Source organism: Aethalodelphis obliquidens, unplaced genomic scaffold (genome assembly GCF_003676395.1).
Source record: "Aethalodelphis obliquidens isolate GAN/ISIS:26980383/991018 unplaced genomic scaffold, ASM367639v1 scaffold58, whole genome shotgun sequence".
NCBI classification, from domain to species: domain Eukaryota; kingdom Metazoa; phylum Chordata; class Mammalia; order Artiodactyla; family Delphinidae; genus Aethalodelphis; species Aethalodelphis obliquidens.
The window spans coordinates 9,343,090-9,413,179 of record NW_020838002.1 but is presented as its reverse complement, the minus strand read 5'-3'; the positions used below and the strand labels follow the sequence as shown (position 1 = coordinate 9,413,179).

The 70,090-nt window shown below is 52.6% G+C and overlaps 2 protein-coding genes across 2 annotated transcripts in view; both read left to right on the top strand.

Annotated features, from left to right (window-relative positions):
- TBX2 (T-box transcription factor 2) overlaps positions 1–971 on the top strand; it is a 10,768-nt gene extending 9,797 nt beyond the window's left edge. Inside the window, exon 7 of the mRNA XM_027087301.1 lies at positions 1–971. This exon is cut by the window's left edge and continues 431 nt beyond it. Within this exon, the coding sequence (XP_026943102.1) occupies positions 1–22 (22 nt within the window). The 3' untranslated portion in view covers positions 23–971.
- Positions 972–37,463: 36,492 nt separating this feature from the next.
- On the top strand, positions 37,464–67,679 carry TBX4 (T-box transcription factor 4). Its single transcript, XM_027087290.1, has 9 exons — positions 37,464–37,673; positions 41,547–41,744; positions 42,521–42,615; positions 50,641–50,760; positions 51,960–52,107; positions 62,436–62,588; positions 63,518–63,606; positions 63,739–63,974; positions 65,897–67,679. The coding sequence occupies exons 2-9, from the start codon at positions 41,550–41,552 to the stop codon at positions 66,526–66,528; spliced, it is 1,668 nt and encodes a 555-aa protein (XP_026943091.1). The 5' UTR covers positions 37,464–37,673; positions 41,547–41,549; the 3' UTR covers positions 66,529–67,679.
- The last annotated feature ends 2,411 nt before the right edge of the window (positions 67,680–70,090 follow it).

Genomic DNA, 70,090 nt, shown 5'->3' with positions numbered 1-70,090 from the left:
CGGCAGGGAGTCGCCCAAGTGAGGGGCTGCTCAGCTGCTCCGCTGCCGCGCAGGCCTCCTGAGCTGCCTGCCCCTGCTGCTTGGGACGTGTACAGCACAGAATGGGTATTTATTTAAATAAAGGAGAAAAAGCGGGCTGCAGAGGCTGGAATGAAGCCCCGATCAGCCAGCCAGGGCCTGGGACACTTCCCTGGGCTTCAGAAGGAATCCAGCTGCCAGGAACGCAGTCGCTTTGGAGCCACTGGATTTGGTCCAAGCCTGCTCCCGTGTCAAGGTGTCATCGGCGGGGCCCTCTCCGGGTCCTCCAGCACTGTGGGGAGTCCTCGTCCCTGGCCCAGCCAGAGGCTGGCTCTTCGGGAGCCAGAAGGTGCAGGCGTCAGGCGGGGGAGCCCCAGAACCCCTAGCCTCGGGCTGGGACCGCTTGAGAATCTGGGGTGAGGGGTGCTGGGGTCAGTGAAGATTCAAGTCAGTGTAGACTTGAGCTGAGAGGAACCTGTTCTTTTAGTCCTTCCACCTCTTCACCCAGACAGGCGCCCCTCCCACCCCTGGGTCAGCAGAGGGAGTGGCACTTCTGCCTTGAGTCCCCAGGGTGAAAAAAAAAAAGATATTTATGAAATAAATGGTAATTTGTGTAAATAAGCTTTAAGGTTCCCAGAATATGCAAATTGGTATTAATTTATTCAAAGGTGTACATTGCTGTGTACATAATATTTAGAGATTAACTCATAGCATTTAATTTTTTTTTCATTTTACATGAGCATCTATATTGTACAGGGCTTGGGGGGTCCTTGGCTGCGGGAGAGGGCCCCGATCCCTGGAGGAGCTCCCACCCCGCCAGCCCCTCGGCCCCTGCGCCCGGGCTTTGCTCTTCCGGCCCGCGGGCTCCACCTCAGGTTTTCACTTTTCGCTCTGGAGCGAGACGAAACGACAAAAACTCGAGAAAACAATAAAACGCTACAATGCAAAGTGAACGGCGCAGTGCGCTCTGTGGGTCGCGCGGGGCAGGGGCGCCGCAAGCGCGTCAGGCGGGACTGGAGTCGGGGACCGAAGGTTGGGCGCCCCGGGCTCGGCGGCAGCTGCTCCCCGGGGGCGGCTGCAAGGCTGGGGCAGCGAGCTGAGCTGCGAGGCCGGGCGGCGCCGGCGCGGGCTGCGGGCTGGGCCGGGCGGCGCCGAGCCGCCGCGAGCCCCCGCGCTCCCAGCGCGTCCGCGTCCCAGGCCGGGGGCCGGGCTCCCTCTGCTGGCCGCTAGCCTCTGTCCGCCTCTCCCGCCACTCCGCGCCTGGCCTCCCGCTCCCAGTCCGGGGCACCACAGCGGAATTGCACCCACTTTCAGAGCCTCTGGGTAGGTGGGGCTGATAAGATGGGTGCTGCCTGCTCCCTCTTTCCCTTCGGAGGAGGGGTTTGGCCATGGTCCCCCATATACCGCGGACCCTAGAATCCTTTTCCATCGCTCTGTCTCCTGAACCTCAAAAAGCAACGTTCTCTCCGTATCAGGGTTGTTGACTAGAGTGGCAAAGTCTAGCCTGAAAGTTCTCCCGTGGAAATCATCTAAATCCCTCTTGGGGGTGTGGGGAGTGAGGGTCACTAGGCTCTTTCTTTTCCTGCCTCACTTTCCCCTTGTATAATAATGGGTTCAGATGGTGGTCTCTCAGGGAGCCCCACTGTGTCAGTCTCCATTAGGCCTCCTTCCCCGTGGCCCACGTCTGCGAGGACAGCTGCCTCCTGTCCCTATCCCATGAGGGCGGAATCTTCTCTCTTCTTCAGCGAGCCAACAGGTGTCACCAGCCCCAAATCCTAGCAGTGGAAGGGATGGGAGACGGGCGGTCACTCTTTCAAACCCAGTTCCTTCCTCATTAAGCCTTGCAGATCCGTAACACCCTGGCCCAGCAGGACGCTCAACTTGGGTACTTCGGGGGACTTGAGACTTTGGCTTCCTGTTCACCGGGGCCATCAAGGATGGTGAGGTGGAGGAAGGGTGAAGGCGGAGGTGGAATTGGCCTCCAAGCTCCCAGGACACCTTCTTGGGCCGACACATTTGCAAGGAAGAGAATCATGTTTGCCTCTTCCAGGGAGGGAGCTGGCCACAGGTCACGCTGAATTCGGCGAGGGGCTCAGCCAGTGAACCGGTGGGAGGGCCAGAACGCTGTCCCACTCTCGGATGGTGGGCTCCGGCTTCCGTGCCTCTGACCTTCGGGCGTGCAGGACAGCGAGGCGGGCACTTCAGGAACAAGGTGGGGCAGAAAGGCCCCTTTCTCAGCTCAAATAAAATCCTCTGTGGACAGTGTGTTTATTCGAGGTCGCTCTGAGCTAAAAACGCCTCTAAAATTCGAAGAGGGGCGCGTTGGTTTCTTCCGGTTTCTCACTGTCAGCCCGTCTAGGAAGAATTGGGAAGAGGCTGCAGAGCGAGCTGCTGACACCAGGGGACAGCACCAACCCGGAGCCGCGGGCGGGCCCGCGGGCAGATGGGAAACCGGAGGAGGGTCGCTGTCAAAGCCGGGCAGAGCGGCCAGTTTGCGGCCGCGTTCTCACCTCGTGGTGGCTGCAGCGCCCCGGGTGGGGTGGAGTGATACTTCAGGGCCTCGAGAGGCCCTGGGCCCCGAGCGCAGCTTGGAGAGTCGTCCCCCCTGACCCCCCAATCGCACAGTCCCCTCCCTGAGTCGCCCTCGCGCCTCTGCGCTGGGTCCCAGCTGCGAGCCTGAGTTCGGCTGCGGGAACCGCGCGGTCGAGTCCCAGACAAAGGCCAGGCCGCTCTCTGGCCCAATTAAGCCACCCGCCTCCCAGCTTTCATTGTTCCCGGGGTCGCCAATTAGGCCAGGCTCCCCGCGTCCCGCCGCTCCGGTGTCCCAAGACCTCCTTAACCCTTCAGGGCCTGGCACCAGGCGCCCTAGACGGCAGAATCCCCAGCGGACGAGTGTGGAGGGCTTGCTGACCTTGTGTGTCGCGCGAGGCCCTGTGCGTTGGGACTGCGGGGTGTGAGAGGGAATTATACGTGTCGGCGTGGGATTGTGAGTGTGATTCACAGGGGAGCTTGGAGGCTAGGGGTGTGGGTGTCGGGGGCTCCGTGAGACCCCTAGCGGATGGGCAGCGAGGAGTGCGAGACCTAGGGGACCTTGTTTCCTGTTCTGCCAATCCGAGTCTCCCGAGCCCTCAAGTCATCCCCCTACCCCTACCCCCATCCCCGCCAACCCAACCCCCAAAAAGGCTGCCGTGGAAAATCTTGAGCATCAGTGGCCCCGCCCTGTCCTCCCCAAGGGCCCAGAACTGGGACCCGCCTCCGCAGCTTACCGCGAATGCCCACGCAGGCCACCCCTTGCAGACAGAGGGGCGCGTTCAGCTTGGTGCTCCACCTGACACCCACAGGTGAAAGCCCCAGCTGCAGGCCCCTCCCCGCCTGCCCCACCCCCACCCCCGTTTCCCGGGTATAGGACGGTTCAAGGGACAGAGTCTCGATGAAACCGAGGTTTAAACTCTGAGCCTGCCTTCCTCACTGCTCTAGGAAGTACCCCAAATCCAATCCCACTCTGTCCTCTCCTTCGCCGTCCTGGACCCCAAAGTCCGTAGCACCAGCCCGGCATACAAGGTCCGTCGAGGGGCCAAGGGCTCCGTGCTCTAGGGCCTGGGCAGCAGAAGGGAGACCTGTGAGCGCCCGGGGTAGGGGGCAAAGGTTGAGGACCCTGAGCTCCGGGTCCCCTCTGGGCACTCCCCCAGGAGGGCCCTTGGCAGTGCAGCCTGGTCACCCTCACTGAATACGTTCCTGTCTCCGTCTGAACGCGCCGGGGACTTTGATTTGCCCTTGGAGCTCCTTTTGGGTTCTCTGGGGGCGCGGACCCGCTCACCCCACCTCTCACTCATTCCTGAAGCACCAGGTTCCCAGAGCCGACGCCGCCTCTCTTCTCCAGGCCCCTCCTTTTGGTACCTTCCTCAGCTCCCGGCCAGGAACGGACCTGGAGCGAGCCCTGTCCGGGGACCGTGGCAACTCTCCACATGCCCACCAGATGGCGCTCTAGGCCAGGGGCCGGGCTGCAGCCGGACAGCCCGCCCCGGGCTAGAGCTGGGGTGGACCGAGAGCCGCAGCAAGAGCGGCACGGAGGCAGAGCCACAGACTACCGTCGATCCAGGCCAGACACGGGCACAGGCAGCCAGCCAAGAGACAGAGGCGCTCCGCGGAGCCCGAAGGAAGCTCTGGACAGCGGCTGCAGACACAAGGATGGGATTGCCCTAGGCTCGGGATGGGGGCTTCCCTTCTCCTCGGGGCCGCCCTGCCGGGCCAGCTCTCCGACCTGCGAAGCCCCAGCTGCAAACACCCACCGGCCGCCTTCTGTGTGCCGGGCGGGCTACGGCCCTTGCGATCCCTCTCGGGGCAGGAGGCCGCCTGACTCCCGCCTTCCGGACGTCTCAGAAGCGGGTCTGTGGGCTTGGACCCGTCGCGCGCCGGACGAACTGCTTTGCCCGGCGGGGCCCCCACGAGGGTGCGGGGTTGGGGGATAGCAGGTTGAGGAGGCTCCCGGGTGCTGGGCGGGATCCAGTGGGCCTCCCGCCGGGAGGTGCACCGAGGCACCTTCCTCCCCCACCCGTCTTCAGGGGCAGGATGGGCCCCCGGTCCCCCACTGCCACCCAGGGGCGAGACTTGCGGAGCTGCTTCCCCAGGGTCCTGCCTCCGTGGGCCCCGGTGCCAGAAGCCCTGGGGAGGCTTCGGGTCTGCGTTGTTCCAGTGGGAAGCGGTGGGGACTGGAGAGGGCACAGGGGTCAGCCTGAGAATCTCTCCCTCGGGTTTAAAAGCCACCAAGGTTCTGGGTCAGGTTTGAATGGGGACGGGCGAGTGTGAGGCCCAATGTCCTATTGCCAGTTTGATTAGGGGCCGAGGTTTGGAAGGCTGATTCCAGCTGACGCTTAAAGTCCCCAGGTGAGCTCTGGCACTCTCGGAGATTACCTCCCTTATTATTAACTAAGGGTACACAGCTAGAGAGCTGCAACACAGTTACCAGCTTCTTGTGTGACCCCAGCCGAGTGTCCTTCCTGCCCTAGGCCTCCAGCTCTTTCCCCTTCAATGTATAACACAGGATAGAATCAAACCTATGGTAATTTAGTAGTTATCTGCATGTCCATCTACCGCTGAAGCTGGAGAGACAGGTATAAAGTCAAGCTGTGAGTCTTGCTGTGTGACCTTGGACAATGTGACTTTCTTCTCTGGGCCAAATCCTCCTCCTGAAGATAAGTGGTTTGGAGTAAAATCACATTGGTCTGTGAGTGAGCAGGTGACCTCGCTCTCCAATGCCCAGTGACCCCCAGTCTCAACGTCTTCAGATAAGAGGCTGGGACTCTGCTTCCATTTAATGTTTGAGGAACCCAAGCCTGGAGGGTAGGCGGGGTTATCCACAGACCCAGGCTGTTGCTGCTGAGATTCCTGGGGTTGGGGGTGAGGCTGGTGGCCAGAATGAATTCACAATTAGGAAATCACATTCCAGGTCCTGAAACCCTCAGGGAACCGGCTGGCTCCAGCTGCCTCCACTCCTTGTGGGATGTGGTTCCCTGCCCCCCACCCCAGCCCTGCAACCCCCTTCCACCTTGGCACAAACTGGAGGAGAGGCACAGCTTGGTGGAGGGTGGGTTTGGCACCCAGCACCACGGTTTGCCCACTGCCTGTGGCTTCTTCCCAAAGAGAGAAGGGGATACTGATGGAGGGCATTCAGGTGCCCCCCAGCCCTGGGATACCCAGCGGGCTAATTCCTTAGCTGGTGGAAGGCTTTGGGGGCATTCAAAGCACTTCTGTGCATGGGCTTTCACTGAACCCTCACTGGCAGGCTGTTGACTGCGAATCCCCATTTCCCAGCCGATGACAGTGAGGTTCAGGGAGGTGAAGTGAAGTGCCCCAGGCCATCCAGTAAATAAAGGAAGAGCTCTTTCACAATCCCACGGCCTGGTCCTTGGAAATGTTAGCTGATGAAGTGACGATGGGTGAGAGTCAGCCTCATGGCTGGGAAAGGGCAAAGGGGCCGGGTGCCCTCTGTGGCCCGCCAGGCCGCGTGTCCATGGGAGAAGCAGCCTGACTCGGAGCCCAAGACTAGGACACCAGGGGAAGGGTGGCCTCCCCTCTTCATGTCAGCCCAGCAGGGGGCAGAACCCCCTGCTGGGGGCAGGGGCTTCCTCTGTGTGAACCATAGCAGGGGGCATGTCACGTGGCAAGTGCTAAGCTCAGGGATGTTTGGTCTCCTTATTGTTGATTTCAGTCCCCAAGAGAACAAGGTGTCCTCTGGCCCCACCACAACTTCTCCTCGGCTCGAGAGGAGGAGCTGTGGAACACCCACCATGTGCTCAACGCTGGGCATGCCTTTTCTTATTGCATTCTCAGCTGGGTAGTGGGTATGCTCATCCCCATTTTATAGAAGAGAAAGCCAAGGCTTAGGCCTGCCCAAGGTTATAGAGCTGCTAAGAAGCAGGTCATGGGTCATGGCAAGGTCTGGCAGACCCTAAGCCTAAGCTCTTTCCTGGAGCCCTCTTTCCTACAGGGTAGAAGGGGTGACCCCTTCTACCCTGGAGGCCAGTGCAGGCCAGTGAGACCCTGCTGTCTGAGGTGACAGCCCCAGGACCTCCAAGTGCCACTGGGCATTCAACCCAGCCCCCCCATGGCGGACTCTTGTGGGACTGGTCCTTACTTAGCCCTGCCCCACTTTGGGTCTCATTTCCTTCTCGGAGGGGCTGTCCACTCTCCCAGCTTTGGTCTCCCGCCACTGTCATGGTGTGTCCATAGCAGTTCTGACTTTAGTATCGCTAGATCAAGTTCTGAGAAACCCCTTAGATCTTAGCAAATCACCCAGGAGGTCACCCTGTCCCTCACACAAAGACACCCACACACATGCATGCACGTATGTGGAGACCCATACCTAGCATGCTAACACCCACATACACAGACACACAAATGTCGTCATATATGGACACACCCCAAACACACAGAGGCACTTCCTTAACAACCACATACAAACACACAGAGACATATAGAGAAACACACTCAGACTCACAAATGGACACAGACACATACCTGTACCTACCACACAGACACACGTGCATGCAAACACACAGAGACAAGCCTACATGGAGACACTGGGTGGGGATGATTTTCCATGGAGAAACCAGCTCCCCAGCCTCTCTGAGGCTCTGAGGCTCTCCCTCTGCCCTCAGTTTGCTGGGGCCAAGCCCTTTCCCACCCCACCCCTCTGTGTTGCCACATCTCCTCTGGGAAGGGATATATTTGCTTAAGGTCTCTGTTTCCTATGAGATCATTGGCTCCCTCAAGGAAGGGCTGGTGTCTGCTTTGCTTATTTCTGGGTCTCCAGACCTGAAACTGCTTAACACACGGAAGGGGTGCAAAATGCATTTGCTGAATAAATGAATGAATGAGTAAGTGAAATGTACCCTCCAGAAGCAGGGCCCACACCTGGCCCCGCCAGGATATGTTTGCCAGGCCCTGGACCAAAAGTTCCACGTTCACTTGGAGTCGGCACAGAGAGCCCCTGAGGGCCAAGGGCCTCAGTCCCGGTCAATGGGGCCTCCTCTCTCTCCTGAGGAACTGAGGCCCAGGGAGGAGGATGTATATCTTGCCTGAGGACTTGCCTCTGCAGGAGAAGGGTCAAAGCTGCAGTGGTCTGAATATTTGTGTCCCCCCCAAATTCATGTTGAAACCTAACTCCCAAGGTGATGGTGTTCGGAGGTGGAACCTTTGGGAGGAGCTTAGGTCGTAAGGATGGAGTCCTCCTGAATGGGATTAGTGCTGTTATAAAAGAGAGCCCCTCCCCTTTTCACCACGTGAGGATACAATGGGACACCTCTGACACGGATGAAGGTCCTCACTGGACCATGCTGGCACCCTGAGGTCACGCTTCCTGCCTCCAGGACTGGGAGAGATAAATGTCTGTTGTTTAGAAGGTACCCAGTCTGTGGAATTTTGTTACAGCAGCCCGAATGGACTGAGGGCCCTCCCAGCCCTCAAACCCTGCTCTCCAGGTGTGCTGGGTGATTCTCTGTTCCCTAGGGGCTCTGGGGCTCTCTGGCCTCTGGGCATTTGCTGCCACTGAGTCCCTGCCTTGAGCAACAGACGCCCCTCCAACCCCCCACTCCAGGGCACGCCCCTCCACCTGCGACGGTAGGGAGCCTCCCAGTGTGTCTCCCCACTGATCTCTCCTGCCAGCAGGACCTTCCCCAAACACAGATGAGATGGGGTCGCTGCCCTGTTTAATGCCCTCCAAAGGCTTCCTGTGTTCTTGGGGTCAAGTCCAGACTCCTTAGCCTGGCAGTGGGGCTTGTATGAGTCCTGCCTACTCCCCCCTGCCCCACCCCCTGCCCGCTCTGCTGTCCACCTGCCCAGGTCTAGGTTAACATTTCTGACCTTGCCTCAGGGACTTCTCACACCCATAGTTCTGCCCTCTGCCTGGAATCACTTCCTTCTCCAGGAAGCTTCCCATTGGCCTTCTCCCTTCTGAGTGTGGTGCCCATGCACATTGTTTTATAGTTAGTATTTAATGAATGTGTGACTTGGGCAGATTAGTTTACCCCTCCCCCATCACTTCTTCAAACTGGAGATAATAGTACCTAGCTCATGGGGTTGTTTGAGGATTAACTGAGGTGCTGTGTAGAACAGTGCCTGGCACAGTGAACGCTGCTTCCCTGCCCCTCCTGAGGAGGCCTTGCGCCTTTGGAGGAGCCTGAGGATGGGGGCCTGGGGGCCATCTGGGGACAGGGCAAATTCTCTTCTGGTCTGGGCAGCAGCCAGGGTTGAGCCCACCAGAGCTGGGTGACCCCTTCTACCCTGGAGGCCAGTGCAGGCCAGTGAGACCCTGCTGTCTGGGGTGACAGGCTGCCAAGTCCCTGAGCCTGGGGAATCTGGCCTAGACCTGGATGTTTAGGCTAGATGTAGCCAGAGGGGCCTGTGTGATAGAGTGTCTGCGGCTGAGTACAGAGCTCCGACATGCGACTATGTCGCTACAGAGAAATCATGAGGGCAATGAACCCCAGTGCCAGCTGATGGGACCTCCTCTCTCTCTTAAGAACCTACGCCCAGGGAGAGGGTGTTTGTTGCTGGAGGATGGGTTACTGGTGACCTGGCTAGAGCTGTGTCTCATTGAGCTGTCTGGGTGGTGTGGCAGTAGCTCCCTGCTACCACTAGGTGGGGATCTGGAGTCATCCAGGCCTGGAGTCTGGGGCCCGGAGCCCCTGCACCCACTGCTGCAGGCCTGTTTCAGGTCAGGGGTTCCCAGCCTGCTGGCTGCTGCCTCTGGGGGGATCCAGGCCTGCTCTCTGTGCCTCCATCCTAATTTCTGGCTAGTCCCGCTGCCAGGCAATGACACTGAGGGAAGTAAGAGCAAAGACCTTGTGCAGCCAGAGAGACCTGAGTGCAAATCCCAGCTGCACCTCTAGCTCTGTGGCTTTGACCCCTTGAGCCTCAAGGGTCCTCATCTCTGAAATAGACTCGTCTATTTATCCTGCAAAGGGCGAGAGGAAATGGGGCCACCCTGATGGTCACACAGAGTTGGGGGAACCAGCAAGTGTGCTGAAGCCTGTGCCTCATGCTCACGTAGGATGTGGGACCAGCTGACCCAGGAGGAGGGGCCGAAAGTGATCTCCGCTTGTCCTATCCAATACTCCCTCCGGAGCTTCTTGCTCTCAGGGCTCTGAGGGGTCCCAAGGAAGCGTGGCCTGGTCCCCTTTCTCAGGCTGCCAACAGACAAGATGGCAGGTCCACAGGGAGGTAGGAAGGAAGAGCTTTGGGCGGTTCATCTTCCACGACAGGGAAGCCCCACTTCCTGTCTGCGTGGAATGGCCCTCTGTCCCTCCTCTCCTGTTTCTCTAAATGCACCAGTATTTTCCAAGTCTCAGGTCAAAAGTCCTTTCCTTCCCGGTGCCTCATCTGGCTCCTCCCTCCAGTCTGGGTTCCCTCAATCCTGGTAAGTCCCTTTCCCCAAACCCAGAATTTTGGCTGGGTTCAGGCTTCTGGCACAGGGCAGATGCTTAGTGAACATACGGGAACATTGCCAGAAGAGGAGGACGTCATAGAGAGGCGACCTGAACGATGGGAAGGCATTTCAAAGGGGGAGGGGGGAGGGGGCCTCTGCTTAGGAGCCTCCGAGAGGAAGGCAGGTCCTGGAGGGTGGAGGTGGCTGGGAGACCTGGGCAGAGAGGTCCTGGGGAGAGGACCTGGGGAGAGAGGCCCTGAGAGGGCCTACTTGGAGTCCCAAATCCAAAACCTGCAGATTGTCTGGCCACAGTGGTGGAGCAGGGCCCGGGCCCAGTCTAGCCTCTCTGAGGGTCATGCCCTCCCCACCCCACCACACCCCATCCCCTCCTCCATAACCACCTCAGACGTATCCAGTGGAGCCAGAACCCGCCATGGGGCTGGGTGCCCTGCTGGGGGCGGTTTTCCATTCTTCCCCCAGCTCGGCTTTCCAGCAGGGCCACCGTAGGAAGAGCTTGGACTGGCAGATGGACCTGACTTCCGCCTGGTTCTGCTGCCTCTCAGCTGGGTCACCTTAGGCAAATGGCTCCATATCTCTGGTTTCCTCACCTGGGAAATGGGAGTAAGTTGTCCCCCTCCCCCACTCCTCACCCAACCTCTCCTGAGGTTTAAGGAGACAATGTGTTTTACCATCAACAACTCTCCTCCCTTGAGGGCCTGGGAGTAGACTATGTTTTTTTTTTTTTTTAGATGTTGGGGGTAGGAGTTTATTAATTAATTAATTAATTTTGGCTGTGTTGGGTCTTCGTTTCTGTGCGAGGGCTTTCTCCAGTTGTGGTGAGCAGGGGCCACTCTCCATTGCAGTGCGCGGGCCTCTCACTATCGCGGCCTCTCCTGTTGCGGAGCACAGGCTCCAGACGCACAGGCTCGGTAGTTGTGGCTCACGGGCCCAGTTGCTCCGCACCATGTGGGAGATTCCCAGACCAGGGCTCGAACCCGTGTCCCCTGCATTGGCAGGCGGACTCTCAACCACTGCGCCACCAGGGAAGCACAAAGAGTAGACTATGTTTGATGCATCTCTGCCCCCGACAGTGCTCCCCTCAACGCCTCCCACGGTGGGCCCTATTTCCCCCCACTCTGCTGCCACAGGGCATCTGCACGAGAGCAGCTGAGCTGCACGCAGAACTTGCCTTTCCTCCCGTTGAGGCTGGGCCCTGCCCCTGGCTGCGCCTGAGCCTCAGGCTGGTGTGTGGCATTAGTGTGGCTTGTCCAGATGCCTCCCCGGCCCTGCATGGTGACCTCCTAAATGCCCAGGGCTGCCCATTCCCCCATGTTTCTGGACAGCACCCTGTTTTCCAGGTCCTCCCCACTTTCCTAGCTCACTGGTGGAAACTTACCCTTCCCAGGACTCCCTCCCCCAGGGCCAGGCTGGGTGAGGGTGAGGGTTAGGGTTAGAGTTAGTGCTCCCTCTTCCAGGTGCCACGCTGGCAGCTTCCATCAACACCTGGTCTGAGTCCCAGGGCATCATTTCAGAGGCTCAGAAGTCCCCTCCCACGTTACACGAAGGCACCTCCTCCTGTGCCCCCATCAGGCCCCCTGCCAGGGCTGAGCGCTAACTTCCCTTCTCCCCCAGTGATGGGCAGGAAAACTGAGGTCCAGAGAGCCCAGCGCAGGTTCCACCAGTGGGAAAAAGTGAAGGACCAGCCCAGGGAAGCAGAACGTGGAGCTTGGGATCCTTCCTTTTATGTCACGGGTCCACTCCTTGGATCAGGTGCCCCCTCCTCCCCAGAGCTCATCCGTCTGTCCCCTGAAGTAGGAGGGATTTGAGTGAGAATCCTCACCTGTTCAGAAACCTGAACTAGCCAGGCCCAGAGGGATCTGCTGTCCCTGGTTCTCAGCACTTTGGGGTCACATGAATGAAGAGGTGGAGGGCACTGTGCTGGGCACACAGGGCAGAACAGGGTGAGGCCTGGGGTGAGGGCGCTCCGAGGATCACCGAGGCCCCCGCCCGTCAAACTTGTCATGGGGGCTCAGCCCAGACCACTCATGCTCTCACCGTCGCCCACCAGGGGCAAAGGGGAACCCAACCTACTCCCTAAACTAGGCGGGACGCTGTGCAGTCGTTACAACAGGCCTGCCCACTGGATAGGACACAGTTTACAGACAAGGCAACAGTTTAGTCAAAGGGTTTAAACGGTGGCAGTTGGGGAGGGCGTTCAACTGTGACATCAGCGTCCTGCATCGGCCCTATCTGTCCCCTCCAGGAGGGACGTGAGAAGTGAGAGCTGCTTGACAGGAAAGGATGCTGGCCTTTCCCACGCCGGGAGCCAGGGACGGACTGTCCCAGCGGCAGAGCTGACCCAGTGGGTCTTTTGTGGACTCACCTCAGCTGGCCTCTGGGCACGTTAGTCAGGAATCCTTCATTGGCAAGGGATGGAAATACAGCTCAGGCTGAAGGAAAAAAGCAGTTTGTTGGCTTATGTGGTACCTGGAAGGGCAGGGGAGGGGGCAGCCCGCCTTCAGAACTCTGGCGGCTGGGCACACGGCTGGGCACACGTGTCCCCAACTCTCTCACTCTTTTTTTTTTTTTTTTTTTTTGCGGTACGCTGGCCTCTCACTGTTGTGGCCTCTCCCGTTGTGGAGCACAGGCTCCGGACGCGCAGGCTCAGCGGCCATGGCTCACAGGCCCAGCCGCTCCGCGGCACGTGGGATCTTCCCGGACCGGGGCACAAACCTGTGTCCCCTGCATCGGCAGGCGGACTCTCAACCACTGTGCCACCAGGGAAGCCCTCTCTCACTCTTGACCTGCTCTCTTATTTCTTCTCTTTGGGGGTTGGTGTCATTCTCTCCCACCGCATGTGGGCTTCTTCAGGGGACAGGGAGCTTGGCTGCGGACAGCTGTGGTTACAGAAATCCAGCTTCATGGCTCAAGGGGAGAAGAAATTGCCCCACTGCACCCCTCAGAACAACCCAGGGAAACGCTGATTGGCGCAGCGGGGATCACATTCTCGCTTGTCTCAAACACCCGAACAAACACCCTGTTCCACTGTTGTCCATTATGGTTACACCAGAAAACCAGGCTTGCTGGGCTCTCACAAAATGCCTGCCTAAGTGCCAGGTGCTTGACAATATTTCTTTGAATCCACACAACTGCCCTGCAGAAAGATATACTGGTTAGGACTTTTTGGGTTCCTACTGACAGAAGCCCAACTCAAATTAGCTTAAGCCCAAACCGGAATTTATTGCTCACATAATTGATAAAAATAGGAGTGGACTTTAGGCATAGCTGGGTCCAGGGAGTCAGATTAGTCTAGGCTGTCTCTCATTAGCTCCAGCTCTTAACCTGACTCCCCTCTATATTGGCTCTGCTCTCAGGCACATTCTCCCTGCAAAGCAGGAAAGATGCCCAAGGCAGCTGAGGCCCAGATGGCCTTTAGATCACTCAATCCCAGAGGAAGAGAGAGGCCTGCTCTCTGTGTGTAGAGCAGACCACTTGGGGAGATTCTGACTAGCTCCTATGAGGGTTCCATATCTACTCAGTGGACAGGGGGAAGGCAACCATAATTGGCCAGGCCTGGTCACATGCCCACCCCTGCCTGCAGCAAGAGGGTGAGACAGAGCTGTGGGGGTTGGTGTCCCCAGAACTGGCTGGGGGCTGACAGATTGCATATGGTCAGCTGTAGTTGGTATAATTTTCCCACTGTACAGATTAGGAAACCGAGGCTTGCAGAGATTAGGTAACTTGTCAGGGCTATATAGCTAGAGACCCAGCTGGGATTCAAACCTACGTCTGTCTGCTCTTCCCAGAACATCACCCTGCCTCCTTTTAAAGTGATATTGAAACATCACTTGAAGAAGTAGATTCCTGTTGGCAGCCACATCATTCCCAGCACACTTTGCAGCAGCTGTCACAGAGAGGATGCCCTGGGAGGAGAAGGGGGTCACACTCTCAGACAAGATCTTTTACAAGCCCTGCTCCATGATTGAAGGAGTCTCTGGGGTCATTGACTCCTGTTGCCGTACTGATTCGGTAACCCATCACCTGGCCTCTGTTTGGACACTGCTCATCCCAGGGAACTCACCCGCTCCCAAGGTAGGCAGCTTGTTAGAGATTTGAACTGATCTAGTAGTTAAAAACCACACCAATGGTTAGAAACAGGGCAGCTTTGGCTGGCTCCTGATCATTTGTTTGTCTTCATTCACCTGTAGGGGGAGCTTTTGTTTTATAGGTGGAAGAGGAGAGAGAAAGTTTGGGTAGAGGGTGGAGCCGTCCAAATATTTGAAAGTTACCATGCACCCCCCTTCCTCTAACTCCACCCAGTCATATCCCAAGTTTCCTCAATTGAGTTTATTCACTATATATATTATCCTGTCTCTGGAAACATCATCTATGGTCTCAAGAATCCTCTAGAAAAATGTGGGCCTCAGTGGGTAGAGCACAGGAGACAGGGCCCTCTCTCCTCCTGCATGGGTTTAAACACAGCCCAACATCACTTGCTCTTTGGCAACCACAGAGCAGTATTGGCTCAAGTTGGTTCTATGCCAGATCCCCTCCCCACTGTGGACAGATGACACCGATTTTTTTTTTTAAATCAAAAACGATGGGTCAACTGTGTTTGGAAAAACCCATCCTAAAATTCATATAGAATATCAAGGAATTCTATATCAAGGAATCCTAAATAGCCAAAAAAAACTTAAAAAGAAGAAGAAAGTTGGGGGGCTCACATTTCCCAATTTCAAAACATAGTACAAATCTACAGTAATCAAAACAGTGTGGTATTGACATCAGGATAGATATATAGAATAAAGGAACAGAATTGAGAGCCAAGAAATAAACCCTCAAATTTATGGTCAACTGACTTTCCACAAAGGTGCCAAGACTATTCAATGGGAAAAAGAATCTTTTCAAAAAATGGTGCTGGGAAAAGTGGATATCCACATGCAAAAGAATGAAATTGGACTCCTACTTTATATCATATATAAACTAAAAAATGAATCAAAAAGACCTACGTTTGGGCTTCCCTGGTGGCACAGTGGTTGGGAATCTGCCTGCCAATGCAGGGGACACGGGTTTGAGCCCTGGTCTGGGAGGATCCCACATGCCGCAGAGCAACTGGGCCCGTGAGCCACAACTACTGAGCCTGCGCGTCTGGAGCCTGTGCTCTGCAACAAGAGAGGCTGCGATAGTGAGAGGCCCACGCACCGCGATGAAGAGTGGCCGCTGCTCGCCACAACTAGAGAAAGCCCACGCACAGAAACGAAGACCCAACACAGCCAAAAATAAATAAATAAATAAATTTATTTTTTTAAAAAAAAAGACCTACGTTTAAGAGCTAAAACTATAAAACTTGTAGAAGAAATCATAAGGGAAAATATTTACGATATTAGATTTGGCAATGGTCTCTTAAATATGATACCAAACGCACAAGTGACAAAAGAAAAAAATAAATAAGTTGGACTTCACAAGATTAAATACTTTTGTACAACAAAAGACACTATCAAGAGGGTGAAAAAACAACAAACAGAATGGAAAAAATATTTGCAAATCATTTATCTGATGAGGATTTAATATCCAGAATACATAAAGAACTCCTACAACTCAACAAGAAAGAGACAAACACCCCAATTAAAAAATGGTCAAAAGACCTTGAATAGACATTTCTCCAAAGAAGATATACAAATAATCAATAAGCACATTAAAAAGATATTCAACATTACTAGTCATTAAGGAAAGGCAAATCAAAATCACCATTAGATACCACTTCACACCTGCAAGGCTGGCTAGAATTTTTTTTTAATTAAAATAAAAAACAAGTGTTGGCAAGGATGTGGAGAAATTGGAACTCTTGTCCATCCTGTTGGGAATCTAACATGGTGCAGCCACTGTGGACAAGTTTGGCAGTGCCTCAAAAATCTAAACATAGAATTACCATATGATCAAGCAATTTCACTCCTATGTATATACCCTTAAGAATTGAAAACAGGGACACAAACCAACACTTGTACACCAGTGTTTATTACAGCATTATTCACAACAGTTCAAAGGCAGATACAACCCACGTGTCCATCAACAGATGAGTGGATCAAGTATGGTATAGGCATACTTTGTTTTATTGTGCTTCACTTTATTCACTTTGCAGATGTTGCATTTTTTTACAAACTGAAGGTTTGTGGAAACCTTGCAACAAGGAAGTCTATTGGTGACATTTTTCCAACAGCATTTGCTCACTTCCTGTCTCTGTCTCATACTTTGGTAATTCTCACAGTAATTCAAACTTCATTATTTATTTTTAAAAATAAATTTATTATTTTTATTTTTTGGCTGCATTGGGTCTTTGTTGCTGTGCATGGGCTTTTCTCTGGTTGCGGCGAGTGGGGGCTACTCTTTGTTGCGGCGTGCGGGCTTCTCATTGCTGTGGCTTCTCTTGTTGCAGAGCACAGGATCTAGGTGCACGGGCTCAGTAGTTGTGGTGCACAGCCTCTAGAGCCCAGGCTCAGTAGTTGTGGCGCCCGGGCTTTGTTGCTCTGCAGCACGTGGGATCTTCCCAGAACAGGGGTCGAACCCGTGTCCCCTGCATCAGCAGGCGGATTCTTAACCACTGTACCACCAGGGAAGCCCAAACTTCATTATTATTATACTTGTATGGTGATGTGTGATCAGTGATTTTTGATGTTACTCTTGCAAAAAGATTATTACTCGCTGAAGGCTTAGATAATGGTTAGAATTTCTGGGCAATAAAGTATTTTTTAATTCAGTTATGTACATTGTTTTTTCAGATATAATGCTATTGCATACTTAAGACTACACTATAGTGTAAACATAGCTTTTCTATGCACTGGGAAACCAAAAAATTCATGTGACTTGCTTTATTGAGATATTTTATTTATTGTGGTGCTCTGAAACCAAACCCAAAATATCTCCAAGGTATGCCTGTATATACATACAATAGAATATTATACAGCCATAAAAGGAATGGAGCTCCAATACATGCTACAACATGGATAAAACCTGAAGGCATCACACTAAGTGAAATAAGCGAGATACAAAAAGACAAATATTGTATGATTCCACTTGCATGGAATATCTAAAATAGGCAAATTCATAGAGACAAAGTAGATCAGATATTACCAGGGCCTGGGGGGAGGGGCAAATGAGGAGTTGTTTCTCAATGGGTACAGTTTCTGTTTAAGGTGATGAAAATATTTTGGAAATAGATATTGCTGATGGTTGCAGAACAATGTGAATATACTTAATGCCACGGAACTGTACACTTAAAAAAAATTAAAATGGTAACTCTTATGTATATCGTACCACAATTTAACATTTTTAAATGATTAAAATGGCAAATTTTATGTTATATATATATATATATTTACCGCAGTAGAAAAAATGATAAGCCAGCATTGCTGCAAATTCATAAAATACCTTCAGTGTGAAATTTTAAAAGGGTCCTCTTCTTTTGGGTGGAATTGAGTGGAGAGCTGGCTGAATTTCAGCCCCCATTTAGTTCCTCAACTCAGAAGATGCACTTGGGTAGTCAACAGCCTACGCAACCATACATGGCGACTTTGTGCTGGATTTTATATTTATATCTCTTTCTGATTGGTCAAAATCATGTTTGGTCCTCATTCTGTTATCCAGTATATTTGCCATCTCCCCCAGTTTGTGCCACCTACCGAGCAGATGCTATGCCATATTCCACAGCGTTGATTAAAAAGGTCAAACTGGGCAGAATCCTGTGGCTTCTCAGTAGAGACCTCCTGCCAGATTTGTAACTAACCTGTTAACTAACACTCTTTGGGTGTGACCGTCCAACTGCCATTGGTCCTAATTGTGCCTCTGGAATGACAGCACACTGTCGTGCTGTATCCAGCCTCCTTCCTCACTGGTCTTCTCCACATTTTCCCACATTGTCCTCAAAGTTTTCAAAGGCTTTACTAAACTCCAGAGAGAGGCTGTTTCCTTCGTCTGCCAGTCTGGGCACCCTATTATAAAAGAAAATGAGATGACTTTGGCCTGCCTGAATCTTTGAGGGGGTAGGATGATGCAGGGCAGTGGTTTTCAAACTTGCATCAGAATCACCTGGAGGGTGACGGCTGGGCTATGAATGAATGAATGAATGTGTGCTGACTGCTTTTCTAAACTGCTCAACTCCACACTGGAGCTGGGGTTGGTCAGTTACTGGCCTCAGCTTTTCCTAGGTTGATCTGGGTAATGGGTAGATCATTGATTACCTGAAGAAAGTAGATTGATTAAGGAAGAACAGGGAGAAGAGAATAAATCCTTCAAGTGGGAGGAAGGAGGACTGGCTGAACTGGGAGAGGACCCCTCTATCCACTGCTTCCTCTTTGCCTCTTAGCTGGTCATTTTTTGTGCTTTCAGAATTTTACTTTCCTCAGCCCATTCCTAGATACCAGGCTAAGAAGGTGGGTGCCTGGCCCATCCTGGCTCCCAGGCAGGGCAAACCTCTTCCCCAGGTGGCTGGGACTCCCAAGGCAGCCCCCAGCTGCAAGCCAGCCTCACCCTGCGCACCCTCATTCTTGCCGCCTTTTGGATGCTGGACCTGCTGCCCTACTCTTAAAATGCATGTTTCAAAACTGACATGTTGCCTCAACTTCTATTCCCAAGATTCTGTGTTGGTTTCTCTCTGGCCCTTCTGTCTCAATGGTGGCCCCCAGACTCAAGGGTTAAAAGAAGTCGTGGACAGGGCAAGCCGGCAGTAGATTCACCCACCGCCTCTGCTCGCTTCCCAAGGTCTAGGCTCTGAGAGGTCACTCCCACCCCTTACACAGAACTCCCCCAAGCCCTGAAAGGAGAAAGATGTCCAAGACCTCCAAGAACTTTAGGGGCAGAGTCTGCACTGCGACGCACTTCTCCTCAACACCTGCTGCAGGTAAAGTGATGCAGTGGCTCTGGGCCTGGGCCGCTTATCTGTAGGCTGTGCGACCACCCGTGAACATGTTAATGAAGCATTTGTTACCACCTGTGGTTTCCTCCGTCATCATATTGCAGCGAGTGATCTCGCCTGCCTCAGAACTGCCAAGGAGTTTAAACGGGATAATTTATGTCTAGTGTTTAGGACAGTTCTTAGCACATAGGAAACTAAATAATATTGACTTTTATTATTTTTATTTTGTTTAGTTTCTGGCCCAGAGTCTTTTAAACTCTCGGTAGTTTTTCTTCTGCGGTGGGTTGAATTGTGTCCCCTCCCCTGCCCACCCTGAGAGAGATATAGCTAATCCTTATCCCCCAGTACCTGTGGATGTGACCTTACTTGGATAGGATCTCTGCAGATGTAATCAGTTCAGGATCTCAAGGTGATATCATCCTGGATTTAGGGTGGACACTAATCTACTGGACTCGTGTCCTTACAATAAAAAGGACACAAGGAAGAAGGTCACGTGAAAACTGAGGCAGGGATTAGATGCTGCCACAGCCACAGAATTCCTGGAGCCACTAGAAGCTGGAAGGAGGAAGGAAGGATTCTCCCTTAGAACCTCCAGAGGGAGCGCGGCTCCACAGGCACCGTGATTCCAAACTCTGGTCTGCAGGACCGTGAGAGGATCAATGTCTTCTGTTTAAGCCACCCAGTTTGTGATATACTAATATACTTTTCTTTCTGATTGTCCAGAAAACTTACCCAGGCTCACTTTTCCCAGAAGAGTCTGTCCACATTTCTTTCTCTTCCCAGTGGAACCTCCCATTTAGGGAAATTTACCTTGGCGTTAAGAGGAAAAAAATGTGATAATTTAGTTAAGGAGTCTTTCCCTCTGAGCCATTAAAAATGTTCCCTCGCACACCTGCATTCGAAATGAAGCCTCCTTAGCGGAACGTGGTCTGAAGATTTTTGAGGCCCTCTTGGGTCTCCTTGGCTGGGCTGGCCCCTTCCGCAGAGGGCATTTCTGCCACGATGCTGACCACACTGAAATGTCATGAGAGCTCTCTTTGACCTGGCTTTCTTAGCCTGTAGATCAGGCTTGGCACATCAGCATCCTAATAAATGTTTATTGACTTAATAGTTGAGGGAGGGCTTTTTCTGATGGTCCCTACTCCTGGCTACCTCTACCCCAGTCCTAGAAAATTCCATGAGAAATGAAAACATATGTCCACACAAAGACTTGTACATGAATGTTTATAGAAGTTTTCTTTACAACAGCCAAATCTGGAAACAATCTAAATGCCCATCAACAGGTGGCTGAATAAACAAACTGGGGTCATATCCATATAATGGACTACGACTCGGCAATATGAAGGACTGATTTACCCACCAGTACGGATGAATCTCAAATCATCACGCTGAATGAAGGAAGCCAGATGCGAAAGAATACATACTGTATGATTCTGTTTACGTGTAATTCTAGAGGATGCAAACTAACCTATAGTGACAGGAAGAAGAGAAGCTGTCTGGAGCCGGGACCCAGCGGGGACTGACTGCAAAGGGACAGGAGGGGACTCGGGGTTGATGGAAATATTCTGTATCTTGTGGTTGTGGTTATACCGATGTAGCACACACTTGTCAGAACTCATCCAACTGGTACTTTAAATGGGTACACTTTATTGTATGTAAACTATATCTCAATAAAGTAGATTTAAAAGAAATTCTATAAAGCTTTGGATCCTAAATACGGCATCCTCTACTCCAAGAAAAATAGTACATGTGACTTGCATGTGGAGAGGCCTATTTGAGAACTTACTTAGTCCACAAAAATATACTGAACATCCATCACTGCAGGTACCTGGTTGACCCTGGAGGTGGATAAGGTAAGTTCCACCCTCAGGAGACCCAGGGCTGTAAGAGAACTTGCCAAGTTCTCAAAGAGAAAGGAGCTAGATGAAAATAACACGCCAAGGGCGAAGTATAGGAATTTGCCTCCTCTGTGTTGCCCAACTTGCCTGAGGTGTTTGTTATAGGCACTAAAAACATCTGGGCTCAGTCCCTGACCTACTGAGTCAGAATTGCTGAAAGGGCCTAGGAATCTTTATTTTTAACAAGTGCCCCAGGTACATCTTCAGATCAGGTAAGTTTAGAGAAAGTGCTTGACTGGATCTCCATTTCAGGCATAGGTGGGAATACCTTACAAAGCTAGATGAGATGACTTTGAACTGGAAGGGAGGGTCACCTGCCCACCCTGCCTCTGGCCAATGAGTCCAAGTTCACCAGCGCCTCCTCTCCCTCCAGTCCCAGACCTCGGCCCGTCTGCCAGAAGTGACCATCTCTAGTTGACTCGGTCCATCCTGGGAAAAACAAAAAACAGACACCTCCCTTCCCCCAATCCCACCATCTTTCAGAAGGTCAAAGGTTTTATTGAAAGGGTCTGCAACGTGGGCCAAACATATTGGTCCTTTGATGAGACAGTGTTTCTGCTCCTGTGGCCTGAGAACTCAGTGCTAACCTAGGAAGCACATTACCCACGCGGCTGGTGGTAGGAAGATGGATGTGAGGGTGGGCTAAATTCCGTCCTGTGCTCACTCAGGCCACAGGGAGACGAGGTCACCATTGCTGTGAGCTCTCACTATTCTGCAGACAGCCATCCTGCTTTCATGGGCAAAGCCCGCTCACCAGGAGGCTCTGTGGTGGCAGTGCGGACACAACATTCAGAAAGGGTTTGTGTCACAGCCAGAGATGACCCAGGACCTTGGGTCAGCAGCTCCACCCCCTCCCAAATCTGGCCGGGTTCCTCCCCAGGATCTGGACCTTTGGCCAAGGACCGGAGTTCAGGTCTGTCCTCTCTTTGAGAACATGCCACGGAGACCATATTTTAAACCCCCCAAATCAGAACACCATGCTTGATAAAAATTTGTTATTTAACAATGCAAAAAGTTCTTTAAATGTATACAAATCAAGTCACAGTTGGTTACATATTGAATAAATTATACTTCTGGAAAAAATGCAGTCAAGGCCGACACTGTCCTGAAAACCCAGTGGTTGTCTGTTTAGGCCAGTGTTTCTAAACGGGGGTGATTTTTGACCCCCCCCCCCAGGGGATATCTGGCAATGTTTGGAGACGTTTTGGGTCTTCATAACCTGGAGTAGGGATGTGGGTAGAGGCCAGGATGCTGCTGAATGTCCCACAATCACAGGGCAGCCCCTGAAACAAAGAATTATTTGGCCCCAAATATCAATAGTGTCAAGGCTGAGAAACCCTGGTCTAAGTTCTCCGGGGCTGCACCTGGGTGCACCCCAGGGTGTCAGCCCTGGCACTTGTGTTTCCTCCTACCTACTTTGGTCCTGGCATTGATGTTGTTGTCAGAGGGGAGAGGCTGAGGACCCCTCAGCTCTCCATTGCATCCTCTTCTGTTGGCAGAAGCAAGGAGACAACTGCCTTTGAAGACGTGCCCAGACACCACGCCAAGCACAGGGAGAGACAGGCAGGGTCTCGGGCCAGTATCTCCCATCACATCTCCCATCTCTGGAAACGAGAGTTTCCAGAGCAGAGACCCCTGCAGCAAGGGAGTAGGAAGGAGCCCTGGATTTTGAGGGAGACGCTTGGGTTCTAGCTCTGCCTGACTCTGCTTCTGACTGGCTCACTTAACCTCTGTGCCTCGGTTTCCTCAGGCCCTCCTCTGGGCACAGGTTCCTGTGCTTGTCTCCTTCACAGGGTTGTTATGGGAGAGTGTGTGCAGATATAGGGGTGACCCAGGTGGCGGCAGGTGCAGGGAGGGTAACTCTGGGCGGAGAGGATGGAGGGTGTAACCTGTGAGGGTGCAAACCACCCACCTGGCCGAGATCACAGGGCCTCCGGGAGGAAGGAGGGGGAGTGGCCAGCATCACGGTGCTGGGCCAGTGGCGCCTTCCTCCGAGGAAGCCCTTCCCTGCAGCTCTCAGACCGAGGGGGCAGGAACCGTACAGGAGTCTGGAAGTACGTCCAGGCCACATGTGCTGTAGGAGGTTATCCGGGAAAGAGGGGCTGGTAGATGGGCTCCTTGCAGTTGGCCCAAAACAGGCTGATCAGCAGGATGGCCTTGGAAACGAACACATATCCAAAGCCAGTGTTTCGAAAGTCTTTGAATTTTCAGTTGCTTGCGAAGTGGTTTTGCAACCTTTAGATGTCTTTAAGCATTTCTGCCCATCTTTTCAAGGCGTTTTAAATCTACTTTTTAATTTCTAATTTTTTATAGCTAAGTATTTCTTCTCTGTGTTGTATATATTAGCAAAAATTTGGAATAACTGAAATGCCCAACAATAAAGTATTTATTTATTGAAACAGAATTAATATATAACCACAAGTATCTGTGGGAACAAACTAGATGTTCACACACACACACACACACACACACACACAGGCATGATAAGGAAACCATAGCAAAGATTATGGATTAAGAGAAATTAGAAAAGTTTTGCAAGCAGGGCAAAATTGATCCAAACTCCAAAATTTCTTAAAACGTGTGTGTGTGTGTTTAGAGGAGACAACGGTGTCTAATGGTCATACGTGGTGTGATTCAATGCTGTAATTCATCTTCTCTCAATTTTATTTTTTTCATCTGTGAAAGGTGGATGTTAATGATAGGATATCAAAGGGACACAGGAGCCAGCTGAAAGAGCTCCCAATGGCCAAAACTGCAACAATGTGACAAAATAAATAACACCGTATTGGATTATAACCCAGAGTACAAAATGAATATCCATGAGGTTATACTGATATAAATAAATGATTGAAAAAATAAATAAATTTGAGGAGAATAGATAAATCTACCGTGAAGAACGTCAAATAATTTACGTAAATACTCCTCCCTCCAGGAGGAGAGCAGAACTCCCCATTCCTGAAGTGAGGGCCGCGCTCAGCGACTTCTTCCCGACAACTGCAGTGTGAAAAGAGAGTGGAGAACGTTTAGTCTAGTCGAAACCTGGCAAACACTGCCTCGGCTAAGTGATCGAGGTCAATATCATTAGTGATAAGTCATCTTGATAACACGTCCCTTTGATAGGATGTGATGAGAAGGGCGCGTCACAGCTGCGGCTTTCCTCCCCCAAAGGAAGGAATCCTGAGATTCCTTCAATCCTGAGAAACACGAGACAAACCCTGATCAAGGGACAGTCTACAAATACCTGACCAGCACTCCTTAAAGCCGTCAACGTCTTCAAAAACAAGGAAAGTTGGAGAAACCGTCACAGCCAAGAGGAGCCTAGGGAGAGATGATGACTAAATGTAATGTGATATCCTGGATGGGATTCTGGAGCAGAAAAAGGACATTAGGTAAAAACTAAGGAAATCTGAATAAAGTATGGACGGACTTTATTTAGTTAATATTATCGATCAATATTCGTTCATTAGTTGTGACAAATACACGATATTCACGTGACGTGAGATGTTAACAGTAGGGGAGACTGGGTGTGAGCTATCTGGGGAGTTTATGCACATCTCTGCAACTTTTCTATAAATCTATTCTGAAATAAAAAGTTTACTTTAGAAAGTGGATAACAGTGTCTACATTATGTTGTTGCACCCATTAAGGGAATTCATATCAAGCATTTAATACACTGGCATATGGTAAGGGTTTATTATTGCCCCTTCATTATTGCTCTTATTGCTCTAATTTCTAGTTTTCTTATGAAAACAGCAATACATATCCATTACAGAAAAATTTACAGATGAGCCAAAGGAAGACATAAGCCACAGAAGAGCAAAACAGAACACCCACAACCCTACCCTCCCTGAGACAACTACTGGTCACACCTTGCCATGGATCCTTGCAGAGATATAACTAATTGTTTTTTGAGAGAAAAATATCTGCTGTAGTAATTTATGTTAAAATTTAGAACATGTGATCATCGAAAGATCCATTCAGAGAGTGAAAAAACAACCCCCAGGTTGAAAGAAGCTACTTGCCACACAGATATCTAGTATATACAATACAACAGACTGGTATAAATAATATACAGAAAATTCTTACAGATCAGCAAGAAAAGAGCGGAGAAATAAATAGAAAAATGGACAGAAGAAAATGGATAAAAAGGTAATAAGTTTCACCAAAGAGGATAACCGAGCAGCAATTAAACATATGAAAAAAGTGTTTAATTCTCTAGTCTAATTTTTTATAAAACTTGGATCACATGCAGTTTGTTAAGTGGCCATCATTTAAGTAAGGAACATTTCTGTTGTTCCACCTCTTTGCTCTTACAAGTAGTCAAGAGCACAAGTAATGGACTAAATATTAGTTGGGAAGGGAACAAAACCCTGAAAAATTATAAAAACTGGGCAACAGCGCTTAAATATGCACAAAAGGTGCTCAATCGTTCCTCAGAATGATTCTCATCTGAAAAGTTAATGACTGAATTTTCTAGGTCTGTTTTATTAAAATTTAATAGATTAAAAAAATTTTTTTAAGTTAAGAAAAAGAGAAGAGAAGGGAATACGGCAAAATGCTGACAGCGGTTATCTCTTTGGTTTCCTCTGCAGCCTGCTGTGACTGCCAGAGTCCCTACCAGGAGGACATTACTGTAAAGCTGTGGACAAGTGATTGGGTCTAGTCCTTTTCAACCAGTTGCCATCTTGCCTAAATCACTGGGTTCACTGATTTCTTTCAAGTAAATCTATTTACTATGTAGTGTTCTAAATGCTTCCCAAATAGTTAATGACCTGATGATGTAAATGGGTTTTGTTCATTTTATAGATGAGGAAACTGAGGCCCAGAGAGGCTAAGTTACCCAAGCCTTATGGACCCAGAGGCCAGCTCTTGACCACTGCACCCATGATGCCCCCCAAACACCTCTAGCCAAATTGCATGGAGCCAACAGCCTGCCCTGTGCTGGCAAGGAGGCTACAATTGCACTAACCTTCACGATTCCAGGGCCTGGCTTCTAGAAGCCACTGGACTCCAGAAGTCTGCACAGGCCACTTCCTAGTTGTGTGACCTTGGGAAAGTCCCTTTACTCCCCCCAGCCTCAGTTTCCTTATTTGTAAAAGGGGCGTAACTATACCACTTCCTCCTTTCCTACTCCTCAGGGCTGTTGTGAACACAGGTATGTGAAGATGCTTCGGAAACTGTGAAGTGTGCGTGTAGGCAGGAGATCAAAGGAGAGAAGGTGTGTCGTGTGAACAAAGGTGCAGAAACAGGACTGTGTAGGCCATTTCGAGAGTGCTGTGTTCAGGGAACTTTGGTTTCTGAGAAGCGCGACGGGGGTGGGAGGGGGTTTGGAGTTGGTCTTGGAGGGCTCTAATGTCAGACGATGAGTTGGATGAGTTTGGACGCTAGCGACAGCGGGGTGGAAGGGTGGGCTGTGAAGGAGAGTCCACTGCAGGAACCCAGGGCCACGGCAGGGTTGTCTCCAGCCTCTCAGCTGGGCCCTGGGCTCCTAGGTGACTGAGACAGAGCTCCCCAGGACAGGCCCTCTGGGTGGGTGAGGGCTCCAGTGGGGTGTAGGAACTTGCCAGCATATTTTTGTCAATGCCCGTGAGAGGGGAGGATGGTACAGGAGGCAAGCACTACTGCTCTTTCCAGAAGTCCCGGGAAATCAGAGTGCAAGCTTCTTATTTGGTGGCCCCCTCCCAGTTCACCAAAGCCAGCTCATCTGAGCCTCCAACAGTCTGGGAGGGAGGTAGTCTCTTCTCTCCCCCGCCCTCAGTCTGCTCTTTCTAACGTCCCTGGTGCTCCCCTTGCCAATCATTTACATTCTCCTCCTTGACACTCTTGCCGGTATTTTACACTATACTAACCTCTCCCTTGCTCTGAAAAAGTTCTTTTTCTGCCAGGACTGCACCCCTTCTTGGCCAGCCCTTTAACTGATTCTTCTTGGGTCACTTTGCTGGTTTCCTATCTTCTTTTCCACACCCTCCAGATTCTCTTCTTGGACTCCTTCTTTTCTTTTTTTTAAATAACTTCTCCCTTAGTGGCCTCATCAGCTACAGTGTGAACCCCACTGTGTACTGATGTGTCCCAAATCTTCAGCCCCTGTATTTCCAACTAAAGTCCTGTCACGACTAAAACTAAACTTATTTCTGCCCACGCCCACTGCCTCTTCTCTCACTTAATGTCCTCAGGACCAGATAGGGTTCTGTTGTCAAAGCTGTTGAAATGCACCTGGCTGGCTTAAGCAGAGAGGGGTTTACTGGAAGGATGAAGCAACTCACCAACTTGAAGCGAAGCCTCAAAATCCAGGCTCAGAAATGACGGAGGCCGGAGCAGCTCTGGGGAGCTGAGTGGTGGGTGCAGGTGAATGGCTCCTTCAGGGCATGAAGACTGGAGAATCTAGAATGAGAATGTTACCTACCATATTGCCAAGGGTGAAGGGGTATGGGTGAGGGATGGACTGGGAGTTTGGGATGAACAGATACAAACTATTACATATAGAATGGATAAACAACAAGGTCCTACTGTATAGCACAGAGAACTATATTCAATATCCTGTGATAACCCATAATGGAAAAGAATTTGAAAAAGAATATATATATGTGTAACTGAATCACTTTGCTGCACAGTGGAAACCAACACAACATTGTAAAACAACTGTACTTTAATAAAACAAAATTTAAAAAAAAAGGACTGTTGCTTACCACGCAGTGTTGGTTGAAGCTTAAATCAACTGTATGCGTAAGGAAGCTGAGACCCAAAAAGGATGATTCAACTCCTCTGCCTCCATTCTTTCTGCCCTTACGCTCAAGATTAGAATTCTAGGAAGAAAGCATTTAACATGTTCTTGGCTGGGGATGGAGCGCCTTCACTGAAACTCTTCCCACCAAACTTTACCAATGGCAATGATTCTTTCCCCTAAAACTCAATTGGGGTTCTGAACCTGAAAAAGAGGAGTGGACCCAGGACGTGCAAAATCACAAATGTCTACCATATTCCTGCCCAGAGACATCCTAAACTCCAGCCTCTTTCCTACTCCACTTCTCCCAAATATCCTTTGAATAATTTCCCTGCCTTCACAACTGGTCTTCTTGCTACTCTTCCTCACTCCCAGATCTTCCCACCCTACCAGCAATCATTGTCTAAAACACAAATCTGATCAGTCCAGAACGTTTCCTGCTAAAAACCATTTATGGCTTCCCATTGCCCTTAGATAACGTTTTTGCTGTTGTTTTTGTTTTGGTTTGGTTTTGGGGGGGAGTCTGTGGAGTTTTTTGGGTCTCATTTCAACTTTTATTACCCTCATCATATGCAGGGTGTGTAGACAAAAGCTTTTTATCAGCTAACTATATTGAAAAGATAAACACTGTAATAGTTCATGTGATCCAAAATGGGCAAAGGCAAAAGACAAGCTTCCTCTCAATAAGAAAAGTTTCAGACCTAGGAAAAGGACAATACTAATTTTAAAAAACTGTATTTACTGAGAGGCATTCAGATTGTCAACAAAATTGCTGCAACTTTTTTAATTTTTTTTTTGCAATTACAGAGTGGTATTCGGTTAACAGAACAACAATTACTTCGTATATAAGCTGCATCAGAGACAACTGAAGATGAAAAAACTATCCCCATACATGACTCATTTGTATTGTGTACCAGCAAGAACCTACTTTAAATTTCCATGCCATGGGCTTCCCTGGTGGCGCAGTGGTTGAGAGTCTGCCTGCCGATGCAGGGGACACGGGTTCGTGCCCCGGTCCGGGAGGATTCCGCATGCCGCGGAGCGGCTGGGCCCGTGAGCCATGGCCGCTGAGCCTGCGCGTCCGGAGCCTGTGCTCCGCAATGGGAGAGGCCACAACAGTGCAAGGCCCGCGTACCGAAAAAAAAAAAAAATTTTCCATGCCAATTTACATCCCAACGCTGTATCACGCAAGGTTAGCAGCCATTGAAAATACCACCAGGACAGGGTTAGCTAGAGACACATTCAGCAGCATAACTATACAGAAAAAGACACTGTATGGTTTTAAAACAAATCTTACACAGCCTTACATTTCAATTTTTTCTTAAAAAGGAGTGAGTTGTGTACAGGGGTGTTAAATGCTTTACAGACAAGACAAGAAAAAAAAACTTAGAAAGAACCAACTTATTCATCATCATCTTCTTCATCTTTCTCCTCCTCCCCCTTTTCATCTTTCTCATCTTCCTTCTTTTTCTTGCTTTTTTCAGCCTTGATGACTCTCTTTTTCTCTACATCAGCTTTTCTTTAGCTCAGGAGACAGCAATATCCTTTCTATATTTTCCCTTCAGCCTTCTTTTATAAGGCTGCTCGCTTGTCATCTGCTGCAGTGTTATTCCACATCTCTCCCAGGTTCTTTGCAACACCACCAATGCATAGACCCAGGTGTTCTCCTTTGATTTTTTGAGTGAAACTCAGAACAAAATAAGAAAAAGGCCAAAGGAAGCCTCTTGGGTACATTGGGATCCTTGAACTTCTTTTTTGTTTCCCCTTTATTAGAGATACAGGTTTTCATGTCTCTTTTACAATGGGCCTTGTCCACCTTCACCATGTCTTCAAATTTTCCTTTCTCCTTGTAGACATAGTCCATAGAAAACTCCAAGAAGCTGACTGAAGCATTTGGGTGCTTCTTCTTGTGCTTCTCCCAGCAAGTTTGCGCAAAGGATGCATATGACGACATTTTGCCTCTCAGTTTCTTAGGCTCTCCTTGCCCGTGTTTAATTATTTTTCCTCAGCGAGGCTCAGAGTTACCTAGTACCTGTTTGGCTCTCACTTGCCCTGGTGCTGTCTCTGTGGAGCTCAGTGTCCTGCAATGGCTGTCTAGATAAAGTTATTAACAGGGTTTACAGGACCCTTTCCAAACTTTACCTTTCTACAAAGCTTCATTTCCACCACTGCAGCCCCGCTGCTCCTCAGATATGCCCTTTGTGCCTTTGTACTTGTGCTTCCCCTCTCCTGGGAGTCCCTTTTCACATCCTCTATCTCTCAGGATCCCATACATATTCATCTTCCAAAGATGGACTCAGATGTCATCTCCTCATGGAACCCTGTGGAACAAGGTAGGATGAATTGGTTATTCCCTCTTTTGTAGTCTCATCACACTCAATATGGAAATAGATTATAGCCCTGGGCCTGTTTTATTACTGCATTTGTTTACAAGTCTGTCTATCCCATGAGACTGGGAGGTTAAGTCACACACCTAGAACAAGTAACCAACCTGATGGAAATGAATTTGGAGGGAGATGTGATAAACCAGATTGTGTTTTTCATAGTCTAGGCAGTGGCTAAAGACTGCCCACCCGCACCAAAGGCAGGTAACCACCTACTTATTCCCTTTGCTCTTTGGGAAAACAGGGCTTGGAGAGATTTAAGTTATAGAAGAGGAAGGTCTTCTTGTTCCTGGGTTCTTGTAGACAAAAAAGTGAGGTGACTCAGAATGCATGGATTTGGCCTTTGCAGGCTTTTAAAAACAAGGGAGACTTTATCAGGAGCAAGCTGGAAGTCCTGTTAGAAGTGGACAAATGGCTGAGCGGACACCTGAAGAGGCTGCCTCTTGAGAAACCAGCCGGAGGTCTCCAGTGTCTCCAACCACGTACCCATGGAGCTCGAGGATGTTTGGGGGAGGAGAGACAGATGAGGGAGCCCTCGCTACTCAAGCCTCTACCCTCCAGCAAATGTGAGGCTAATGAGGCGGCCCCATTCCAGGGCACCTCCACACCAAGCCAGCCGGTCTGCCTGTTTATTGCCCGTATGGAGATCATTAATACCTCCTGACACTGGGGTCACTCCTGGGGTCAATCCCTGAGCCCGTTCTGCAGAACAAGGGGAAATGAACTTCCCAGCACATGTGGCTCAAGCCTGGTGGGGAAGGGGACTCCCGTCACCCCACTCAGCTCTGGGAGAGACAGCACCCCAGGCTGTTGGACCCCCTAACACAATCCCTTCTGCCCAAGCTGGATTCTTGAGAGAGTGGTCCTGGGGAATGGCGAAGGGGAGGCCCTGGTCTGGGACAACCCCCACCAAGGCTGTCCCAAACGACAGACGGACACTAATCCCTTGGCGACGGGCAGGGGTGGTGTCTGGGAGCTGCAGCCGCAGCTTGCGAGGGGCCAGACTCGGGCTGCAGATGGCAAGAAGGCACAAGCCTGCGGCCACTTCGGTGCGAGCTGCAGATTCGGCCCCACCCTCCCTGCTTCCCCCGCAGTGATTGGGCCCTCCGGAATCCAAGATGGCGGACAGAGGCGGGGTTCCTGGCCAAGCGAAACTGCGATTGGTGAAGCGCAGGTCTTTTGTGCTGAAAGACGGCCTCAGTAGCCAGTCAGGGAACTCCTTGTGGTGTAGGTGAGCGCTCAGCCGCCTTACCTCACGCTTAAGCAACCAGGGCCTCATCAATCTTGTCTCTCGCAGCCTCGAAGGGCCAAGGTGGAAACAAGGAACCCCCAGATGGTCCTCCAGGCAGGTCCTTACCCGTCTGGGGCCTCTTTCTCGGTAATGACCGGAACTGGGAATCAGCCCCAGCTGGCCCAAGGAGAAGTAGAGAAGGCCCCCAACTAGCTTGGAGAAAATCAATAGGATTATGAGGTTAATGCCAGAGCAGGCTGAGTGACAGTTACCAAATAAATGATATGGCTGAGGTTAAATGAGTCCCAATAAATAAAGGAATGTGTTCAAAGGAGAAACTTCAGAAAATGCAGGGACGTGGGGGTCGGGCCTCTGGACTTCTTCCAGCCTTCACTGAACAGGGCACAGACCCCAGCCTTCAACAAGGTCTTGTTGAATTCTAGAAGAGCCACAGTCAGGGGCACTACGTCCCGGGAACACACAGGCTGGGGTCTGTGCCCTGTTCAGTGCCAGTGTTGGCATGGCGCCTGAGCCCAGGGCTCCTTGGGCAGCTCCATCCGCCCAGCTTTGGGTGAGGGAATGGAAACTTAGTATGGAGGTCTGACCAGTTAACAGCGGGGGTATGCCTCTGATTGCTTAGAAGCAGAAAATGGACCAACTGCAGCAAGAGGGGTGGAAGCCAGGAAGCACTTTTTTTTTTTCTTTTTCTCAGGAAGCACTTTTATCTATGTGATATCACTTCATGCTTTCTTCTACCCTGTAAGGTGGCTGTTATTATTAAATTCATTTTACAGATGAGGAAAGAGGCTTAAAGCAGATTTCGCTCTAGGTCCCTCTATAAACAGCATGTTGAGGACCAGAATTCAGGCTTTTAAACTTCAAATTCCAAGGGCTTTCTAATAGTGCACATATTTTCATTCTTAAATTCTAATTTGTTTCAGCCCCTGGTTCAAAGAAATCCTTGAGGGCCCAAATTAAAAGCCAGTTTTGGATAATCTATGCTTAGGAAGAATGGAAGGGAGAAAGAGGAGGAAAGAAGGGGCAGAGGGGATTGAAACATTAAATAATTTCTCTGACTTAGGATTTTGTTTTTAACCTAACACAACCCTAGCGGATATACCTTCCTCGGACAGATTGTAAAATAAATGTGTATTTCAGAGAAGTCTTACTGGAGGAAATGGAAGGAAGTGGCAATTCAGGAGCATATAGTGTAATGGGGAAGAAAGTGTGATCGTCTACAGTGAATCCACCTACTGATAAGGACTCTGGAACAGAAGGTCTATATTGCTACCTGTGACTGTGCAAAACCCAGATGTGATTATTCATTCCTTATCTCTGTAGTTCCTCAAGTGAGAGTTATAGTAGGAATCCACCGGTGTTACTGGTGAATCACCGCCCCTGTCCTCAGTCCTGAGGAGGGGCTCAGACCAGCTTACCTCACCCAGGTCCAGGATCAGGCCAGCCCAGTCTTCAGTTCCTTCTAACTGGAAGTTTCCTAATTCTCTTTGGGGGAGAAGGCCTGGGAGGCCAGGGTGAGAGGTCAGGTGTGCAGAGCTGCACGTGTGGCAAGAGGGGAAGCACCTGCAGCAGTAGCTGCCACCCACTACCCATTCTCCTTAGTCAATCCTCCAATTTCCAGAGTGAGCTCAAGCTCCTGCCCCAACTCCAGCTGTCCTGAGCTTGATAATCTCAACGGGATGTGGGCTGGGGAATCTGGAACCAAGATTTGGGGTTAGTGGGTAACAATAAAGCCACAGGGGACAGGTGAATTCCCTGCTGCCTCACCCATCTTTCCTCTTTGGGGGACTTACTAAGGATCCCAGGCCTTAGATTATAGCACACATAGAATAACATGGCTGGGAAGGCAGTGTGGAGGGATGTTCTTTCCTGGATTTGAATGAGAAGGTATGTGCACGTGCATAAGAACACATATGGACACTAAGATATGTATCTTTCACTATGAAATGCCCAAGGACTCACTCAGCACTGAGCTGGACCTTTGCATATGCCTCAGGAGTAAGACTGTAAATAACAGAGACTCAGACTAACAATGATGTAAAGAAATAGGGTTTATTTCTTCTCACATTACAAGAGCAGGTTTACCTGCTCAGTGATGCCATCAGGAACCCAGACTCTTTCTTTTTGCTCTGATATCCTTAGCATATTGGCCTTTATCTTTCTTGCCTCAAGGTCTCTAGAGAGTGAGAACTCCAAGGATCTCATCCACAGGGGAAAAGAAGACTATGTCTTCCCCTTTTTCAAGAAAGCAAAAAATTCTCCACATCCTTTCTCCTCGCCAGTCTTTTGCTTAGGCTTCATTGGCCAACACTGGGTCACATGACCACTCCTAGCTACAAGGAAGGGAGTCTATGAGAGCATGGAACAGGATTTCCATGATTGGCACAGAACAGTGGTTCTCAACCTCGGCTCTATTCTCAGAGATTCTGACTCTGTTGGTCAGGGTTGGGGCTTGACATTGGTATTTATTAAATTCTCCAAAAACCTAGGATTTAAAAAAAAAATGTAATTGCTTTTTACTACAGTATGGTGCCAACTCAAGTAATCATCTTCAACCAAACCCACCCTGGGTTCTGGACAAGCCACCTTATTGTACTGACTGGGATTCTCTAGCTTATCCTGTAGCCCCTGCTCCCTTTGGAACTGATTATATAGGTGATTAATTAGTACATTTGTAGGTCATTTGTTAGTGAATTTGCAGTTAGTGACTGGTTAGCTAATCAGCTGGCTAACTAATAGAAAGGTTAGTTGGCCTTTCCTCTTGTTTATGTGTCTGGCACATAGTAAGTTCTTGATAAATATTTCTTTGGGTGAATGAATCCATAAAATGGAGATAAAACGGAGTTAATGCCGCATCAAATGAGATAGTAGCTATGAACTTTGTAAATGATAAAACACTGTAACGATATAAGAATAACATTTACATGAGAAGCTACTTTAAAATTTAGGGCCAGAGTAAAGTTTTTCCCCCCATCCTTCACCAAGGAAATAGTGTTTCCACATTTCTGAAATGGAGAACTACCATTTTGCCCTGTTGCTAGTAAGCCAGATTTGTCTCTCAATTATAGCAACTTTGTCAACACTTAGCGATAGCATATATTCTTTCTCCTTTTTCCTTGACCCTACTTTGTCTTTCTACTTGTATTTTTATTAGCTTATTTTGGTTATAAACCACCTCAAGCCTTTTTGGGAAAGAGGTGGGGTAAAATTAATTTTAAAAATACTTGGGAACTAACCTTTATTATCTACCTACCACATGCCAGGCATTTACATGTATTGACTTAGCCAAATCTCACAAATAGCTAGTAGGTTGGTGCGATTATCCCCATTTTATGTAGGTGTCAAGGGACTTGCTCAAGGTCATACAGCTGCTAAGATTTCAGAACCAGATTTCAAAACCAAGGCCAGTCTACACCAAATCTGAGACCTTTCCCCTAAGCAACCCAAGTTGGTGTGATAGATGCTTGGTTATGGTCAACTATTTACTTAGCTAGTTGAGGAGAGTTTTTGTACTTTGAACTCCTCAAATAAGTCTTGGGGGAAAAATTGGTCTTTTTCCTTTCGCCACAGGCCATTTATCAGCAAATACTATACTTCATCAATTGTATGCTATTCTATTATTTTATGTACCACTAAGAAAAAAAAACCCTGCTACTTAAACTATGACACACCATTGATGTTAAGATGCATCCTAATTTCAGAGATGTCAAAATGCGAAAAATGTGTGTCTTAGAATCAACAAAATAATGTATTCCATCCTACTAATGGAGAATTTGTGTACATAACCTCCCCTCTTTTCTTGCTCAATTGCTGGCTGGTTTGCCCCTTCCTTTTCTTTTTTTTATTTATTTTATTTACTTATTTTTGGCTGTGTTGGGTCTTCGTTGCTGCGCGCAGGCTTTCTCTAGTTGCGGCGAGCAGGGGCTACTCTCTGTTGCAGTGCGCGGGCTTCTCATCGCGGTGACTTCTCTCATTGTGGAGCGCAGCCTCTAGGTGCACGGGCTTCAGTAGTTGCGACATGCAGGCTCAGTAGTTGTGGCGCACAGGCTTAGTTGCTCCGCGGCATGTAGGATCTTCCTGGACCAGGGATCGAACCTGTGTCCCCTGCATTGGCAGGCGGATTCTCAACCACTGCGCCACCAGGGAAGCCCCCCCCACCCCTTCCTTTTCATCACCCAAACCTTGCTTGTCTCTTCAATATCGCATTTCTCCACATCATCATGAACTGTCAGTTTTGATTTGGATTATCTCTCATGAGTCTCCAGAAAGCCTTGCACTCATAGGAGGTTTCCACTCTAGTTTTTTTAAAGAGCTACCTTAGATGGTCTTATTATGAACTTCCTCCAGTGGCTGTCATCAAACTCTTTCCAGAGTCTGGCCTAAGTCTAGTTTTCCCATGGTAACTGGTGATTCACTGCCCTCCCTGTTCACCATTCCACACAGTAGTTGGTTGGTCTGTACGCTATTTACTTGCAAGGGATTTCCCTCCAGGCTGTTGGAGAGGGCATGGGAGGGGGCTTGGGCGCAGAAGTGGGCATGTCATCCAGTTCTCCCTAACACAGGAAACATGACTCCCCAGGCGTCTCCTGAAACACCAGGGCCTTCCCTTTCTCCACACCAGGAGGAGGCAGGATTGGGGGAGGATTCAGCTTCTCCACCCCTCTTAGACCTTACTTCCCCTTCCTGGTTTGGGACTCCATGAGACAAGTCATGAAGGGAAGATGAGGCAGTGGGATCTGGTACTGCTGGGGGAGATGAAGATTCTTGAGCAGTGGGCCCTTGTGGAGCTGGGTTACAGGCTCCTGACAGCAGCAGCTGGCTTTTCTGAGGTGGTGTTCTGCTTCCCCCTTTGTGTGCAGGGTTCTGGGGAAAGCACTGATTCTGGCTTTCCATTTCCTAGCATTATAAAAGGGACAGAGCCATCCAGGATTTTCCCTGTCCTGTTCCCGTCGATCTGATTTTGAGGTCAGAATCTGGAAAGGAACAGAGGCTGATTGGAGAGGCTGGGACACCATGGAGGCAGGGATACAGCCCATGCTGAGAAGTGAGGGGCTAATCTGGGAATCCTATTGACAGAGGACTCTGGGGCCTTTGCAGATGGGTGGGCAGGCAGACCTATCCTGGCCCCAGTGTTCTGGGCATGTTACAGGCTGTGAGGCTTGGGCATGGGCTGAGGTCCACATGGGTCTGTGTGCCTGTGCAGCTGCAGGAGCCTGTGGTGAGGTAGAGTCAGACACAGAGAAAAAGAGATAAGTGAGACAGAGGGAATCAGAGGCCGGACCGGGAGGTCCAGGTGGCTGAGGGGCACTCACTTTCGGAGGCACCTTGGCTGTCTGGCTCAGTGCGAAGCCGCCTGGGCTTCCTAGACTGGAGCAGGCACTGGGCTTCCTCTTCAGCCCTCCGAGATCTCGGGGAGCTGCTGGCAGAGTCCTGGCCCTGGTCCGCAGTTTCCCCAAGAGGCTCTGCCAAGCCTTGGCACCTCGGAGCCTGGGCCTGGGCTCGGATTCAGGCCGGCGCCGCACCTCCCCGCCGCCGCCGCCGCTGCCGCCGCTGCCGCCGCCGCCGCCGCCGCCGCCGCTCCAGGCCGGACCGCCGGCCTCCTCCCCGCCCTAGCGCACGCAGGGCCTGCCCTAACCCGTGACCCCCGCGGTCGACTCCAGCGCCCGCTGCCCGCTGGGCCCGGACGAGCGCGGGCCGGTGAGCAGCGGAGTCGGTCCCAGACGAGGCCCGGCCCGGCTGTCGCGAGAGGGCCCGGAACCCGACAGCAGGAGCGAGCGCGGGCCGGCGCGCGGAGGTGTGAGAATGTGAGGCGGGCAAGGTCGGGAGCCGCCGTGCGGGGCGGTGGGGCGCGTGTGCGCTGTGGCCGCCGAGCGGGCTCACGAATAAAGCGGGCACGGCCGGGAGCGGGCTCGGACCGCGGTGCGTGCGGGCAGGCGGGCCCCGCGGCCTGCGGCTCGGCGGAGGGCGGCCGTCTGGAAGTGGGCCCCGGCCCCGCCGGCCCGGCGTGCGGCGCCCCAGGGTGCGGGCTGCGCCGCCGCCCCTGGCCGGCCGTTCCGGTTGTCGAGCCTCGGGTGGGAGCCGCGCGGCGCCGCCAGGCCGCTCGCCCTCTCTTCCCCCGCCCTCTAATCTAAACCATGCGGGCTCCCACCCCGAGCCGGCCGGCGGGGCCCGAGGGCCGCGGAGAGGGCACCGGGCCGCGCGCTGGTGGAGCGGCAGCCCACTCCGAGCTCGGGGTCCCCGGACCATGGAGCCAGGGGACCCTCGAGCCCCCTCCCCGGGGGGCGGCGGGCGCGGACTGATTGACAGCAGCGACGTCAGCGCGGGGAGGGGGGTGCGGCCCCGGAGGGAGGGAGGGAGGGAGGAGGAGGGAGCTGAGGCCCCAAAGTGCAGCCTCGGAGATCAAGGGCCCGCTCCAGAACCGGGATGTGTCCGGCCACGAGGGCGCGGCGGGCAGCGGAACCCTGACCCAGCTGCCCCGAGTCGGAGTCCCGGCTGACCCGGGCTCCTCGGACCCGAGCCTGCAGCGGACCTCGGGCCGCAGGCGCCAACGCATGCGGCAGCGCAGTTAGGGTGAGTGAGGGTCCCGGCGTGGGTGGGGGTGAGTCGGGAGTGCGGGAGAGGGGCAACCCCGAAACCAGGGAGGATGAGCTGGAAAGGGGGAGAGTAACAGGACCTGGGTAAGAACCTCGGGGACAGTCAAGGCGGCAAGAGGGCGGCGAGAAGAGTTTCTAATCCGGCTGCCGCCTCGCCCGACTCCCAGCGGTCGGAGCTCGAGCCCTTCTCTCCTCCTAGTAACCGGACGAATTGGGTCTAAGGGCCCAAGAACATAGAAACGACAGCGCCAGCGCCAAAGGAACAAGGTTAGGACGAGACAAGTGGAGCGGTGGCCTTGAAATTGGTGTTTGAAGAATAAGAAAGGCCAAGGAGGAGGGCCCAGGTACTTGGCGAATATCGATGTGGAAATGTTCGTGATCAGAACACTGGACTACAGTGCCTTTGATGCAACAGGGTCGTCAAAATTAAAGCAAGGAGCATACTATATAAATAATGATCCATGATCAAGAATTATCAAAATATGAGCAATTACCCAAAAAGCAGGGCTAAGCGGCATAACTAATACAGTACTCGGACTTTAAAACAACAATAAAATAACAGTCACTCTCAAAACCAAGTGAAAATTGTAATCACAAATTTGAGAGAATCATAGACAAAGTGATGGAACAATGTGATAAGAACTATTGTATTAAAATCAATAGAATAAGAAATAGTAATAGTGTAAAAATGATAAAACTAGGAAAAAGGTGAACAATGAAAATACTAATAAGGGAAATACTAATATTAGTAGTATTGACAGAATACTATCATATAATTTATTATTGATACTATAGTGAATTATTAAAATAAATGTTAACCAAAATCTTAAGAGCAATAGTAATATAAATAAAGACAGCAACAAGAATTACTGGAGTAATACGACAATTTATGACCAAGGTTTTAATAGTCCCAACAACATTATAAATAATGGTAGAGTAATAAGTATTGTACCAATGTGATGAGAAAACAGAGTATTAAGAGCTACAACAATATTACAAATTATGACAAAGTAACAAGAAGTAATGATGCATTGAAAAATAAGTAGCGAATTAAGATCCATAACATTACAAATAATGACAAAGTAACAAGATATTGTAACGATGTGATGAAGAATACCTGGAGTATTATGAACAATCCTAACAAAACAAATAATGGTAAAATAACGAGAAGTATTATAAGGACATGAAGGAAATGAATGTGAATATTGAGAACAATAATACTACGTTATGGTAAATAAATTACTGAAACTGTGACAAAGTACAAACAGAGACTGAGGAGGCAGCACGGAAACATTTCAGGGATACAGAGTAAAAATAAAAATAATGAGAGATTAACATGACCTATTGGAAGACTATATTTAATAATTGCCTAGGTTTTAGTAATAGTATTACGAATGTGCCAGGAGGCCCTAGAATGATGGAGCAGTGACAGGAAAGCAATAACAACATATTTGATAATGATGAATTAACAAATCAAACCAGTACTTAAACCATACAGTATTAAAAATAACATGTACTAATAGCTTGTGTGATAGAATAAGTAGTCTTAATGTTATTGAATTGACCAGAATACTACTCTGATAATAGAGATAATTAAAATAGTATAAAAAATTAACAATTCCCCCAGTGCGAGAAAAGTATCACCAGTAATCTAGAAATGAAAAGAAAAATGCTGTTCTTAAAAAAACGAGTCAACTGAAAGTGACGGACCCGAGCGCACAGGGCGCGGAGCCGGCCGGCCGCGTCCGCCGAGGGCTCCAGAAGAAGGGCGAGCGCGGGCCGCGCACCCCGGCTGGTGCGGGACCCGCTCTACTGGCGTCCCAGCGCGCCGGGGCTCGGGGTCCGACGGGACCGGACAGCGGGGATGGCCGTGCCGGGCGGGAAGAAAAAGGAACGAGCGGGGAGCTCCAGCGAAGGCGAATCTTCGCGATGTCGGGATGTGGCTGCGTGGCGGAGAGAAAAGGAAGAGGCGAACCTCGAGTTGGGGAATGAAAGCCCAACGCAGCCCTTGTCCCGCGTGGGAGCGGCGGGACTGGCGTCAGTGGACGCCGGCCGCGGATGTGCTCAGCACCGGGCTGGACTGAGAGCACGCGGCGCAAGTCGCGGGGAGCCGCTGCACAGCTCCGGGTGTGACAAGTGTCCGCAGAGGACCTAGAGGCCAAGACAGCATCAGGCCAGGCGGCTCCTCCTGGCCCCGCGGGCCGCAGCATCTGGACCGGCGGATCGCGGGTGCCCATCCCGGCTGACCCCAGATATAGTTGGAACCAGCGCGTTGGGCCAGAGCGCACAACTACCCCCGTTGCACAATGTCCCCTTGCCTGGGGTCTCCTGGGTTTCCAGGCTCGGCCCCGGAACCCGCATGTGGCCCAAGGCCGGTGCTGGCATTGGCCATGCCCGGCGAGTCTTCCTCCTCAGTGCCTGTGGCTGGAGGACCGACCCGCCTGTCAGCCTTATCTTTATGGGATTTTCCCAGCCCCAACTGGCCCCGGCCCCTTTTTATCTCCTCGGTTGCACTTGGCTTGTTTACTTTGTGAGGCCCTGGGAGCCCATGTCTAGGCCTGGGATGGGAGGCCAGTGGTGAGGGGCCTGGGCCTTGGAATGCCCAGGGAGAGCCAGGAGAGGACAGAAAGAAGATAGAGGGAGAAAGAGGGAACATTCAGCTGCAAGAAAGGCAGCCAGACATTTAGAAAGCCTCCCCAGAACTTGCCCAGATCCACATGAAGGGAGAAGAGCTAGGAGGTGGAAAGGAGAAGCAGGGATAACGCAGGGTTGCACCCATGATGAGGCAGGACAGGCAGGTCCTTGCAGGCGGGACTCTCATCCTGATATCCCAGGACCAGCTTCCAGAAGGAAGCAGGCACATGAGCAGGCGTGTGAATAGTCCTAGTCGCTTGGGGAAGGGTAGCTGTGCCCTTGGGCAGGACTAGGCTGTGCCTGTCAACTGGACTCAACTGGCCTGGTCCTTAGCTGGGAAGGGTCTGAGTCCTTTGCCTCAAAGCAGAGCCCTTTGAAGCTAAAATCTAAAATGTGAGTGAGTGAGCCAGCCAGTGTGCATGTGAGGACAAGGCTGGGGTGGCCCCTGACTGAGTTCGGGGCCTGAATCAGAGTGGCCCTAGGAAAATGTGGCTACTTGGGTGACTTGTAGGCTATGAGAAGGTGCTGTGTCTGTGTGTGGGGACGTGGGTGCCTGCGTGGGTGCCACACAGGCATCTGAGGGAGTGGGAACGTACAGGAAGGAAAACCTTTGGTTCAGGAAGCCTCTACCTGACTGCTGTCTGAGGGAGTGGGTTTGGGCAGATGAGTGACCAGGAGCCTGAGAGGCCGCTCAGCCGAAGGCCCTCTCTGCCACTGTGGAGCCCTGGGAGCCCAGGCCCTGCCCTCCTGGGCTGACTCTCCTCTCCTCCCTACCCAGAAGGTGTCCTGGCTGCCCTGGGCCAAGAGTGAGCCTGGACCCCAGTTATTAGGAACAGACGAAAAAGACCCAGGCTTCAGTCTCCAGGGTCCACTGGAGCCCAGCAGGAGGAGGCACTGGGGGTGCAGCTGGGGCAATGCTGAGAGGGCGGTCCTTCCCCCAGACCTACTCGTCACACAGCCCCACACCCAGGGCAGGAGGACCTAGAACCGCACACAAACCCTCCCAGGTCCAGACCCAGAGGGAGGAGGTGACGGTCCTGACCCCGCTATTCTCCCTCCTCCAGCTCGGGAGGGGGGCGGGGTCCACGTGCATCAGGGCGGCCTCCCAGCAGTGCCCGAAGCACCCCCCACCGCCACCCGCGGCTTGGCTCCAGGGCTGCCGGGTCTCAGGCGCGTGTGGACATGGGCATATGACTCGCGTGTGCTGTGCCCACAGGAGATGCTGCAGGATAAGGGCCTGTCGGAGAGCGAGGAGGCCTTCCGGGCCCCGGGCTCGGTGCTCGGCGAGGCCAGCGCCGCCAACGCCGCCAACGCCCCCGAGCCCGCGCTGGCCGCGCCGGGCCTCAGCGGAGCCGCGCTTGGCAGCCCCCCGGGCCCCGGCGCCAACATCGCCACCGCTGCCGCCGCCGAGCAGGTAGGGCCGGGACGGGCAGGCCGTCGGGTGGAGGTCGGGCGTCCGTTTGTCTGCAGGGCCGCCTGTGTCTGTCAACCGCCCCACTGCGGGCAGGACTGTCTGCCTGTTCGCGCTCCCCTGGGCAGGGCTCGCCTTCTGCCCTTCGTCCTTCCTCCACCTCGAGCCCTTGAGGCTGCTCTGAGACAGGCCGGGGAGGGGAGCCCGCGCCGGAGCGAGCCCAGGAAAACAGTCCAGCTCCGACGACCCTGAGAGGGCGGGGACAAAAGCCTGGGACCGGGCGGGGTGAGTAGCCCCTGGCCGGGTGCTTGCGGGAGCCGCCGCCGAGCTCCGAGGCCGAGGGGACACCACCGTGACCATGTGCACGCCCTCTGCCTGTGCGGGTCTGCAGGAGGTGTTTGCGGGTGCGCGCCTCTGGCCGAGGGTGTGTGTGCCCATCCTGTGTTGGTGTATCTGCCCGCAAGCCTGTGGCTATGTCGGGCCACGTGCAGTGTTTATGTTTGTGTAAGAGTGTGTCATCTACCCTGGCACGGTCGGTTAGTGTGTCCTCTGCGGGCCCGTCTGTAGATGCAGCTCCGAAGAAGGGGATTTCAGCCACTGATTAAATTTTTAAAAATTCACCAATGGTACAGAATAATTTTTTGAAACGACATCTCGAGGCGTGGGCACCTGGGGCTGGCAGTGTCCTGCATGGTCCCTTGGGTCTGTGTTCCCCTTTCTGATGGCTCCGCGTGGAGCCGTGAGCAGGGCGACACAAGTCCCCTCTCTCCCATCCCTAGACTATCGAGAACATCAAGGTGGGCCTGCATGAGAAGGAGCTCTGGAAGAAGTTTCACGAGGCGGGCACCGAGATGATCATCACCAAGGCGGGCAGGTCAGCGCTGGTTTTACTTCGGGGGTGGGGATGACGGATGGGGGCAGTGGGGAGCCCCAGGGGCTCCCTCAGCAGTCCTCTCGGTCTTCAGCCCAGGGGGCGACTGGAGTCCCCTTCGCCATTCTGGCCTTAGCTCCAAGTCCCGCCACAGCATCAGAACTGACCTCGGAAGCCCGCGGGGGGCTACACCACAATCGAGAGGCACGGGATGGAGGGAGGGGAGGGGCAGTGATATGCAAATGAAACGCAAACAGGGTCGCGTTGCTGGAGGTCCCCGCTCCAGCACTTTTGGCCCCTGGGGGGCTGCTTTGTCCTCCTCCTTTTGGGGAGCTGCTGGGTTTCTCAGGATTGTATTGACTGGGGACCCGGAGATGCCCCTCAACAGACTGAGGAAAGGGTAATGGGACCATGTTTTCCTATTTCCATTGCTTTTCCCGGGGCAGCTCGAACCCCAAGCCTCTCATCCCACGGGCGCCGCTCCGCCAGTTGCCAGCACCCTCCTCGGCCAAGGGGAAGGCACCGTTGGGCCCTGTGTGTGTGTTGTTCGGGGAGTAGCCCTCGGGTGGCTGCCAGAGAGGGATGATTTATAAAGTGGAACCATCTTTAAAATGTGCTGGTGTCTGTGGGAGAGAGCCTGGAGGAGAGGGAAAGAGGAGGAAGATGCAGAACGGGGCATGATGGAGAGATTCGCTGGGGCGGTGCACCCTGGGTGGGGTTGGAATCAGAAGGAGAGCGGTTACCAGGTGAAGGGAGATGGCTGCAGATGGAGAAGCTGGAAGGTTCAGGTTCAGAAACGTTCTCCCCCCTACTCTGCCTCCTCCACAAACTCACACTGGATTTTGGTTCCCGGGGTACAGTTTAGGTGTGAAAATGTCCCTTTATCTGACACTGGACCCGTAGTTGGGTTTTCTGAGGAATAAGGTGGTGAAGCTTCAAGGGCCGGGGAGGGGGAGTCAGACCTGGGGTGGGGGCAGGCTACCCGTTCCGCTCACCTGCTTCCATCTGTGCCACCCTCAGGCCAGGTACTTTAGAGTCTATGCCCTTTCCTCATGTCCATCTGTAAAATAATAGGTTTTTCTTTATACAGTTGCATGTAAAGCCCTTAGCACAGCTCCTGGCACATGTAAGCACACAATAAATGCTAGCGAATACTGTTCATCATAATTAGAGAAATGTCTGGCATTTACTCAGCGTTTTGTTCTACTTTTTAGAGAGCTCTGCTGAACTGCTTAGGGAATGATGGGTCAGAGGAAACAAAAAGCTGGCAGTTTGCTGGGTCCTTCCAGTCTGCTTACTGAGAGGCCTTGCAAATTTTCCTTTGTTTTGTTGGGGGAGGGGGTCTGGGCACTCGGCTGCCCTCTTGCCTAAGTCAGGGAGGTGGCAGGGCCACCCAGGGCCTCTATCGGGGAAGGAACAAGGAAATGTCTGGACTGGAGTTTGCTGCATTTTGGGGATGGGGAACCCGGGATGCACTGGGGAACCTGGTGGGGGAATGGTCGTTGAGGACAGTGGGGATCAGGTGTCACAAGGCCTGCCTCTGCCTAGTTGTGTGCACTTGGCCTAGTCCCCAAGCTTCCTGTGGCTCAGAGGTGTCAGGTAAAACAGGATGGTGACTGCAGACCTACCTGCCATCCTTCCTTTTTCAGTTACTGTGAGACTCAAACCAGGGACCCTATGAGCAGTGCTTGGTAAATTGTTGAGCGGATTATAGGTGTGAAGAGGGGATTTATTTCTTGTTACTGCTGGGATGTAGAGAAGAAAAGAAGAGAAGGATCCAGAACTTCCATCTTGAGGCAGCGGAACTAACCTTGTCTCTTGAAAATGAACCAGCATGTTCTTTAGGCATGTGTGGCCCCTGCCATTTTAAACAAGGCATTTGTGATTCTCCTCAGTGGGGTTTCCTGCACCTGCATGGGTCCTCCTCCCTCCCTTCCCCAACACACATACGCGAGCGCACACATGCGCGCGCACACACACACACACATTTCCAGAGGTGACGGGCTTCGGGCAGATATTTGTGCCTGATCCTAGTGACAGAAGAGGCACATCCCTAGAGGCTTAGAGGCAGGCCTCAGGGAATGATGATAATAATTTTTAAATGACCAAGACGATGGTGGCCCATTAGGGATTCATCACAGTCTTTCCCTGGCAGAAAGTTATCCTTGCACCAGGTCTAGTCCTTAGGAAAATCACTAGCCTTATCCCCTGCCTGCACGGTCCTCACACACCCTTTTTCTCCTGCGTAGCTGCCCACTGGCTTCAGAGACCCCTTTCACCGCTCTGACCCCGTGTCCCCCTCCTCCCCGCTGCCTCCTTCCCATGGCAGCCTTGGAATGCACTGTGCTTTGCTCGGGCTTGTGGCCCTTCAGCGTCCTGTCCAATGCCTCTCCCCGTCCTCTTCTTTGTGTCTCTACCATCAACTTCCTGGGACACTTCTATTTCTCAGCAGATGGCCTAGACATTTCTCCTGAACCTTGAATCATAGATTCCTAGACCGCTTGAGCTGGAGGAGAACCAAGAGAACATAAACCCAACCCCTGAGAAGGGAGGGCATTTGGCCCTTGCCCATAGAAGCAGAGTTAGGCAGCTGCCAGGTCTATGCAAGCCAAGCAATGATGCCCCTCCCCCCAGAACAAGCCCCTAACTGAGAAATTCCCTTGACTGCTTGTTTATGGGGACCTGCGCAAGGTGGAGTTGCTGCTCTGCCCTAGGGACCCTGGCTGGTTAGGGGCGTGATTGCTCTCTGGTTGGCCCGTGGAGGCATGGTGGGGTGGGGGGGGGGCGGGGGCTGGAGAAAAGGAGCCCGAATGTTCTCAAGCCAGTATGAGTCCTTAGTCACAAGCCTCTGCCTTAAGCCCCGAAGAGCTGAAGGCCAAAGGAAAAAAGGGTCCCCTTCATTGGATAGTGATTTTGAATTCTCAAACAACTTGAGCTGGTGACTAACATGCCAGCCGCAGTTCAAGCCATCAATTTCTGAACGCTCGGGGTCCCCCGATGTCAGGTATATAATGGGGCCACAGCCTTCCCTAGCCAGTCTCTGTCTCTCTTAGGCCCCTGCACCCAGAGAGTTTATGCCCTTAACTGCAGAGAACAGAGCCCTCTCTGCTTCCTCACATCCCCGCCAAGCTTGATACATGTGAGAAACTGCATTTTCTCCCAAACACAGATAAAAGTGAGCTCTACAAAATTTAAATATAAACCTCCCCAGTATGAAAATTTCCTAACCGTCTGACTGCTCTACTCCTAGGTCATGGTTTTGCCACCAGATAAATCTCCACTATCAGCCTTCATAGCCTGTTGAGTTCAATGTTGCTTGTGTTAGTGACAGTGAATTTGTGTTTGAAAAATGAACTACTGATGAGAACTCCTGTTGAACCTGTATTGTTTGTTATTCTGAGGCAAGGATTTGGCCGGGCTTAATCCGGGGCTTCAAAGCCAGTTGCCCTTGCTCTGTATACAGAGCGTCAGAGCCCAGTGGCGTGGGTGATAAGAGAAGTAAGGGTTGAAGACACTGGGAAAGTGGGTTGGGGAGAGAGTGCTTTGATCTCTTTCTAAAGTATTTTCTGAAAGCAAAAGTCTATCAGAAGGAAGTGTCTTCAAAAAAATCTGAGAGAAGCAACTGGCCTTCCAAAACAGCATCCATTCCACACACCCTCTCTCCTGCCCCCCACCTCAGGGAAAGTATTTCTCAAAAATGCTTTGAGTGAAGTAGAAAACTCTGTGTGTGTGTAAAGTGGAAATAAATTACGTAGCTCTGTCATTGCTCTCAGAAACCATTTGGCCACAAAAGCTTTGGTCTCAGTAGAGACGGCACCCCTACCTCCCACCCCCAAACTTAGCCTTAGTTGCTAGGCCCTGGCCTCTTTCCAACACACCCAGAATTCTTCTTTAAGACCCCAAGACACTAGGGATAGAAAATGGATGGGGTTTTCTGTGGACCCCTACCCTTTCCTGCATCCCTTTCCTTTCAAACTCTGGCCTCCACGGGCCTCTGTATGTGTTTATGTACACGTATTTATGATATATACACACACACATATAATTTTTTAATATCAATTTTATTGAAGTGGAACCTTTCTGCAGAAAAGTGAACAAATCTTGATCGTACAGCTCTACAGACTTTCACAAAATGAACACACTGGTGTTAGCACCACCCAGATAAAGAAACAGCACGTTACCGGCCCCCAGAATCCCTCTTGTCTGCCCTCCCAGTCACCGCCTCTCCCGACCTCGAATCCCCTCTCCAGACTTCTCACCCCTTCGATTTGGTTTTGCACCTACATTTCAGGGAAGGCACATATCGCCGCTCCTGGGGTTCCGGATCCCCCTGAGGAAGCCGGGGGTGTGGTGGATTTGGGGTTGGAGGGGCTCTGCTAACTGGAGAGAATCTGGTGGGTCCCCTCGGTTCGTTCTTTCCTGCCCCCCGCCCCCATGGATTGGTGGGGAGTGAATAGGTCAGCACCTTGGCCCGGGACCGGGCGCCCCGCGGCTCTCTGAGCCCAGTTGAAACTTACTTGGCCTCTCTCTCAGTGCGTCTTTACGGGTTTGTTGCCAAAATCAAAATGCCCCAAACCCTTGCCCGGCGCCCCGCAAGCCTCCAACACCGAGAAACGTCCAAGGAAGCTTATCTTAGCAGTTCATTCTAAAACCATTTCCGAGTATGAAGTAGATAAGGCCCCACGCCCGCACCCTTTCAGAGCCTGTTTCATGATCAGAGGAGAGACCCCCCCGGCTTTCATCTCCTCCCGGGGCCGGCGGGGCAGGCGGCTTGTTTATTCCCTGGCGGAGCAGTTTCCGCGGGGGCCGGGAGCGCCCCAGATGCCTGCGGACCAGGAGTCCGAGGCGGGCGGGGAACAAGAGCCGGGAGAGGGCGCCAGGGCCGCAGAGAGAAGGCACGCAGGGCACGGGGAAGGGGTGCGGAGGGGCGCACCGAGCAGGGGTCTGGGTGGCTGCCGGGTGTTGAGGACAGGGAGCCAGGGCTTCACAGTCACCAGCGCTGGCCGGTGGCAGGGCTGAGTGGGGTACGGGCTGCGCAGTCACTACTTCCCTGCTTGGCCCTCCCTCCCTGTCCCACTGAGGTGTTCACTTCCGCCCCCCGCCCCCATAGGTGATGGTTTTCAGGTACATTTTCTTTTGGTCCTAAATCACAGAAGCAATTTACAGTTCACTCTATGGTTTCATCTGTTTCAATAGAGAAGACCTTTACAGGGCAGGGTGAGCCCAGAGGAAGCCACAGCTCCCAGTTCAGCTTCCTGAGGCCTGCCCTCCTGGTGAACACTCCCATGCCAGGCCTCTCGGCTCCAACCTTGGACCCTCTGGAACCAAGGGCAGTTGCCCTCAGCTGCACACGTAGCCTTTCCCGCACACCAGGCAGGACCTTCATCCTCTGGAGCCCGCTAGGTGGGGAAATGATAGTGCCCAGGGTCCCCACTGGGTGTGTTCTCCATGGCCCAGAAGCGGCCACCAAACTGGACGCTAACAGAGACGGAGACACCTGTCTCCATGAAGGCAGCGGTGCTCACCTGGCCAGCTCAGGCCAGCTCAGCCCGGAACAGAGGACTTTTGAGCTCCCCATTCAAACCACAGATCTCATCGTCCCTCCTGATTTCTGAGGGCAGTTGCCCTAGGAAGAGGGAAAGGCAGGGCAGTGGCTAGGAGACACCTTCCTTCCCTGCCCCAACTTCCTTAAAACCTCCTGGAGGCTGTTATCTGTCAGGAATCTGGTCCACGGTCAGCTTCCAGGAGAGGCCAGATCACGGGACACCAGCCCCATGCCTTGGGGGGCCGAGGACAGCTCCTTGCCAGCCTTCTCCAAAGCACTAGTCATGTCCGCCTGGCCTCCTGAGCTGCTGAGGTGAAGTACAGTAGCGGGTAGAAGGGCAAGGGCAGGACCCCGTACCCCCCTCTCAGCCTAGGTTATGAAGACCGTTGAAGTGGCAGCGAGCAGTTTTCTCCTGGCCCCCTTTGTGGACGCTGGCTGGGGGGAGCGGGGGAAAGCTATACCTGCCCTCTGCTGTCACCACCTGCAGTGATTATAGGAGAAGCAGGCTGAGTGCAGGGCACTGGTACCAGGCCAACCCTAAGCCCAGCCAGGGCTGCCCCACTCTGTGGCTGTTTCTGTAGCAGTTACAAAATGATAGCCTGCAGGGGACGGGGTTCTTGGTCTTCCCCCAGGGAGGCGGGAGCTGAGCAAACTGCTGCCTCCCTCTCCTTCAGCCTTAGGCCCACCTGGAGAGAGGCTGGGCCAGGAAGTGGGTGGTGCAGGCTCCAGCTGTGCCCCAGGGCCGGCTGGGCAGGGGGCTGGTAAGCAGGAGGCAGCATTGGGTTCCTGGGGAGGGGGTTGGGTGGACATTTGAAAACGCTTTCAATTGACATCTGAGACAAATTCTTCCACACGGTTTATGAGTCCCTAGACTTGCCGCTAGAACTGCCCTCCTCTCTCCAGCCGCACACACGCGCACTCCACCGTGTACGCAAGCACATGTGCTCGTGCACACACATGGTCACACAGCTCCCGCACCCCTGGCCCACCGCAGCACTCATGGGCCTGCCCTCCAGCGTGAGAGGGTGCACGTGCTGGGGCACCCTCCACCTCAGGGTCCTGGCCTGGGCTTGCTGTAGGGTCTGCCACCTTGTGGGGGCCTGGATCCCTCTGGAAGCCCTGCTCTGTCAAGGTAAGCTGGTTCCCTGTCGACAAAATGGGGGACTCCAATCATCTGTTTGAGGTGTTTAGGACAGCTTCTCCTGAGGGTTCCCGTGCTGTCTCTCAGCTTCGTGAGAGCCGGAGGACCCCCTGATGGCTTTCCCAGAGCTGCCTGGGCTTCTCCCAGCTCAGGGGATTTGGCTCCCAGTGGCCTTAGTGTCTTCAGTTAGGTTTGGCTTCTGCCTCTCTCTTGGGGACATCTTTGGGGGAGATCAGCTAGGAGGGGGTGGGAGCATCTGAGGAGGACTGAGGAAGTTCCCCTCTGAGGAAGTCCGGTGTCAGGGACCTGGTGACCAGGGGAGGGTACCCCGCAGGTATGGGTACATGCTGTTGTATGGTGTGCTGAGGGGTCTGAGGAAGCTCTTCTCTAGAATGTTCCCTGAGCCTCAGGGTCCTGGACAGTTTCATCATGGGCTGCAGGACCTGGAAAACTTTCTGCTTTTTTGCTGACTCTATTTTCATAGAGGTAGGTCATACCACTGGTCTGCGGAGGAAGGAGTGCAGTGGGGGTCAGTGGTAAGAGCTCTACGTGGACTCATTTAATCCACACAGCAACCTATGAGATTGGTAGTCCCATTTTAGAGATAAGGAAACCAAGGCATAGAGAGATCCAAGCAAGCTGGCCAAGGCAGCATGGTGTGTCAGTGGTGGGGCCAGGCTGTGGACCACGGCAGGGAGGTTCTAGAATCCGTGCTCTACTCCTCAGGGCTCCTAGACTGACTTTCCCCGACACCCAGTTAGTGCGCACAGGCCCAGGCAAGGCATCCACAGGGATGAACACCTCTGCTAAACACACAGGAGGCATCCGGAGAGCGAGCAGCACTCCTGCTCTGCTACGAGTTGGTTTGAGGCCTGGGGGTTTCCATAGAGACGTGACCCAGAGGAGGCACCTCATTGTTCACGGAAGCAGCTGACAGGGACTCCCAGGTCTTCTGCTCTGGGCCCCTGTAATGCCCCCCCACCCCCACCCCAGAACTTTCGTTGTGTATGGATGACAGACAGGAAGGAAATTAAGGCAGCCTGGTTGGTGTTGAGATCCTCTCTCACATCCTGACCAGGGTCTCTGTGCTTTAGCTGCTCACAACCACAGACTGACAACTGCAGGGGCTCAGAGGGAGCAGCCTGTGCAGCCCTTTCCTCGTAGAGGGGGAGGCTGACCACAGAGGGAAGCAACTTACCCAAGGTCACAAAGCTCTGACCAGTGCCGAGACCTCTTGCTAAAGGGGCAGTGCCTCTTAAGGGCTTCTGTCCCCTCGCCCACTCTGTGCCACCTCTCCTGGTGCTCTGTCCACGCCTCTGCGTCATCTCTTGGCTTCCCCCAGGAGGATGTTCCCCAGCTACAAGGTAAAAGTCACAGGCATGAACCCCAAGACCAAGTACATCCTGCTGATCGACATCGTCCCCGCGGATGACCACCGCTACAAGTTCTGTGACAACAAATGGTAAGAACCCGGGACCCTCACATCACCCGCCTTCCCACTCGCACACCCATCCCCACCTGACGTTTGGCCCAGGGACTTACCAGTTAGTCCCAGTGATTGGCCAGATCCGCAGCCTTGGGCGCCGGGCCTGCTGAGGGTACAGGGTCATCAAATGTTCGCACACCTGCTGCTGGCTGAAAATGAGCCGCAGTGTTTGGGCTTTTGGTGGATTTCAAGGGTCTGTGCTCGCCCCACAGCTGTGGACGAACAGGGTGGGTGCCTGTGCTTTGGGATGACAGATGAGCCCCAGCACTGGGCAGGTTTAGGCTCTAGCAGTGCTGTGCTCGGGGAGGGGGGCAAAAGATGGAAGCCACTTTCCTTGGGGGCTTTGGTATTCCATAGTTGGGGCCCAGTTACCTGGGCTGTGGCATCTCTCTCCTGTTCCTCCACTCATTTGCTCTTTGGCTGCAGAGGCTTCCCTCTGATGCTGTGCCCCCTATCAAGATTGAAGGGTGAAACCAAGCTGGGACTGGGTGAAAAAACGCTGGGCTGCTTTTCCTGAGGCCATCCCATTAGTACCCTGTCTGCCCCCAGAGCCCAGGACAGCGCCCAGGGAGAGAGAGGGATGAATGAATCCACAGCCCGGGATGTGGGCTCAGCGGTGGATGAGTAATAGGGCTGCAGAGCCTGGACCCGGGAGGCCAGATTCGGTGGTCAGGTTCTGCCAAGGGCTTGTCTCTGTTCTGTCTCTGGGCTGGAGCAGCTCCTGGCTCAGGGGACAGCTAGCAGTTCGTTTCTTATGTTTGTTTTGGGGGCAAGCAATTTGAAAATTGTCTACATCCTCTGAGAAACTACCTCCAAACTTATAACATTTTAAAAATTGTAAATATAACACATACATGGCAGTGCCTGAATCTCCCCACAACATACTTGTGATTAGCCCCATTCCTTCAAGGAAAGCATCACATGTCTCCGTAATCTCACTTTCTCTTTCTTATTGCAGTGAAATACAGGAGGTTCAGAAACGCTCTCCCTCCCCAGCACTCTTTCCTCTGTCCCTCCCTCTTACCCCCAAAGCCCTAAATTGACAGTCTGATAGGACCATCGGTGATTTGTTTCTCAGGTCTCTGGGGATTTGCTCTCAGAGGGGACAGAGAATCTGGGCTCCCCCAGGCTGCAGGGCAATCAACTGCTCTGGCTTCTCCATGCTCTGTTGGCAGGATGGTGGCAGGGAAGGCTGAGCCGGCCATGCCCGGAAGGCTCTACGTCCACCCGGATTCTCCTGCCACTGGGGCCCACTGGATGCGGCAGCTGGTCTCCTTCCAGAAGCTGAAGCTGACAAACAACCACCTGGACCCCTTCGGCCATGTAAGCATGGGACTGCCTGGCCTTGAGGGCGAGTCCGGGGCCAGTGTTGGGGTTGGGCCGGTCCAGGGATCCGGGATCTGGAGAATCCATTCTCGGGATCCAGCTCCAGGCCGGTTTGTGGAAGGAGCACAGGGTCTGAGTCCCACAGCAGAACATCCTTCCCCCAGCACTTACTGGCTGGGTAACTTTGGGCAAGTCTCTTAGCCTTTTTGAGCCTTGGTTTCCTTGTCTAGAGCATGGAGATGACCATGTGAGAATTAAATGATTACGCATGAGGTACTTTGTACCTAAGAGGCTCCAAATACATGGCAACTATGACAGCAACGATGATGATGGACCAAATCTCAGCTTCAGTTTCCCCAAATCTGGCCTTGCTGGAGCCTCAGACAAGTAAACCTTCTTGAGAAAGAGTCACTGATGGGTTCCGAAGCCTGTCTCTGGCGTGTACCGTCTGCCTGGCCCGGCAGCCACCTGCCCTGGAAGGGAAGGCCTCACTCGGGCTCCTGGGTCAGCGCCTTCCTGGCCTTGACCGGGACCTGGCTGTCACGAGGTTCTGGAGCCCCAGGGGTCCTGCCGCTGATGCCCATCCAGGCTGCTGAAGCTCATTCTTTCCCCGTCTGTCCCTGGCAGGCCCACAAAAGCTTTTTATGTGGAAATTGTTAGCTCAAGTGTGTGGCAAACAGAAGCCTAGGGACCCGGTGTCATCTGCCAGGGAGCAGGCCTCGCCCCTCTAGGCTACCCACGGTTACCCTGGAGACGCAGGGTGTGGTGTGGTGGAGCGGGTGCTGTCGAGGCTCCTAGATGCAGTTGCCCCGGCTGCACCCCTAACACTCATATTGTCCATGTGGACGGTGGTGGGGGAAGCAGGGGTGGGTGCTGTGCAGGCATATGCCTCAGTTCTATTTCTGGGGAGCTGTGTGCAAATCAGAATTCTGTGAATCATAGTTCCTTGTGGAAAATGCCAGTGACACTTCATCTCTGACTGATTGGTGTGTAACTGGCAAGCAGCTCTCAGTTCTCATTTTCTCGGAGTCTGTTCAGTTCTCTTCTGGGTCACTGGTGATCTATAAACCAGCAATTAGGAGAATGCTTCGTTAACATAATAAACTCCTGACTTACCTGTTTTGCAAGGGGCGTGGGCTTTCCCGTGCAGGGCAGGCCCATGCCGTCGGGTGTGTGACAGAGACCTGCAGGTGTGCATGGTGACGTGTACTCATGTAGCCCCAGCCTCTCCCAGGGGGCAGAGACAAGCCACCATCCAACAGGAAGGGTCAGCCGAGCCCCCACCTCTCAGAGCACAGGGTCTTTTAACCGAGGGCCGGAGGGGCCTCCCATTCTGGCCAAGACTTTGCTCCTGGTCAGCTCCTACCTGGCCTCCTCTGCTTGGCCAGGCTGTGGGATCAACCTCAAAAGGTTAGCGAGGGCCTCGATGGTGGGAAGTGGGAAGCCACATCCCTGCCCGTGATTGCACACACACGCAGACCCCAGGGAACAGACCACTGGGGTGAACACAGAGCTTGGCGGAAGCGGGATCTTTGGGTGAGTGACCAGAAGTACCCAGGGAACCAAAGCTCTGGAGAATTTCGGATGCACAGCTTGCTCTCATGGTTCCCAGCTGCAGGGATGCCTCTAAAGACTCCTCCACCTCCCTGGGCCCCTGCAGAATGTGGCAGGGGAGAGAGTCAGGTGGTTGAAAAGCTGGGATTTTTAGGAATCAGGAGACCTGGCCTTCATAGCCCAGCAGTAGGCTTCCCAGCCTGCCTTGTGTCTGGTGGCTCTACTGGAGTCCATAAGAGGTTTGCAATAACCCTGCATATAGTCTTGAGTCTGGGCCAGTGGGGCTGCTTGTTGGGCTCGTGACATTGGAGGTGCCCCTGGCTACACTCGTGCCTGCCTGGGACTGCCTGGGGCTCTCCTCTCCGCGGCAGGAGGGACGCTCCCCATACTAACTCAGCTTCCTCCCTGGAGGGTTTGGGTGCAGAGCATCTTCCTTCTCCCCATCCCCGAATGTATCCAGCGCTTGCAATCTATTGGTTACAACACCCTTTGTAGGGTGGCAGGGCTCAGGGAGATGAGGTGCTTGTCTCAGGAGCTGGGAGTAAAGGAGCAGAGCGTGGACCCCCGCCTTCTGATGCCTGGTCCCGCGCTCCTTTGGCTTCTCCACCTGTCTGCCCGTACCCAGGGCTCGAGCTGTCAGATCTTCAGCAATTTGGGGCATCACTGGAGAGGGAGCAGCCTTTGACCATGCAGGCAAGGGCTGTGCAGGATGAGCTAGCTTCCTCGACATGTCAAGGCAAAGTGGCCCATTTGAACCTGGGCTTTCTGCTCCTTGGTCTGTGCCACCTAGAGTGCTGAGCTCTCCCAGTCGCCCTTCTTGGTGCAGAGCCTGGGAAAGAGCCATCTTCCACTGAGAACTTGCCCCAGACAAGTCCTTCTGCACAGCTCACCTCCACACTTGCAATTTTTCCTAAAAGCTTCCAGACCTCAGGGAACTTTCTCCAGCCAAATGGACTGTGGACTTTCCCCTTGGGTCTCACAGTATCTCAGAGATAGCAGCTGTCTCCCATTTACAGACTTCCCCCAGGAGAAGGGCCCAGAGTCCAGGAACCCCTCCGACCACAGGGCCACATGCTCTGAAAAGACAGCATTGGCTTCTGACTAGAAAACTGCTGTGGGTTTTTGCTGTGAGTCCAGGAAAGCCCTCTGTTCTTGAGGGGTGAGTTCAGGGTGTGACCCCTGGGTTCTGGGTGTAAGCCTAGGGGCAGAGGACGGGCAGGCGGCAGGGGCAGAAAGGATCAGGGGGCTGGGGCCGGGCTGGGCTGCTCCAGTTCAGCTCCACTGCTGTGGCTCCACTGGCTACAGAGGACGCCTGCCATCCTCCCCTCCTACTCGCCAACCCCTCCTACCCCTAGCAGGGTCCTGTGCCAGGTGACCACGTGATGGGAAGAGAAGCTGCTTCGGGAAATTGAAGAGGGCCTCACTGGGGTGGGGCCTGGGTCCTGCAGCGGGACATGGAGGTGGCTGGCACGTGGGTCTTACTTTTCTCCTGATCTGGAGGCAGGGAGGGGATGGCTGCAGTGAGGGGTGTGTGTGTGTGTGTGTGTGTGTGTGAAGGGGAATGGCCGTCTTCACCACCGCTTGTGTCTCAGGACTCCCAGATTGCCGAGGTAGAAGGTTAGCTTTTTTTTTTTTTTTTTTTTGCGGTACGCGGGCCTCTCACGGTTGCGACCTCTCCCCTTGCAGAGCACAGGCTCCGGACGCACAGGCTCAGCGGCCATGCCTCACGGGCCCAGCCGCTCCGCGGCATGTGGGATCTTCCCGGACCGGGGCATGAACCCGTGTTCCCTGCATCGGCAGGCGGACCCCCAACCACTGCGCCACCAGGGAAGCCTGAAGAGTAGCTTTTGATTTTGGGCATAGTAGGTCTCACTGTTCCAGAGGCAAAATTAGCCCCGGACTGGGGGTGTGGGCTCCCAGGCCACAAAGTGGCACATGCACCATCCCCTCAGTGTGTTTCCTTCTCCAGCCACAGGCCTCTTAGCCTAGTTTGTTACTGCTGAGCCTTGGAATCCAAGCTCAAATGCCACATCTTCAGGAAGACAGTTCAGGGTCCCCATTATATGCTCTCAGAGCACCATGCACCTTTCTGTCCAAGTACTTACCACAGTTATAATTTTATACTTATTTGTCAAATTTGTTTTTGAATAGGAAATACATTCACATGGTTTAAAAATCAATCAATGAATAAATAAAACACGTCTGCAATGAGACATTTCTGTCCCCTGGTTCCCCATCCACCTAGTTTTTTCCAGCTCTGGCCACAGGTAACCATTGTTACTAATTTCTTCTCAGTGTTTCTTTTTGCACATGCAGGCAGAATACAGAGTCTCAAATCCCTTCTTTTCCACACAAAAGGTAACATGCTGTAAACACTTTGCACCTTGCTTTGTAAACTTAGTGTATCATGGAGATCATTCCAGTCACGTAGAGCTGCCTCATTCCTTTTTTTACAGCTGTATAGAATTTCATCATGTGATCGTTCCATTAATTATGTAGCCAGTCCTTATTGAAGGAATTAGATGTTTTCCTCTATTTGCTCTTTTGATTAAGCTTGTACATATGTCGTTTTATACCTATGGCAAGTATTCTTTCTGATAAATTGCCTGTTCAAGGGGTGCTTGGATTTGCAATTTGTAATTCTGCCCTCCACTGGAGTCCCAGTGATGTGTATTCCCACCATCACTGTAGCCTCACGAACATGGTGGGAGAGAAAGGTTTGGATCTTTGCCAGTTTGATGGGTGAAATATAGATGTCAGTTTTAGTTTCAATTTATATTTCCTTTATTATGAGTGAGATTAAGCATCTTTTTGTGTGTGTGTGTGGTAAGCGGGCCTCTCACTGCTGTGGCCTCTCCCGTTGTGGAGCACAGGCTCCGGACGCGCAGGCTCAGCGGCCACGGCTCACGGGCCCAGCCGCTCCGCGGCATGTGGGATCCTCCCGGACCGGGGCACGAACCCGCGTCCCCTGCATCGGCAGGCGGACTCCCAACCACTGCGCCACCAGGGAAGCTCCGAAGCATCTTTTTTATATGTATCTCCTCTTCGGTCCTTATCGTTTGCTCATTTTTCTCTTAGATTGTTTTTTCAATCACCTATCCATTCTAGGAGCTTTTATAAATTAGGAAGATTTCGCTCCTACTCTGGGACGTCGAATTGCTTATATGTTTTCCCCGTTTGTCACTTGTCTTTTGGTTTGGCCTATAGTGGTATTCCTACACAGAAGTTTTTGATTGAATGTGTTGGTCTTTTCTCTGTGGGTTCTGGATTTTGAGTAATTGAAAGCCCCTCTCCACTCTTTACTTATAAGGGAGTTTGCTTGTGTTTTCTTCTAGTATTTTACAGAATTATTATTACACTTTAACCATTGATCCTTTGGGAATTTATTCTGGCATTCTATATGAGGTGTGAATCCAACTTTTTTTTTTTTTTTTCCTAGAGAGCTATCCAGTGGTTCCCAACACCAATAACTGACTGGTCCCCTTCCCTCTCTGGTTTAGGATGCCTTATTTCTGTACACTAAATCCCCTTCTGAATCTGTGTCTGTTCGTGTGCCAGTGCCTTAACTGTTGAGACTTCATAATAGGTTTTAGTGTCTGGCAGGCTTGGTCCCCCTGCATTGCTCTTTTTTTTCAGAGTTTTCTTGGCTGGTCTTGTCTATTTTTTTATATGAGCTTTAGAATCAGCTTGTAGTGTTGAGAAAGAAACTTGCTTGTATTTTTATTAGAATCACTTTAAATTATAAATTTACTTAGGGAGGATTGATAGGGATGCCTTTGTCTTTGTTGAAGTCTGATTTTTGTCCTTCAGAGGCGTATTCAGGTTTTCTTCCCGAGGTCCTACACATGTGCTGTGAGCTGTTTCATCTTGTTCGTTACTATTATCAATGCAGTTTGGGGTCCACGACTTTTTCTCACCACTGATTTTTGCTTGATTTTTGGATTACCGTGTGACTTCCCCACTGGACGGTAAACCGTGAGGTTTTTCATCACCATTGTGTGCTGGCGCCTGGCAGTGTGAGTGGTGGTGAGCAGTGAGTGAGTGAACCTGCTGACGGGGGGATTATTTAGACAGAGAAGGCACTTCCTCCGCTGGAGGCTGATGTCCCCCCAAAGCATATGCCAGCCAGCGGGGACCCAGAACCATTGGTCTCCCTCTTTTCCTCCCACGTTTGCTGAGCCCTGACAATGCGCCACGCCTTGCCGGGCGCTCTGGGACATAGACCACCCGTCCGGCTCCAGACTGGGCCTCACCCTCCCCAGCCACGTGGGTGCAGGTGCAGGTACGAGCTAAGGCTCGGAGAGTAGTGATGCCGGCTCTGCTTCCCATCACTGTCTGAGGTTGGGCAGATGCCTTCCCCCGCTTGAGCCTCAGTTCCTTGCCTGTTAAAATGGGGCTAATCATGATACCTCCTTTACAGGGATGTTGTAAGGTCAGTTGTGTGATGTGTGTAGAATACTCATCGCAGGGCCTGGCACAGAGGCTGTGTTCAGTCAACGCTGGCTGTCATTGCTGTGACTGGGAGAGAAGGTGGGAAGGCTGCTGCCCTGGGCGTGAGGCCTCAGGCCCGTCTGGCCCAGGCCTCTTGAATCGGCTGATGGGTTGTCCGACTCAGTTCTAGTCTAGATATTCTTCGGGCCAATCTTTGGGTCTCTCCGGTCTTAGTTTTGTTGTGTTTTTTTCTTTTTTCTCTAAGTTGTGGATCCTGTCTCTTTCCTAAACCTCTTTACAGGGCTGGAGGGGGTAAGAAGGATGATGGAGAAGGTCGTCTTAGAAAGTAAACATGTGATGCAGGAGAAAATTTGGTTTTAATATATGACAAACAGACATTAGCCCCACTTGTCGTGTGGCTAGCATCCAGATACACTGTGCCCTACCATGGGTGACAGGGCCTGGGGAATCCTCATCCCCCGCAGTGTTTGGTTGAAACCTTATCCTTAATTACCGAGCTTGTTGTTGAGAGCAGTGTGTGCTGTCTCAAGGGCCATCTGGAATCTTCCCCGATTCAACCTCCAGCCAGGTGTGTGTCCTTGGGCAAGTCACGTTCCCACTACTCGCCTCCTGTTCCTCGTCTTTACAATTAGGAGGTGAACTAGAATGATCTCGACGGTCTGTCCCTCCATGCCCTGATGTGCTGTGATTCCAACACAGATAAATCTGGGCCTCATTAGCCAAGCACGCTGTGGCGATCTCTTGAGGAGATGGATGTTTGGCGCTATCACAATTGTGAAAATAGAACAGGCCTCTGACTTGTAGCCAGAACATAATGAATCCCATTTCTGTAGAACAGTGATGACGACGGGACCAGCCGTGTAGTGGGGTTTTTTGACGTGGCTGGCCCATTGGACCCAACATCCTCTGCAAGAAATATGGATGTGAGATTCTAGCTAAACAGTTTAACGCGGCGCCTGAGGAACTTCCGAGTAAAGCCAGGCGCGAGTCACTGAGGTAGCTTCCCATTCTCCCAGGCCGTCGGGACCGATGCTGTGCTTTGCGTCTGCATTGGTTCAATGGGTGGGACTTCCTTCCACACACCTGTCCAAGTTCCAGACTGTCAGAGGCGGGAGGGGTGTTTGGGACCACTTAGTCGAAGGCCTCACTTTACAGATGGGGGACCCCGATGACTGGAGGGGGAGAGCTTGCTCAGGACTTGCAGCTGGTGGGCAGAGATCCATAGAAGCTTCCGGGCCTCTCTTGGCTTCTCTGTGGCTGGGATTGGGCTCCCCAGTGGCCCCTACCTGCCCTTGCACGTCTGGCAGTTGCTCTCTTCCCAGATTTCCCTGCCAGCCTGTCTGGTTCCCTCTCCTAGAAGGTGTGTTTGGCAATCTCACCACCCGTGTCATCCAGGGCCTTGTCTGATAGGCTAAGGATTCGGCCTTTATCCCAGGGGGCAAGAGGGAGCCATCAAAGGTGGCATCATGAACTTAAGATATTTACTGAGCCCTAAATACTGGCAGGAGTTTGGGGGCCAGCGGACAAGGGAGGCAAGAGGAAGAAATACAAAGGGCCCTGCTCTCAAGCAATGTACAGTCTTCCTGGATGAGCCAGAAGGTTCTAAGCAAGGGATTGACCTGATCTGATGTGTAGCAGGTGAAATGGAGAGGAAGTAGATGGCGGCAGGGAGGGGGCTGCCGCAGAGCCCAGTGAGAGGCAGCGGGGCCTGAGCCAGGGCTGCGCGGGGCGGGGGGTGGGGGTGGGGATGGAGGAGCCTTTGTTTTACAGGTGGAGTCACGGGCCTTGGTCACTGATTGGACCTGGAGGTGGGTGACAGTGAGGGGGAGGGGACTGATGATGCCCAGGGCTCTGGTGGACTGTCACAGCCTGTGACGGCCCAGCTGGCAGAGGAGCAGGGCAGGTGCTTTTTGTCCCCAGGTGTCCTTAAGGGACGGCACAGCCTTACTGCACGGTGACTGCAACACCTCCTTTGGGTTCTGTCCTCCCGTCGTCTGTGTTCTCCCCTTGGGCGCCCCCCACCCGCTGCCAGGAGAGCTGGACTGATGCAGGGTTAGCCCTGCATGTCAGGGGCTGGAGCGTGTGAGTGGTCATGGAAGGATTGTCTGTGCACATGTTTGATCACTATTTTTGACCTGAAAAGTGCCTTAGAGGTTATCCTGTCTCTAGTGAGCAAAGAAAGACAAGGGAGGAGGGGACAGAGAGTTCGTGGTCATGGCCCAGGTCTTTCTCCTCCCATATCCTGGTCTCACACTTGCTTGTTCCTGTTTTGAAGGAGAGGAGCCTGGAGGTACAAAAGGTATAAAAGACATGACCCTTTCTCTTGAGGAGTTATAATTTAATTGAAGGGCCAAGAAGAAATGGGAGGCCGCTAGGAAGCAGCGCAAAGCCAAGTAGACAAGTTTCATGAACTGGGAGTTCAGAGCAGGCCTTAGTAGTGTGGGAAGGCTTCCTGGAAGAGTTGGGCCTTGAGATGATAGGCCTAGAAGGTGAGGGAGAATGGGAAAGGGAGATCAAGGCAGCAGAGGTAACTGCCTGTGCAAAGGTGCAGAGGCGGAAATCTGGCATCTAGGCTACCTCCCGGGTAGTCAGGTGCTGGGTCTTCTGGGCCCTGGGGTCCTTTGTGGGCTCCTGCAGCGTGGGTACAGTGCAGGATGACAGAGTAACCTAAAGGGTCTGGGAGGTGTTTCCCAACCCCCAGCCCCTCTCCCGAGGGGCCCCTTCCCAGGCTCCTGGAACACGAAGTCCGTTGAGGCCTCCCCGGGCAGGACTTGTGCCCTGAGGTTTGCTTGGCAGGCTTCCAGCTGGGCAGTGGGTCCCCAGCTGCAGGATGGGATTTGGGATTTGGGGAGCTCTGTACTTGCCCCAAGAGGGTCCAGAGGTTTGTCACTGAGGGCTGAGTGAGGAGTGGCCCGTGCAGAAGAGCTAGTTTCTGCTGGACGGAGCTGCCCAGCCAAACCGAGGCGCCCGGGGAACGTCAGAGCCTACAGCCCAGCTCCTGGGCTACCCACGCCCCTGGCTGAGCCTCTCCCTGGGCTGCCTCTGTCCCCAGGGTGTGAGGAGAGCAGAACCTCGCCAGACGAAGGCTTCAGCCCAGACTTGCCATGGAAGTCAGGGACTTGGCACTCTGGTCACTCAGGAGTTAAATGTTTCACCAAGCCTAAGCCCCAGGCGTGGCCCCTGGGAACCTGGAAGGGTAGGAGCCAGCAGAGACAGCCCAAGGGAGGGGCACTCCCTGCGGAGAGAAAGGAGCTCAGAGGGGACCAGCCTCACCCAGCCCGGACAGGAGCCAAAGGGTTAACAAAAGCAGCGGTGCTGATAAAATGCCCCAAACGCCTGGTCCTACCTCCAGTGGGAAGGGCGTCTGGTAAATGTCAACGATAAAAAATACATTTTAATGGCACGTGATGCTGCGCTACCGTGGGGCACAGCCAAATGGAGTGGGTTTGGGGCCACAACTACCGTGTGTTTCTCCCAGGGCTCTGGGCCAAGTCTCCTGGGCTCTTCGCCTTTTGCCCCAGGCATCCTCAAGGGCTGGGGGTGCCTGGGGCCTCCGGGCTTCCTCCTACCTCCTGATGGCACTCCCCTCCTGGCTGAGAGCTGCCTGGGACAAGTCTGAAGGCACAGTGCCTCTGGGTGTCCCGTGTCCCCTCAGCAGGCCTCTGTGAATGAAGGAAGGAGTGCCCCGAGGGAACAGGTCGGAGTGCACCGTTCTCCTCAGCATCCCCCCTCCCCCATCTTGCAAACCCTGGGCTGGGAAGCTGCTTTTGTTGCTGACAAATGTGAGAGGAGGGGCTGAGCGCCGCCCACCGCTGACAACTCTCCAAAAGGCAGGTCCCTAATAAGTGGGGAGGGGTGAGCAGGGGAAGAAGAGCTGGATAGGACAGGGGGAGGCCCGGGGAAGAGTCAGCCTGCCGGGCTGCGCGCTGAGGCTCAGAGAAGTCGAGGGACTTGCCTGAGGTCACACAGTGAGTCAGTGGCACCTGGACTTTTGCCTACAGCTCAGAATTCCACCAACTACACTGTGCTGAGTTCATTGGGGCTTTTAAATGGTTGTGTCCCCATTTCCACACTGAAGGGTCTGTAGCATCCGGGAGGTCCTGGGACCAGGAGTTGGTGCTGGAGCAGAGTCCAAGTGGGGCCAGGGGCCTGGTTCTTCAACCTTCAAGGGAGGTTTGGACCTTTCTGGGCTCAGCCCCTGTGGTCAGGCCCTGGAGCCTGGGTGTTTAGGACAAGGAAAGCCAGCCCCAGGCCAGCTGAATGAGGCCGAAGACAAGAGGGTGGGGACCCGGAGCTCAGAGGAGACCCTTCTCTTCCAGATCATCCTCAACTCCATGCACAAGTACCAGCCGCGGCTACACATCGTGAAGGCTGATGAGAACAATGCTTTTGGCTCCAAAAACACAGCTTTCTGCACCCACGTGTTCCCAGAAACTTCCTTCATCTCTGTGACCTCCTACCAGAATCACAAGGTACAGCACCCCCACAGAGGCAGGAAGTGAAGCCCCGTTGCAGCAGGGCTGAGGCAGGCAGGGAAGGCGCCTCAGGAACCTGCTAAGCCCTGCAGAGCAGTGAGAAATGGAGTGATGTGCAGGAAAGGAGACCAGATCCCTGAACCCCCAGCACAGAGTAACTGTGGTCTCTGCGCTGGGGATGGACAGAGTTGGCAACTGTAAAGATCGGGAGCGTGGAGCTTGCCCTGTGGCTCAGTGCTGGGCCCTTTCGTTCTACAGTCGTCTTCTCCCGGGTGGGATTCTGCACCTGCAGAGAGAAGGGGATGGAACAGGGAGAGGAGCCCTGGGGCACTGCCAGCTGTGTGGGAGCAGCTGACTGAGCCATCTGGAGGCCCTTCCCAGGCAGCGGTCACAGGGTCCTGACATGTCCTGGCCCACCTTCCACCCCAGGCCGACCACCCCAAACTGCCTCCCGATCCCCTCCCGGGCCACTCTCCCCTGCCCCCCGCCTTTGCCCACGCCATCCTTCTCAGAAGGCTTTCACATTTGCACAGTGGGACTGGCCAGATCAGGGGAAGGATCTTAGGCAGAAGAGTGACAGAGTCAGGTCTGCATTTAGAAGAGTCACGCAGAACTGATGTGGCATTTGCACTAGAGGGGGATGATGTGCAGGGGAAGCTGCTACAGGCCGCTGGGAGAGGATGATGAGGGGCTGAATCGAGGTAGCACAGCCGGCGGGAGAGCGGGAGACAGAACCAGAGGTTCTGCCGCAAGTGGAAGGGATAGGAGCCGGCCACGTGAAGGGCAAGGCCAAGGAGGCCTCAGCAAGACGCAACTTCCCCAGACACTGCCGGGGGTTCCGAATGTGCCCGGGGTCGGGGAGGAGGGCCAGAGGCCAGCCCAGTCCTCTCCCCGCAGTGACTCTACCGTGTATCCTGTCCTGACAGATCACACAGCTGAAAATTGAGAACAACCCTTTTGCCAAGGGGTTCCGGGGCAGTGACGACAGTGACCTGCGCGTGGCCCGGCTGCAGAGGTGGGGCTGCTCCGGCCTGGGGGTGGGGCGGGTGGACCGGGTGTCCCGGGTTCAAGCACAGGGACTCCGTAACCCTCAAGGTATCTCCACTCCCTTCCCGTGTCCCGCTGACTGTCCTCCCCTCTCCTCCAGCAAAGAATATCCCGTGATCTCCAAAAGCATCATGAGGCAGAGGCTAGTCTCCACCCAGCTGGCATCCAAGCCTGACGTCAGCCCCCTGCATGGGGCTCACCAGGCGCTCCAGCACTACCAGTACGAGAACGGGGCTCACATGCAGTTCGCTGCAGCTGAGCCCCAGGACCTTCCCCTCAACACCTTCCCAGCCCAGAGGGACTCCAGCCTCTTCTATCACTGCCTGAAAAGACGAGGTACCTCTCTCCTGGTCTAGAAGCCCTGGAGGGTCAGGGGGTGACACTCTCCCCACAGACACTGCCCACTGCACATGTGATCACGCATGGGTGCACACACACACACACACACACACACACACACACCTGGTTATTGTGTGGCCTGGGAGAGTGAGCCTGAAGGGTTGGGGACCGTGGCCAGGCTCAGTGCAGGGATACGCTTCTTGCTTTCCATGCAGCCCTCAGAACCCTCACAGGCAGCTTGCGGCCTTGGTGTCCCCAGACACCGGTACCCCTCCCTGGCCCCAGGTGCTGCTTTCAGCAGGGTGGGCAGAGGACACGAGTCAGCCAGGCTCTGTCTCTAGGTGTGGGAGGAGGTGGAAGCGTCACAATCCCGAGGTTTCCACTTAGGGAGGCGACCTCCATCCTAACACAGGGAGTCCCTAGCACAGGCTCCCCACCGCATCACACCAGATCTGCAAACGCTTCTTGAAAGTGGCAGGGAGCTGTTGTGGATGCAGACTGGGGACCAGGAAGACAGGCAACAGACTTGTCCGTGCTGGCTTCTTTGTGAGGAAGAGGAGCCCTGAGCCGAGAACCAGATGTGCTCTGGTGCCAGGTCTCGATTTTTTCCCTCTATAAAATATGAATGATCAGTGTTATTACACCAGAAGTCCTCACAGGGCCACTGAATTGTCTTGGGAATGAGTTTGGGGACTTTTGCTCGCAATCCAGAATGTTCTCTCAGCCCAGCTCCTAGGGACCAGCCAGGCAGGCCCCTGAGTACCCACCACACCAGGTCCAGTAGAACTAGTGACCTAGAGCAGGGGCTGGCAAACTGTGGCCTTTGGACCAAATCTGGCCTGCTGTCTGTTTTTGTTCAGCCTGTGAGTCATACAAAATGGTTTTTACATTTTAAATAGTTGAAAAAAGTCAAGACTCTTTCATGATACATGAACATTATATGAAATTCAAAGTTTGGTATCCATAAATAAAGTCTTACTGGAACACAGCCAAACACATTTATTTACCTACTGTCTGTGGCCTCTTTCCTGTTGAGAATCCCTAGAGAAAACAGAAGGAGGGAGACCAAGACAAGCGACCCGACAAGTGTTCTTAAATTTGTTGAGTGGGCTGCCGCCCAAGTCCTCAGGCCTGGGTCATCCCTGTATCCCAGGGGAGCCCGTGCTGGTCCAGAGAGTCAAGCCCTCATGCTTGAGGATGTTGAAAGACACACACCCATGGTCTGGAGCAGTTAATGTCACGTTTCCTGAGACAGAGTATTAGCTTAGCCTTAAAAGTACCAGTCACCTTTTACTTATTAACAGCTCCATTTCTAAATTGTGTAAACGCTGTTAGGTTGGAATCTGTGTAATTACAATCTGATGGGGCTTCTTTGAACACAGGGAGGGTGTACTTCCTCCTCTAAAAGCAATGGGAGCGTGCCTGTGAGTAGCTTTGTCTCGCTAGAGCCTTCCTGGGAGTGGAGGATTGAGGCCGAAGCATGGAGGCTTTAATTTTCTGGCTAATTCAGGCAGATGTAGCCTCCGGGCCCGGTTTGGGCTGGCAGGGGCTTGCACTTTCCTTGGCCAGGGTGGGCCTAGCCTAAGAGTGCCAGTGCACATTGAGGCCTCTTACCATCCCCAAGAGTCAGGGTGGCAAAGGATCAAAGCTATCCACTGCCGGGCTAAACACATCGCTCAGCGTCCAGTGATGCAGCGCGCCCCGTGGCCTTTGAGCGTGCCCATGATCGGACCACTTCTTGGCTGCGGCCGCCTTTGAAAAGCTGTAGCTGATTAAAATGGTTCTGGGAGTGCCGTGGTAGCATGGGGCAGTGGGGGCCCTGAATGACAAGGATGGGCTGTCCTAGCATCCAGCGGGGGTATTCGGGGCCCTGGGCTGGCGGAAATGGCTCTTCCTGAGGTTTCTTTGTCTTCCGGCAGACAGTGCCCGCCACCTGGACTTACCCTGCAAAAGATCTTACCTGGAAGCTCCCACTGCAGTGGGGGAGGATCATTATTTCCGGTCTCCCCCTCCCTACGACCAACAGATGCTGAGCCCCTCCTACTGCAGTGAGGTGACCCCACGAGAAGCCTGCATGTACTCAGGTTCAGGGACCGAGATCGCCGGTGTGTCCGGGGTGGACGACTTGCCCCCGCCCCCACTGAGCTGTAACATGTGGACGTCAGTGTCGCCGTACACGAGCTACAGCGTTCAGACCGTGGAGACTGTGCCTTACCAGTCCTTCCCCACGCACTTCACCGCCACCACTATGATGCCCCGGCTGCCCCCCATCTCGGCTCCGAGCTCCCAGCCGCCCGGAAGTGCCCACTTCAGCGTCTACAATCAGCTCTCACAGTCTCAGGTCCGAGAGCGAGAGCGGGGGCCCGGCGCCTCCTTCCCGAGGGAGCGCGGCTTCCCCGGCACCGGCACCGCGTGCGAGCGGAAGCCGCCCTCGCCGCACCTGAATGCTGCCAACGAGTTTCTCTACTCGCAGAGCTTCTCCTTGTCCCGGGAAGCCTCCTTACAGTATCATTCAGGAATGGGGACTGTCGAGAACTGGACTGACGGATGACTCTCAGGGCCCGCCCACAGCCCCAGTACCGGGTTGACCCAGCATTAACCTCTGAGGGTGGCGTGCACTACCAAGAAACGCAGGAAGGTATCATAAAGGGTGGGGTGCGAGTGCGCGTGAGCGTTTCTTTGGAGGGCATCTATCTTCTGACATAAGACTGAGGCCATGACAAAGGGAAAAACACACTATCTCGGAAGTGATTTTGGCTGCAGGACCTGGATCCACTGTTATCTGATATCTCTTGACATGCCCATGGATGGGATGGGAGTGGAGAGTTCAGGTGGTGAGGTCTCTCCCGCAGGGGAAGTCGGGGTGGGAGGGGTCTCTGCACATCTTAAGAGTCCTGGCCTTGCAAGGGAGCTGAGAATCTTGTTTTGGGAGCAGGAGGCCCATTCCTTTGGCTTCCGGAGATTCTGTGAGACCACCTGAGAGGTGGGCTCAGCTAAGCCACGAAGCCCTTCTGGGAGAGGAGCGCTGACTGCTCAGTTAGTGGCCCGGAAATTGATCCCCGGAGCTCTGAGGTCTGAGGGACAATTTTTAGAGAGAGAGTCATGGGCTAAGTGCCACCTGATGGGTATTAAAACATTGCTTTTTCCTTCAAGAGGAGGGAAAACACAACCAGTAGCATCTCTGGCATCATTCAGGTTTTCTTATAACGTACAAAGCCCTTCCCCCTCCGTCCCCAGTATACAGCCCCTCACCCTCTCTGGTGCGCGAGACTCACCTCTCAGGCCCATCTGCGTCCTACGACTGGCCAGTAGGAAGCACACTTGACCTGGCAGTGTCCCCAGGAGACCACACTAGAGCTGCTGCCCAGCAGCTCTAGAGCCCGTTCTGCTCCCAGAAAATCCTCGCCTCTGGAGCAAGAAAGCCCAACAGAAATAAAAATGAGAATTCAGAAGACATTCATTTCTTCCAGTGAATTCAGCCAGTGAGCTCAGAGGAGCAAGGATAATTCTTCGCCAGGGAGGTGGATCTCGTCCTCAGCTCAGCTCTTTAGCATTGAAAGTCACCAGACCGTCCCTGTGGCTGGTGTGAACTCTGTAATCAAATTTGGGAAATCACTAAACTCTTTGCATGCTGAATAGCTATTTATATATTATATAAATAAATAAATAAAATAAAATATATAAATATATATATCTCACAAATGCAGGCCACATGTCCAATTCAGCTTTGCTTTTTTACAAATGAATAAACTTAATAAAATGAACGTTGGAGAGGGTGTTTGGAAAGACATCTATTTAAATCTTTATTACACATTTGATGTTAAAAACAAAGAATGGTTTAGATAAAACATACAAATAAATAATTATATATAAACACACACACACTACAGATTACACTTTATTAGAAGACACATTAGCTAACGGGATATGGAACTTCAAGTGTTTTGTTATATAGCATGGACATTTTATTTTACATATCGGAACATAAAGCCATTTTACAACTGTGAAGTGTGTGGATGCTTTTTACTCCTGACTTGTCATTTCCTGGCTCAGCAATGGTCTCTGCTTCCCCTTTGCTCATATATTTTCTCAAGGGCCAGGTGGAGCCCTTAGTGCCTCTGCGTGTTTGTTCCATGGAGCCTCTGAGCTCAGAGTGAAGTCATTTAGGACCAACGGAACAACTGTACCTTTGATCTCATGCTACTCCCCAGACGATGGACCTGGATTCCAGGGCCCACAAAGACCCCAGACGGGCAGGGCAGACAGTACGCAAGAATCTGTCACCTTTTAGTAGTGGACATGCAACCTGGTGGTTTGGGGGAGACGGGCTCCCAGGTGGGGAGTTCTTGGTGGGATTTGTGCAGCTGCCTCAGAGAAGGAACTGAAGAGCAGGCTGGAGTCAGAGCCCAGGGCTTCCTGGAGCAAGCAGTCAGCTATGTGAGCCCATCAACCACCTGCACCCCCAGGGGAGGAATCCAGGCCTGGCAGAGACCTCCGCTTGTCTACTCCTCTGCCAGCTCCCTGACGTTGGCCTCAAGATGGGGGCGGGATAAAAGGAGACAAAGTCCAGTCCAGGTTCACCCTCCTAGATGAGAAGAGAAGCTGGTGTCGGAAGGCATGTTGGGTCTCCCTCCTCACAACCCCTTGCCTCTTGCCCCCTCCCCTCATGGTTCCTTTTCCAAAGCTGCTCCCTGTCACCCACCATCTCCAGGAGGGAGCCATGAGAAGAGAAGGCAAGGGTAAGGGATGCCCTTTCAAGCTGGTCCTCACCAGGATTAAGATGAGATTTCCTGCTGGGTAAAAAGTCAACCTTGTCTCCTGTTTCCCCATGGTCCTGCCCTTGTGGCCCTGGGTTGCTCTCTGGCTGGACTCCTCCCTGCAGAAGGAGGCCAAGCTCCTTTTTTCCCTTTGCTGTCGGCTCCCACCTTGGGCTTGTTGGTCACAGAGAAAAACTTAACTTGGCTCAGGAGACAGGGAAGAGGGGGGTTCTTCCTAACCCACACCTGCACCACTCTTTTCTTTCTGGGTGAAGACAGCATTCTGGGATACTCTATACCTTCTACAACCACGTGTAGGGGGCTGGGAGCTAGATGTATGTTCCCAGGCTCTCTCCAGACACACAGTTGCCTGACTTGGAGGTAAAGAAAGCCGCTTCTTAAGAGAGATGTTGTCTTTAGGCAGCCCGCTGCTTCCTACCAACTTTCTGGGAAGCATGAGGTCCGTGGGCTTCCCCAGCTGGACATGGCTAGAACAGGGCCTGCAGTGGGATTTGTGGAACTTTCCTGCCCCTCTGAATCAACAAGTCAATAAAAAGGGGGCACATGGGATACCCTGGAACAAAGGGCACCATTCAGTAGCGCCAACAGGTCATACATCATGGGGCCAGAAACCTGCCACATGAAAAGTGTCTGCTGCTGCTGTGCCCTGCCTGGGAAGGGAAATAAGAAACGATGAACGTTCAACTGTGAGCCATAGGCAGGCCGCCCCCAGGGCTCTGCCCTCAGCCCAGGGCCAGGCCCCCGGAGTAAGCTGGACTAGGCTCCCAGCCGCAGCTCAGCCACCCAGCTGCCCCTCCAGCGACAGAAGAGCCTGGAATAACCAGAGGGAGAATGAAAAGAGAAGCTGGGTCAGACTGACAAATTGTTAAAAAACCAAACCAACTTCCAGCCTCCACTGGGCCTCAGGGGGTCAAGAGGCCTCGCCTCTCCCCACTAATGGAGCCTGCTGGAGGAGTAGCAGTCCCAGCCCTGCAGTGTCTTATCTTACAACATAAAATTAAAACCCACTTAAAAGGCCGGAGGGCATGTTAACATTCCCCCTGCTGTCTAATTGAAGTAGTTCCCAGCGCAAAGGATTTCACTTGAAAGATGTCTCCCTCCAAGCCCGGGTTCTCCTGCTTGGCGGCCTGGGGAAGGGGGTGGGGAGAGAGAGGGCATCATTTCAAAAACCAGCAGGAACTTAGGCGGGAAAAGCGCGGGTCCTGTTGGCCGCCCGCACCCTACAGGCGGCAGGTGGCGACGGCAAAGGTTAGGACAGGCTGGATTGTTTTGTATTTTTAAAAAATCTGCAAATTCATTAGCAGCTATGTCAGCAGAGGCCAGACTCCTGACAAG

Coding starts and splice junctions, on each gene's coding strand:
- TBX4 (XM_027087290.1), top strand. CDS start 41,550: ATGCTGCAGGATAAGGGCCTGTCGGAGAGCGAGGAGGCCTTCCGGGCC. Junction 42,616..50,640: donor ATCATCACCAAGGCGGGCAG/GTCAGCGCTGGT, acceptor GGCTTCCCCCAG/GAGGATGTTCCCCAGCTACA. Junction 63,607..63,738: donor CGCGTGGCCCGGCTGCAGAG/GTGGGGCTGCTC, acceptor CCTCTCCTCCAG/CAAAGAATATCCCGTGATCT.